Below are 62375 nucleotides of genomic sequence, written 5' to 3' on the forward strand. Positions count from 1 at the left end.
TTATGTATCTAAAATGCCTAAAAAATATGAAGTTTATGTAATTGTAAAAATAATAGGGATAGAAGGTAATTAAGGTTTTGCACTATGATATTTATGTAAGTTATACTTTATTTATTTATTTTTATTTCAATACTTTTTCTTGATCAGAAACTTTAATTTTTTATCATAAAATTATAAAAAAATTGTAAAACAATTTGAACAATCAAGGAAGAATGTCTACAGTCTTTTTAATTTTTTTTTAAATGAAAAAAAAATGTGGTTCATTCGTAATTGGGTGAATTTCTTTTTATATATATAAAAAGTTGTCTTTATTGAACTCTTTTGTCTACGCTTCAAATATGAATTTTAACATTCTCAATTATATTTCTAGTTTATAATATTTCTTAACTTTTAATTATTTATTTTTTCAAATATGATATTTTACAAAGATGTATATTATGGTTCAAAAGTTTATGATGTGTTAAATAACTTGAAGCAAATCATCGTTCTCGGGCTATTTGGGATATATGGACAAGTAGAGTGTTTGAAAAAATTGTCTTACTAATGCTAAACGTTAAAATCATATCAAGAAATATCCTTCACATCCTCGTATTCTTAATTACTTCCATTTGTGTGGGTTTAGAGGGATGTCAGAAGTTGGAAATATCACATGTGATCGAGGGCTTATTATTGATTTCCAAAAACAAATATTGTTACATGTGCATGGGAAAATGTAACATCACATAGCAGAATACAGAGATATCAGTTGGCTTGACAATTGACAGTTAGAAACATTTCAAAAATCAAAATATAAAGTAGAGAGGGTTGGGTTTAGCAAGTGTGTGAATGGGAAAAAGAGAAGAGAAGAATTGAAAAAAATGAGGGAACCAATTTGGAGGGAAAATGAAAAGTCATTTGCAAAGAGTAAATGAAAAGTCTTTTATCCCATATCGGCAAAAGAAAGGGAAATTGTTGTCCTTATATAAGAAACACTTCCTTTACTTCTTAAAGAGCTAAGAAGAAGGTGCCCCTCGCGCCGTCGTCGCTCGGCCTCGGTTTTGGATTTGGCAAATGATGTGATTCACTGATAATTTTTTTGGACAAAATTTATTTAATCAATTAAATACTGTTAATCATATCTCTTATAAAATAATTCGTTAACAAAATTAATTCACGTGTAACGGTGACGTTCTAAAATATTCTTTTTGAAAAGTCATTACCTTCCCAACAGACACATTTTTCAAAAACTTATTATTTTTTTAAAATACGCAACTTTCTGGATAAAACGAGTCTGAACAGATTTCTGTGAACAGACACGTTTCTTGCTAAAAATGGCTATAAAAGGAAATCATTTTTCATTTTTTCAAATACTGAAAATTTTCCTTCTCTGTATATATTTTCTCTCATAATTAAAGAGTCGATCGACTGAGTCTGTGTGACTTGTTGCTGTTCTTAAGTTCGCTGAAGTTAAACCGCTATTTCTTCAACAAGATTAATCCGTTTTATCTTGGGAGAAATTAATACACAACATCGAGTACAGTGAGGGAATTATATTTCTTAAGGAGACACAATAATTTTTGTTGACTCAGATTATTTTATTTTCTGTCTACTTCATCTTATTTCAGTTTCTATTTTGACGAACCTTATAAGTACATGTTAATAACAATCTCAAGAAATTTAGTAAGTTTCTTTAATTAAAGTTTCTGGAAATTTAAACCTTTATGGTTTTCTACTCTGTTTGAATTTTAAAATTCATTCAATTAACGATTAAAAAAACATTAAAACATTATCATTAAATTGGAAACAGACTGTGCAAAGATTTATTCTTTATTGTTAGTATTTTTACATACTAAAGTTATTTGGGTTTTTTGTGACAGAAAAAATAACTACTTCAAGTCAAGAAAATGCTGGAACGTTGAGTGCTGCAACAACATCGGTTGCACATAATCGTTCAACTGCTACCTTAGTGCCGGCTGAGAAACCTGCAAAATTTTCTGGAGTCGACTTCCAGAGATGGCAGCAGAAGATGTTCTTCTATCCCACTACGTTTAGTCTGCTGAGGTTCATTAATGAGAATTTTCCTGTTATGTCGGATGATACTCCACCTGAAGAACGATTCTTGGTAACAAAAGCATGGAGACACACATATTTTTTGTGTTAAAATTATATTCTGAGTGGCCTGCAAGATGATCTTTATAATGTGTACATCAATTCAAAACCTCAAAAGAACTTTGGGATGTTTTAGAAAATAAGTACAAAATAGAGGATGCCAGAATGAAGAAGTTCATTGTGGTAAAGTTTCTGGACTATAAGATGATAGACAGTAAGACCATCGTCACCCAAGTTAAAGAACTACAGGTCATAATCCATTATCTCCTTGATGAAGGTATAAATTTATTTAAAATGACTATGTTAGAAATATTAAGTTTTTCCTTAGTACTCACATAATCTTTAATTTAGGGTTGATTGTGAATGATGTCTTTCAACAGACTGTCATTATTGAGATGTTACCTCCGTTGTGGAAGGATTTCAAAAACTACTTGAAACATAAACACAAGGATATGACTGTTTAAGATCTCATAGTAAGGTTGAGAATCGAAGACGATACTAAGGCTACAAAAAAGAGGTGACGTAGTAACTCAACAATATCTGGAGTAAATATTGTTGAAGAAGATCCCAAAAAATTAATGAAAAGAAAGAAAGCATCTGGTCCAAATATCAATCCTCCTAAGAAGAAATTCAATGAAAGCTGCTTCAATTGAGGTAAACGTGATCATAGGTCTACTGAATGCCGGGGTCCTAAGAAGGACAAGAAAAAGAAGGATCAAACAAACTTTGCTGAATCCAAAGGAGAAATAGACGATGTCTTTGCAATGCTTTCAGAATGTAACTTGGTTGGAAATCCAAGATAATGGTGGATAGATTCTGGTGCCTCATGCCATGTCTGTGCCAACAAAGAATATTTTCATCATATAATCCAGCACCTACATATAAGAAGTTGTTTATGACAAACTCCGCTATTGCAAAGGTGGAAGGAACTGACAAGGTCCTATAAAAGATGACATCAGGCAAAGTGGTGACTTTTAACAAGGTCTCGTATATTTCAGAATTTTCTAGATCTGACTAAGAATGAATTCAAATGTGTATTTGTTTCTGAAAAAGTAGTAGTAAGTAAGAATCATATGTATGTAGCAAAAGACTACCTCAGAGATGTCCTTTTCAAACTCAATGTAATTGCAGTTGATATGAATAAATATTCTGCTTCTTCTTACTTGCTTGAGTCTAAATGTTTATGACATGAACGTTTAAGACACGTTAATAACAAAACCTTGAGAAAACTAATTAACTTAAATGTTTTGCAAAAACTTGAATGCAATAAATCAAAATGTCATATTTGCGTTGAATCTAAGTATGCTAAGCATCCTTATAAATCTATTGAAAGGAATTCAAATCCTTTATAACTAATTAACACTGATATTTGTGACATGAATTCAACACCATCACGTGGTGGAAAAAAGTATAACTTTTATTGACAATTGCCCTAGATATTGTTATGTATATTTGCAAAATGGTAAGGATGAAGCAATAGATGCAATTAGGCAATATAAAACTGAAGTTGAAAATCAATTGGATAAAAAGATCAAAATGATCAGAAGTGATGAAAGCGGAGAATATGAATCTCCATTTGCAGAAAGATGTTTTGAAAATGGAATAATCCACCAAACTACTGCTTCTTACACTCCTCAATCTAATGAGACTGCAGAAAGGAAAAATCAAACTTTAAAAGAAATGATGAACAGTACTTACAAGTTAAGGTTTACCACATAACTTGTGGGGAGAAACTATCCTTACAGTAAACCGAATACTCAATAGAGTGCCTCACTCAAAGATACATGTTATTCCATATTAGAAATGGAAAGGTAGAAAACCCAACTTAAAATATTTCAAAGTGTGTGTCAAGGGGAGGGGGGGGGGGTCTAGCCAAAGTCCAAGTTCCAATACCTAAGAGGGTAAAAATAGGGCCTAAGATTGTGGATTGTGTATTCATTGGATATGCCACAAACAGTAAGGCATGTTGATTTTTTGTTCATAAGTTCGAGCATCCGAATATTCATGACAATACGGTAATGGAATCAGTTAGTGCTGATTTTTTTTGAACATATCTATCAGTATAAAACTATACTTGAGTCATCTAGTGGGGGGGGGGGGGTCTAAACAACCCCGAGAAGAACCAAAAGAGAATGAAACCAATGTAGAGAGTCCAAGGTCCAGTAAACGTCAAATGACAACCACTTCATTCGGATTTGATTTTGTAACATTCCTTATTGAAAGTGAGCCTCAAACATTCAAGCAATGTTGTCTAGTGACTCAACTTATTGAAAAGAGGCTGTCAATAGTTAAACTGAATCATCCTAAGCAATTATACTTGGGAGTTGGTTGATATTCCTCCAGGAAACAAAACCTTGGGTTCAAAATGGATCTTTAAAAGGAAGATAAAACATGATAGAACTATTGACTAATATAAAACAATAATTGTTGTCAAAGGCTTTAGACAAAAAGGTCTTGATTATTTTGACAAATACTCGCTAGTGACTAGGATACATTAATTTGGATGTTAATTGCCTTAGTTGCAATATACGGTCTTGAAATTCATCAAATGGATGTGAAAACCGTCTTCTTAAATGGAGAGATGGAAGAAGAAATTTACATGGATTTATAGTTCCTAGTAAAGAAAAGAAAGTGTGCAAACTTATTAAGTCACTTTATGGACTAAAACCAGCACCGAAGCAATGACATGCAAAGTTTGATCAAACCATGTTGTCAACTAAATTGAAGATCAATGAATGCGATAAATGTGTTCACATTAAAGATACTTCAAATCAGGAAGTCATTGCATGCCTGTATGTGGATGACATGTTGATAATGAGCAAAGACATTGCCATTATAAAAGCTACTAAGCCTATGCTCGCTAGTATGTTTGATATAAAAGATCTAGGAGTTGCTGATGTGATAGGAATTAAAATTCTCAAAACTGCTAACTGTCTAGCATTGTCTCAAACTCATTATATTCAAAAGGTACTTGAAAAATTCAAATATTCAAATTTCAAAAGGGCAAAGATTCCAATTGATGTGAACCTTCATCTTGCGAAGAATAAAGGTGAAAGTCAGTCTCAATTGGACTATGCCAACATGTTGGGAAGTTTGATATATGTCATGAATTGTACACGATCAGAGATAGCTTCCGCTATTAGTAAACTGAGTCGATACACAATTAATCCCAATCAACATCATTGGTTGGCAATGAAGAGAGTTTTGAGATACTTAGATGTCACTCAAAACTATGCTTTGCATTACAACAAATATCCAACAGTTCTTGAAGGATATAGTGATGCAAATTGGGTTACTGGGTCGACTGAAACAAAATTCACAAATGGATAGGTTTTTACTATTGGTGGAGGAACAATATCTTGGAAATCATCCAAATAAACATGTATAGATCACTCTAAAATGGAGTCTGAAATCATCGCCTTAGACAAGACAAATGAAGAAGCTGAATGACTCCGGAATTTCTTAGAAGAAATTATGTTTTGGACCAAACCAATGGCCCCTATATGCATACACTGTGATAGTCAAGTTGCAATAGGAAAGGCTGGAAGCATTATTTATAACGGCAAGTCTCGTCATGTAAGACGAAGACATAACTTTGTGAGACAATTACTCTCTAGTGGAATTATCACAATTAACCATGTGAAGTCAAAGGATAATGTGTTTGATGCACTTACAAAAAGCCTAACTAGAGAGGGAGTTGAGAAATCATCGACGGGAATGGGACTATGGCCGAGAACAAGTCATTGTGGCGGTAACTCTACCTTGTAGATCGTAGATCCCAAGATCTAGGTTCAAGGAGATAAAACAAAGTCATTGATGATGGTTCAACATTGTCAAAAATTATTTTATGGTCCATTCTTATGATTAGACAATGTTCAGTAACCAAGATAAATGCATAAGAACTTTTTATTGGTTTCTCTTTATACAGGGTTATCAAATAGTGTATCTACCAGATAACACATTTAGAAACCACCATGTGAGTGTGAAGTCTAAGATGCTTCAAGGAGAATCCGGTAAGGTCAGTTATCTAAGTACTTACTAATCGAGATGTGTTCATGGGTGAAACGAACAAAACAATGAGAACTAAGAACAATCCAAGGGTTGATTGTGTAACTTATGTTGTCTAGGTATACACCAAAGCTCGACGGTTCAAGGATATCAAATCTAACGATTGATTGAGTATATCTGATATTTGTTCACTACGGAAAGTTTAAAGGGAATTATACTTATCCAGATGCGATTAACCTTTACTTACAAGACACACATGTTTTTCATGCATATGTTTTTAACAATAGCCATTCCCCATTCATGTGGGGAATTGTTAGGTTTAGCAAATTGTGTGAATTGGATAAAAAGAAGAGAATAATTGAAAAAAATGAGGGAACCAATTTGGAGGAAAAATGAAAAGTCATTTGCAAAGAGCAAATGAAAAGTAATTTCTCCCATATCAAAAGAAAAGGCAATTTGTTGTCCGTATATAAGGAAACACTTCCTTTACTTCTTAAAGAGATAAGAAGAAGGTGCCTCCTCGCGCCGTTGTTATCGCTCGCTCGGCCTCAGCTTTGGATTTGGCAAATGATGTGATTGATTGATTAATTTTTTGGACAAAATTTATTTAATCAATTTTTTTAATCAAATAAATCCTATTAATATTATCTTTTATGAAATAATTTATTAACATAATTAATTTGCGTGTAACGATAACGTTCCAAAAATTTTTTATTCTTTCCACAGACACATTTTCCAAAAAGTTGTTATTTTTTTCAAAAGACGCAACTTTCTGGATAAAATGGGTGTGAACATATTTCTCTGAACAGACACGTTTCTTGCTAAAAATAGCTATAAAAGGAAGTCATTTTTCGTTTTTTCAAATACTGAAAATTTTTCCTTCTCTACATATATTTTCTCTCTAAATCAATGTGTCGATCGATTGAGTCTGTGTGACTTTTTGCTGTTCTTAAGTTCGTTGAAGTTAATGAAGTTTGAGGTACCACTATTTCTTTAACAAGATTAATTCATTTATTTTGGGAGAAATTAATACATAACCTCGGGTACAACAAGGGGTTTAATTTCTTAAGGAGACATAGTAGTTTCTGCGGACTCAGATTATTTTATTTTCTGTCTACTTCATCTTATTTCTTTTTGTTTTGACTAACCTTATAGGTACAGGTTAATAACAGAGAGAATAAAAGACGAATGAGAAAATATAAAGTAAATATCCCTATTTATTGTTGAAGAAAGAGATACAGCTTCAAACAAGAAGTTAATAAAAATAATTGTAGTTCGTTCAATTTTGAAAAAAACTATCTCTTAAAATTATTTTAGGAGTAACTGATGAAGTTAAATTTATTTATTATAGTGTGTCCACAAATATGCAAAGTATCCATTTTGATCTGTAGAATATCAAAAATGTCTGCTTTGGGACCGCACTCCCAAAACTGGCACAACATTTAATTTTGAAATCTTAATATAATTTTATTTATTTTAAGGACCCTATGCAGGATTTTGCTATATCATTTAGACATTTTTTACTATCAACAAAATATAATGTTTGTGTGTTACACACTCACCTATATTATCAAATTAAATAAGGACATTTTGTGTCGAGATTTAAATCATCGTAATTGACATTCACACTAACCTTTCGGTGGAAGAATCATTGGTACAACCCTTACTAACAACTCAACCAAAATACTAAGGCATTCAATGTTATGGAAGCAGATTTAAATGCTAATGAAAAGAAATAGAGTTCTCATAAACTCCAAAAGTCTAACAAACAATGCCGAAAATAACACGTAGAACCTCAAAGTCAATGTACCAAAAACTCTAACGTGAACAATAAGTATAAACAAGTAGAGGTACAACCCATTAATAAACATAAGAAATCATAATGCGCTAGTCTTAGTCCGAAATGAGGATATAAACCTAGGATGTTGTTTATGACTCTCATCGGGTTCACTGTGCAATGACCAAGAATGAGCTAGTGTCATTACTTGAGTCTAGTTCACCTCTTGATTATCCTATCCAAACACCTTTTGTATCATTAGTTTAATTATCTTTCATACTTTGAGGAACTTCAACTTTAACCAACATAGATCATGTGAGCATCATGAAATCCGGTGTCTTCTCGACAACGAAAAGAGGTGGAGTCAATGGCCAAGGTGAAACCAAAACATCTCTAGAGCGCTTAGGTGGAAAACCACTGGCTAGTTCCCTATGTTGGCAGCATAGTTCAAAGACTAGGACATTTAGGGAGACCCATACCCACCTTGGTGGAAAGTTTCATCTCATGATAATTACATGAACATTTGCCCTTCCCGAAAGAAGGCATCACCACTCATAGCTAGCCTATAGGTGCTCCGTTTAAAGTTACTATTTACATTCAAGTCATACACCATCGAAGCTTGGTTCTAGCATAAGGTAGTCATAGCTCATTAGATGATTTATCAGCTCTACTTTACGTATCAAGTCTGAATTGTCCTTACACTTACATATAGAGTGTGATTGAGACTTGTTTATTAATATTCAACACTCTCTTAGGGTAGTAGTTTTGGTGACCTTATATTAGCGTAGGTACAACTTGTCTCACTTGCACTAGCCTCATATTATGGTGTCACCCTATTCTTTATTAACATCTTTTTATTTCATCTTTATTCACCTTTCATTATTTGTTCATCGTATAACATACATATGCTCTCTTGGAATTTACATTGAGGGATATTGATTCTAGGCGTAGATACAACTTGTGTCACTTGTACTAGCCTATCCTCATGTAGCTACTCTTTCTTCGCTTATTCATCGTTTAGCATAAATATACTCTCTTAGAAATTTTATTAAGTGACATTGATTTTTAGGCGTAAATGCGGCTTGTCTCACTTGCACTAGCCTATAGTCATGTTGTCACTATTTTCATTAGCATCATAGTAGAACATAATTACTCACATTATTATGTGAATGTTCATTTCGTCATATGCCAATGCACTTGCCTTTTAGTGTGTTTCACATTCTTACATAACCCTCAGAGGGTCACATCATTTCATCACATACATCTTAGGTTCACTTATTTTTAGACGTAGCTGAACTTATGAATCGATACGTACAAGACATCAGGCTTTGTGCATAATTCGTCTAAGTGATTAATACTTATCCAAGATTATATGGTACAAGACTTATGCATCTTGTAGGTATGCCAAGGTCTCAATTTCGATTCCTATAGGAAGCTTTCATAAGTATTTATTCACGTAAGACTTATGAATCAATACAGAATTGGGCAAGGGAACCCGATTTCAAATCCCTTGAGCAACACTTAGTCTTATATAAAATTTTGGATTAAAATTTCAGCTTGGGGACCTACGTTCGGATCCCAACGCCTACATTTCTTTTCTTACTTTTCTATCCTTGACTTTTCTGTTTTAGGCCGAGAGGATGTGGGATCGATCCCGCACAACCTCATTTTATTTTCCTTTAGTTTTTCTCCTAATTTTCTCACCTATCCGAGAGCTTTTGGGTTCGATCCCCACATACCTTATTTTATTTTTTTTCATTTTTATCCTCTCTCCCTCACCTATCCGAGAGGTTGTAGGTTCGATCCCCGCACAACTCATTTTATTTTTCTTTTATTTTTCTCCAAACTCTTCACTTGAGACTTACCCCATTTCGAATCCCCCTTACCTCATTTTTATTATTTAATTTTTTATAGCTTGCATTTAGTGAGGTTTTGGATTCAATCCTTAATGATCTCATACATTATAACTTTTTAAAAAAAAACTCAAAATTTTTCCAGTAACTTGGCCGAACAAAATTTCCAGCAAATCTGGAAATTTGATCACACTTTCTAGTCCATTTCCTCAACATTTTTTACGTTAGATTTTTGGACAATTCATTGGACATTTCGTACGTTTATTTTGTGCATTTTCATGGTTACATTTGATCAAGATTTTCACTCAATTCAGCAACATTACACCACTTATGAACATCACGATTTACTTCTAGTAATTGCATACAAAACATAAGAACTTAACATGCATATTACACACTTCAACCCATGACCAAAGCCGCGACATACACAATGCACACACACACGTTTAACGCATAGTTTCAGAAAGCATGCTTATTACTTACATAAATCCGAACATACCTAATTGAACATAATTATCAGGAAAACACATCACATCTCTAAATTCTACCAGAAAAAGATACCCAACCTACAAATTTGATGGGAGCTAGTGAGGAACATGCAAAGAGGAAACTTCCTAGTTTTCGGATTAGAATTTGACTGAAACTTAGGGGTCTCTTGGGAAAGGGACCAAGAGGAACAAAACCCAAACCTTTTATCGTCATTTAACACCTTCAAAATCTGATCTCAAGTGCTGCCAACTCCCACGAAAAACAAACGCTTCTCCAACAAAACATACGCGCAAACCGTTTGTAAGATGCTTTCGCTTTTCGTTTTTAGTTTAGTTTTTCTTTTTAGTTTTTGTGTGCAAGTTCTTCAAGTGATGAACTTTGTTTTTTTTGTTCTTTTTGCTGATAAATACTGTGAGAAGAGAGTGGAGAAAGTCCTGAGAATGAGAGTGGAGAGAGATGAGAGTAAGTTTAGGAGTAGGAGTTTTAGTTCAAGACTTAGTCAAACTAGGACTCTTTGTTATTTATTTATTTTATTATTCATTTTTAATTAAAAACTGATTTTTCCTTAATTAAACCAGAAATTTAAATACCAATTAATTTAACTTAATCATTAAATACCAATTAATTCAATTTAATCATTGCTTGCACAAAGAATCGAACCCGTGTGGAGCCTAACTCGCGAAAATGGGTCAATTCGGGTCAACCCTACCCGAATTGTCCAATATTTTCATTAATTAATTACTTAATTAAATATTTAGGATAATTACAATACCATCCTTAGCCTGAAAGAGACCATTTTACCGTTAGACCCTCCAAACATAAGATTACCCTTTTCAAGTTCGATTAAGACTCATCCGGGTGAATCTTAATATTCGGGTGCCCTACATGGCTGGACCCAACCTTGCCTAGCTCAACTAACTCACTAAGTTGGTTTGCTTGGCTGATGCATACGTTCAGAGGTCTGGTTCCACGCTCATAAATTCATGTGAAGCCGGTCTAATCTAGGCATTCAAGGTACGTTAAGCATTACTTAGCATAGTCAATTTTGGGTTGTTCCATTATCTCCCCCTTAGGAACATTCGTCCCCAAATGACACTACTCTTTACTAACAACAAGTCAGTCATCCATAGAACATATGCATACATAAGCAATTTAATACTTTTCATTGGTGAATATCTGATTCACATATTAGCATGATGGTGCACATCTTTGAAACCTACTAGCAACTTCACATTAATAGACTGAGGAAACTCTTTCCTAACCTAGTCTCATCAAAGCATACTACATAAGTAAACACATAAGTCACACAAATCAGCAAACAACATGATGACTCAATATTAACCTCATACTAGTGTATAAAACCATACATAGTGAAACACATGAAAGACTACTTAAGGCTACACACTCGAGACATCACCAAAAGTGCCTTCCCCTGCACCCCTAAACTTGAGTTAAAAGAATCGTTGCCTCCTCGGAGCCTCTTCACTTGGAATATTAGGCTGAACTTTCTCCTTCCCTTTTTATTGACCTCTCCTATTCGGAGAATCCTTCATCATGTGACCCGGTTTGCCACAACTGTAACAACATTAGAGCCCATCATACACTCTCCTCCATGAAGTTTGCCACACTTCCTACAAGGTGGCCTCTCCTGAGGTGTATCTACTTCATTGTTTCTTTAAACACTGGGCTCTCATCTTTCTGAAACACCAGAGTTGATGTTAGATACGCTCTTAACACAAAGAAATCAAAATTTCACAAGGCACGATAATATTAGAATATGGGATAATTTCCTAAGCATTATGCAGTCTCTACTTCATGATAGTGATGCAATTCACTGCCATAAGTTAGAAACTACTTAATATGGTTGATATGAGCTTGATGTGTTGGATATTTAACCTAATGCTCTGATTCCAAGTTTGTCACGACTGGGGTCTAGATCTTAGTCGAAACAGGGGTCGTTGACTTCTTAGAGGTCACATACAAGCCTACTTACATCGCCATTACATTCGTTAGGTTAATTTTAGCGGAAAAATTCGAAACTTTTTGTTTTGTTTGAAGTGTACATAGACTTCATAGTTATAACATGCATATGCATATAAAGAAGTTCATTACTCATGTGTATCAACCATCTAATAAACGATTATTCAATATTGAAATAAATATTCTTATAGCATAAGTAACAATTGCCAAAATGGCACCATTACATAAGTCTGAACAAAATAGGAAAGAAATACTACTGGAACATACTTCACTTGCCTAAACCTATTAATAAGATCAAAACATAACGGCAGGCATCCTCGAATGCATGAGGACCTACAAACTCTAGATAAAAAGCTCTGATGTCCGAGCAGCTGCAATGAATGTCTTCAACACCCTCCTGAACCTGCACGAAAAATAGTATAATGTATGGGATTAGTACACACTTGTACTAAGTATGGGTGTATGCAAGTACACACCAAGTACATGCATCATTAAAAAGAGCTCTCTCCTAACGATATAAATTATGGAAAGCCAAATCAGTTGGATTTGCTAAATTAGACTAGGAAAATCATGCTATGAGAGTAACATCGATCATCATTCTTTTCATATGGCACACAACACATAATATTTTTCATATAGCACATACATATATTACATATCATTCTTTCATATGCCATGAGACCTTGGAATCACGGCCTTAAACATTAGGACTTCCCCAAATGAGGGCTCAACATATGGGACCTCAACTAGGGAGCCTTCTTTAGCAAACACAGAGTCTGCTTCATTCATTCATACGTACCTTATATTCATTCGTTCGTAGGCCGGTGTGAACACCAGCTATACCTAGGATATTGTTTAAGACTCTCATCGGGTTCACTGTGCAATGACCAAGAATGACCTTGTGTCATTACTTGAGTCTAGTTCACCTCTTGATTATCAGATCCAAACACCTTTAATATCATTCATTTCATTATCTTTCATACTTTGAGGAACTTCAACTTTAACCGACATAGATCATGTGACCATCATAAAATCCGGTGTCTTCCCCACATCGAAAAGAGGTGGAGTCACTGGTCAAGGTGAAACCAAAACATCCCTAGCTCGCTTAGGTGGAAAACCACTGGCTAGTTCCCTATGTTGGCAGCATAGTTCAATGACTAGGACATTTAGGGAGACCCATACCCACCTTGATGGATAGTCTCATCTCATGAGAATTACATGAACCTCTGCCATTCCCGAAAGAAGGCACCACCACTCATAGCTAGCCTATAGGTGCTCCGTTTAAAGTTGTTGTTTACATTCAACTCATACATCATCGAAGCTTGCTACTAGCATGAGGTAGTCATATCTCATTAGATGATTTATCATCTCTTCTTTACGTATTAAGTGTGAATTGTGCTTACACTTACATATAGAGTGTGATTGAGACTTTTGTCTCTTAATATTTAACACTCTCTTAGGTGAGTACTTTTGGTGACCTTATATTGGCGTAGGTATAGCTTGTCTCACTTGCACTAGCCTCATATTGTGGTGTCACCGTGTTCTTTCTTAACATCTTTTAATTTCATCTTTACTCACCTTTCATTATTATTTCACCGTATAACATACATATGCTCTCTTGGAATTTACATTGAGGGACATTGATTCCAGGCGTAGATACAACTTGTCTCACTTTTACTAGCCTATCCTCATGTAGCCACTCTTTCTTTGCTTATTCATCGTTTAGCATAAATATACTCTCTTATAAATTTCATTTAGTGACATTGATTTTTAGGCATAAATGCAGCTTGTCTGACTTGCACTAGCCTATAGTCATGTTGTCACTATTTTTATTAGCATCATAGTATAACATAATTACTCACATTATTATGTGAATGTCATTTCGTCATATGCCAATGAACTTGTATTTTTAGTGTGTTTTACATTCTTACATAACCCTCCGAGGGTCACATCATTTCATCACATACATCTTAGGTTCACTTATTTTTAAATGTACGCTGAACTTATGAATCCATACGTACAAGCCATGAGGCTTCGTTCATAATTCATCTAAGTGATTCATACTTACCCAAGATTATATGGTACAAGACTTATGCATCTTGTAGGTATGCCAAGGTCTCAATTTCGATTCCTATAGGAAGCTTTCATAAGTATTTATTCACGTAAGACTTATGGATCAATACGGAATTGGGCAAGGGAACCCAATTTGAAATCCCTTGAGCAACACTTAGTCTTATATGAAATTTTGATTTTAAATTTCAGCTTGGGGACCCAAGTTCGGATCCAAACGCCTACGTTTCTTTTCTTACTTTTCTCTCCTTGACTTTTCTGTTTTAGGCCGAGAGGATGTGGGATCGATCCCGCACAACCTCAATTTATTTTCCTTTAGCTTTTCTCCTAGTTTCCTCACCTATCCGAGAGCTTTTGGGTTCGATCCCCACATACCTCATTTTATTTTATTTTTCATATAATCCTCTCTGCCTCACCTATCTGAGAGGTTGTGGGTTCGATCTCCGCACCACTCATTTTATTTTTCTCCTAACTCTTCACTTGAGCCTTACCCCATTTCTAATCCCCCTTACCTCATTTTTATTATTTAATTTTTTATAGCTTGCATATGGTGAGGTTTTGGGTTCATTCCCCAATGACCTAATACATTTTATCTTTTTTTTTAAAAAAAAACATAAATTTTTTCCAGTAATTTGGCCGAACAAAACTTCCAGCAAATCTGGAAATTTGATCACACTTTATAGTCCATTTCCTCAACATTTTATACGTTAGATTATTGGACAATTCATTGGACATTTCGTACGTTTATTTTGTGCATTTTCATGGTTACATTTGATCAAGATTTTCACTCAATTCAGCAACATTACACCACTTATGAACATCACGATTTACTTCCAGTAATTGCATACAAAACATAAGAATTTAACATGCATATTACACACTTCAACCCATGACCAAAGCCGCGACATACACAATGCACACACACACGTTTAACGCATAGTTTTAGAAAACATGCTTATTACTCACATAAATCCGAACATACCTAATTGAACATAATTATCAGGAAAACACATCACATCTCTAAATTCTACCAGAAAAAGATACCCAACCTACAAATTTGATGGGAGCTAGTGAGGGACATGCAAAGAGGAAACTTCCTAGTTTTCGGATTAGAATTTGACTGAAACTTAGGGGTCTCTTGGGAAAGGGACCAAGAGGAAAAAAACCCAAACCTTTTATCATCATTTAACACCTTCCAAATCTGATCTCAAGTGCTGCCAACTCCCACGAAAAACAAATGCTTCTCCAACAAAACATACACGCAAACCGTTTGAAAGATGCTTTCGCTTTTCGTTTTTAGTTTTAGTTTTTCTTTTGAGTTTTTGTGTGCAAGTTCTTCAATTGATCAACTTTGATTTTTTTGTTCTTTTTTGCTGATAAATAATGTGAGAAGAGAGTGGAGAAAGTCCTGAGAATGAGAGTGGAGAGAGATGAGAGTAAGTTTAGGAGTAGGAGTTTTAGTTCAAGACTTAGTCAAACTAGGACTCTTTGTTATTTATTTATTTTATCATTCATTTTTTATTAAAAACTGATTTTTCCTTAATTAAACCAGAAAATTTAAATACCAATTAATTTAACTTAATCATTAAATACCAATTAATTCAATTTAATCATTGCTTGCACCAAGAATCGAACCCGGGTGGGGCCTAACTCGCGAAAATGGGTCAATTCGGGTCAACCCTACCTGAATTGTCCACTATTTTTATTAATTAATTAATTAAATACTCAGCGTAATTACAATAATACCCTTAGCCTGGAAAAGACCATTTTACCCTTAGACCGTCCAAACATAAATTTACCCCTTTCAAGTCCGGTTAAGACTCATCCGGGTGAATCTTAATATTTGGGTGCCCTACATGGATGGACCCGACCTTGCCTATCTCAACTAACTCACTAAGTTGCTTGGCTTGGCTGATTCATACATTCAGAGGTCTGGTTCCATGCGCATCAATCTGTGTGAACCCGGTCTAATCTAGGAATTCTAGGTACGTTAAGCATTACTTAGCATAGTCAATTTCGAGTATTTACAAATGCCCTCGCGCAATTCTTTCATTTACTTATTTAACTCTTCTAACTCACCCTCACGATCTACCTCCTTCCTAGGAGGCAAGCGCCTCAGGGAATTCTTTGGCATCACGACATTGTTCCCTCTTGGAACATTCTTCGTGCACTGTGGCAAGTACTTCTTAGCACCATTGTCTTCTTTCAAACATGTAATGGTGGCTACAAATGTAGACTTCTTCTTCTTAGGATTTTTCTTGAGTTGCATGGCTGTTAATCGGACCTTCCTTTTCTGTCTTGGGTGCGTTAATTATGGGAACCATGCATGTTCCTCCTTGATCTATGAGCAGAACTTGTTGGAGGTAAGGATCGACCACATCGTGGCACTCCTAGAAGAAATCTTGCATAAGAATTATATTAAAGAGGTTTAAAGGTGAGATAGTGAAATTTGTCTTACCTTGACACTTGCCTAGCGTGATGCTTACTCCATGTGTAACTCCATTCACAGGAGTCGCTGGTGCATTGACCGTCCTGAGTTGGACGTTAGTTGGACAGTAACGCAGCGCCAACCTTTTCACTCCCGTCTTGGTCATGATATTATCCTTTACACCCGTGTCAACCATAGCACGAACAAGTCTTGCATTGATCGTGATGTCGACATACCGCGCACCATACTCTTTTGGCTTCCTTGTTGCTTCGTGATAGCTCCACATAGTCTTATCAAGCCCAACAGTGCGATATCTTGCTTTGGTGCATTCTTTTCTTTCCGCTCTAGCACGATAGCACCAAGGCTCTTCAGTTCAGGGCACCTCGCATAGCCATGCGACCCACCACATATGTAGCAACCAGCTCTTTTGGCAACCTCTTTCTTTCTCTCTGAGTGGCCATGACATCCGAACTTCTTGAAATTTGACTTGTAGGTATCATGCTTGTTCGGATGTGGCTGTTGCTCCTTGTCATTGCCACAATCTCCCCCACCATGGTCGTGACTACCTCTCATCTCCTCTCCTCTAGCTCTGTCAGGATTCTTGTGCCTGAAGCCTGTCAAAGCTTCGGCCTACGTGATGGCTTCATCAATAGTCTGGACCATTTAGCGTTCCAACTCCGTTCTGGCCCAATTTTGTAGCCCATCTATGAAGTGGAACAACATATCTTCATCTGTGAGGTTTGAAATCTGAAGCGTGAGGGTGGTGAACTCCTGCACATATGCTTCCCTTTTGGTTCAACTCCCCAAACTTGCGCTTCACATCATAGATGACGTTGTTAGGGAAGAATGCCTTCTTGATCTACTCTTGGAATCTCTCCCAAGTTTTGATTGTGCAATGCCCCTTCCCTATTTCTGACTCTTTACGCCTCCACCACAGCATGGCCATCTCTGAAAGATAAAACACATCAGTGTTGATCTTACTCTTGTCGCTCTTCAGCCTGTTGTACTTTAAGTAATTTTCCAAGTGCCATAGAAATTTCTCCACCTCTTGTGTGTGATGACCTTGGCCTCCCTATCTCGGTCGAATGACGATGATTTTCCAACTCCAACACCTTCCTTGAGTGCTTTAATCTTGACCTTCATGGTCCTAATCATGCTTAACGCTCCATGAGCCGACCATCCAAGGAATTGATAACCTCCCGCTGGTGTCCCTCCAACTCTTTATGGATGGGTTCGGTCTTCTCGAGTGTGAAGTCTTCAAATGTTTTGAACTTCCCATTAGCCACGTTCGAACGCCGACCTAATATCTCCACGGCCCGCCTCACCGTTTCAACACTTGCAATCCACTCCTCCCCACCATCCAGCCTGACGTTGGTGGTGCTAACGGTATTTACGTCTCCTCTGTTATCCATTCCCTTAGCAAACCTGGCTTTGATACCACGTTGTCACGGGCTTAGAGTCATACCAAAGCTCCGTGCGGATCTTTCACGATCTTGTAAGCTAGAGTAAGCCCTTTGAAACTAAGATCTCTAAAAGAATGACTTGAAAAGTTTGGAAGAAGGATTTTATATTACTTGGAATATTGCTCAACTTGGATGGATTTACAAATGAGATCCCCTTTATTTATACTACTTCCTAGGGGGCTAAAGTGTAAATAAGAGTTACTTTACAAGTCCTTACTTATTTACACTTTGGTCCTTTCTCTAGAAATACCATCACTTTCTCGGAAATTCTAAGACTTCCTAGGAATATATAATTCTTCTTCTAGAACTCTCCAATGCCTTCTTGAAAGATCTAGGGGCTTCTAGAGTTTTTCACAAACCTCTTCAAAACTCTAGACTTTTCCGCCCCTATATGAATGCAAAATCTTATTGAGAATTGGTGGGACGTGACTTAAAGGTCACTTGGTATTGGATGGTGACATCATAATTCTTAAGTATATGCATCTACCTTCTTCGTCTCAAATTCATATACTTTTGAGTGAACACATGCTGCAAACTACGATAATTAGTAAACATCTTATACTTAACACCATAAAGATAATGCTGCCAGATCTTAAGAGAAAATACTACGCTGCCAACTCGGAATCATTCGTTGGATAATTCCTCTCATGCACCTTCAATTGCCGCGATGCATAGGCTATGTCATTCTTATCCTGCCTCAATATTGTACCCTACCCAGAATGTGAAGCATCACAATAAACTATAAAATCTTTACCTTCCACTGGTAGTTCTAGAATAGATGTTGTGGTCAAGAGAGTCTTGAACTTTTGAAATATCTCCTCACATTTTCAATCCATTCAAATGGTATATCTTTTTTGGTCAAATTTTTCAAGTGAGTGGCAATAGAAGCTAAGTTCTTCACAAATCGATGATAGTAGCTAGCGAGCCCCTCAAAACTCCTAACTTCCGTCACAAAGCTAGGTCGAACCAATTCTTAACCACCATTATATTTTGGATTTCTACCATTACCCCTTATTTTGAAACTACATGCCCCAAAAATTCAGCTAAATCAATAAAAATTCACACTTGGAAAATTTTGCATTCAAGCTTTGTTACCCAAGAACACCCAGAACAATACGAAGATGGTCGGCATGCTCTCCGTCACTTTTCCAATAGAACAAAATATCATCAATAAAGACTATAAAAAATGAATCAAGCAATGGTTTGAACACACCATTCATCAAACTCATAAAAGTTGCAGGCGCATTAGTCAACACAAACAACATAACTAGAAGCTCGTAGTGTCCATAACTTGTTCTAAACGTCATTTTGGGCACATCCTCAGACCTAATCTTTAACTGATGGTAAACAGACCTTAGATCAATCTTAGAGAAAACTGATCAACCATTCGAGTCAACGGGTACTTTTTTCGAACGGCGACCCTATTCAATTGTTAGTAATCTATACAAATCCTCATACTACCATCCTTTTTCTTATCAAACAAGACAAGGGAATACCTGGGTGAAACAATTAGACAAATGAATCCTTTATCAAAAAGATCTTGGATTTAAACATTAAATTCTCTTAATTTTGCCAAAGCCATGCAATACGGATGGATGAAAATGGGACAAACTAGGTCTACACAAATGTAGAGATCTGTATCTCTATCCGGAGGCATACCATGCAAATCCAAAGGAAACACTTCTCTAAATTTTGACACTATAATATACTCAATACATGGAGACTCAACTTCAACATCTTAAATATGAGCTAAACAAGACAAACAACCCTTCCCTCCCAGTTTTTTTAACCTAAATGGAGGATATGATCTTAGCTTATTTCGGCTTGTACACCCTTCGAGCTCTAAGTTTTCTCTTCTCAGAAATTATAGAGTTACATACTTTGTATTACAATTAAGCACAACATAATAGGGGGACGATCATGTCATGTCTAAGTTTATATCAACTTTAGACCTGTCCATAATCATCAAATAAGCACAAGTCTGAAAACCCATAAATAAAATAGGACAAGCACGATAGACATGGATGACTATGATAGACTTAACAACTAGGGTAGAATCATGGATCGGGACATCAAGTATATCGCAAATCATAGAAAATTGTGAGGCAAACAACACGTACACATAAGAATAAGTAGAACCCAAATAAAATAACACATTCGCATCAAGTCATAAATAAGAATAGTACTGTGATCACTGCATCAGACACCTCTACCGCGGTTTTGCGCGGAAGGCATTACACTGAGCCATGAAGGGCGACTTCCCTGCTTGGCTTCACCGTACATCTGCCTCCATTACCATAACCCCAACCTCCACGAGCTCACTGATTTCCTCCTCGCCCACCTTGTACATGCCCTCGACAAGTATTACCATTTCCTGCGGGTACCACTGCTCTAGAGTACTGATGCGCGGAATCCATTACACGTGCGTGAGGAAAATTTCTCCTCATATGCCTAGGTTCTGCACAATTGTATCAAGTACGATCAAAGTATGTCCTTGAGTAGCAAGTACGATCAACGGATGGGCTTGATGCAATAAAAATTGCTTCAAGACTTTTTACTCATTCCCAAGCTTGGGAACTCGAATGTGTTGAAGGATTGTTATCAAGTATTAATATTTGTTGGCTTGTATTGGTTGCAAAGAAAGGTTCACATGCGTGTAACATCACTTGGGCAAGTGACTGAAAGAGACTGGCCAACATTGGCACTTTGGTGAGCAGGAGTTCTTTGGAGCATCAGCTAATGGCTTGGGTGATGATCTAGATAGCGCCTAATTCTATTGGACTAGGAAAGGTGCAAGATCCCTCTCCAAACCATTTCCCACATTGCCTAATGACTCCCAGACCACCTAAAATGTACAACGTGTTGTCAAGAGAAAGATCTATCGTCAAACCCTTCGGTGCGACTCCCAATGAGTTGGGAGATGAAACTAGCCCGCATAATGTCCCAGGACGTAGCTAGAGGTGGAGAATACACAAAAAGCATCAACGACCATCGACGCATCACCCAGGACACTTAGCTCGCCCTTTATCCTTTTCGGGTCACTTTTGGTCCCATCAATGTAATAAGCCTTAGCACTATAGATAGGTGTCTTAGGGTTCATTTTAGGGTAGACTATTTTGATATTGAAAATTGAAAACTCATGTTGAGTGTTGAGAGCTTGGTAAAGCTTTTGTTGCCTTTTGTTAGAAACTTTGATTGCTTGGGATATTGATATCCTTGAAGTCATCGTAAGAGTTAGGTGCGTTTGCAGAATTAATCGATTGAGATTTTTGGGTTTAATATACCCATAGGTTGCCTTTGATTTCCTCTTTGTGTGTTTAATTATTTATCCTTTACTTTCTGTATTTTCGATTTCTGCATACTATCATCGTTTCTCTTGTGAGAATTGTATCATTTGATATCAAAGCAAGGCTTAGTTTCGTTCCTAAGAATCTAGTCTTTGGTTTGTTACAAAAAAAGATCAAAAACATTTTTCAAGGAAACTCCAAAAATATTTTGTTTATTTAAGTCTTGTTTGATGTTTCTAAGGTTAGATCAATGTTCCCTAACCTTATTGGAGTTTGGATATGAGATTTGGTGAAGTTTAGACCTCTATTGAAGAATCCACCATTGTTCGGTGAAGAAGCTTGAAGAACTTCAAAAGGGTTTTCACATATAGGTTAAATTGGGTACTCTTGGGTATTGGAGTTTGATCTCTATATCCTTAGAAATTTTGGTGAAAACGAATTTTAAATCCATTGGGTTTGAAAATTGGATGTTCTTCCTATTCATGGTGTTCTTCATGACTTTAAGAAAGAAGGAAATGGGTTTTGAAATCTGATGATTTTGGCAAGGAATTGGAAGATAAAAAGTATTGGGGTTTGCTTCCTATATCAAGGGGATCTTGTATCTCAGACTTCGTACAATTCTGAGTTAAAATCGTTGATGGTTTTATTTTGGTTCTTAATCTTATTCATAATGTTCTTGAAGAACATTCAAATCTTCAAGAAGGGAATATTTGAAAAAGGAAGAGTTTGATCGAAAAAGTAAGAATATAAAAGTGCAGCTTGAGGAATTTGAGCGAATTCCCACTTTGATCTCCCATTCCACTCGGCGCCTCGCCCTTTGGGTAGTTAGGTCGTTGATTTGGACCTCATTTTGATCGTGCCACTAGAAAATTCGACAAGCTAAGACTTGGTCACCGAATCACTCGGCGCATCATCGAACTTCCTCCTATTTGCGGAGTTTGCTTGTCCTATTTTCAACTTCGGCGAGTCCATCTTCAAGTTGGCGAGGTGAAATTCAAGTTAGGCGAAGAAAACATGATATGGGCCAGTTGAGGGTGGTATTGCAAGTCCTTAAGGAACACCAACTCTTTGCTAAGTATAACAAGTGTAAATTTTGGTTGATATTGGTTGCATTTCTTGGTCATATCATCTCTAGTTAGGGTGTAGAGGTCTATCCGAGAATCACGAATGCGGGTAAGAATTGGCCTAGACCTTTGGCTCTAATGAATATAAGAAGTTTCTTGAGGCTAGCTGTCACATCTCGAGACGACACCCTAGAAGTTAGGGCACAATCTCGGATTGATATTGGAATACTTGACCTCTCTGAGGTCTTGTACAAGCCATTACATATCATTCATCGCATAAACATAGTGAAAAGTAGTGCTTGAATTAAAACTTTTCACAAACATAACATAGTCTTTAATATCTCTCTCATATAAAAGTAATAGGAAATACTAAGTCTCAATCTCATCATCTTAAGACACAAGAATACTTGGGACACGGCCCATACAAAATACTAATATAGAAATACTTAGTATATTACAAAACTTCAAATAGAAACATAAAGGACATATATGCCCTCGAGTCAACTGAGGACATACTTCAACTTCTCTTGAACAGTTGCTAGGATCCAAGTCTTCACTTCCCAAAAAGATACTCACCTACCAAGAACTATATAGATAGATAAAAGCATGGATTAGTACAACAACATGTACTAAGTATGACATTATTTATAAAAATCATGAAAACGGACATTTATTGAAAATGTGCATCTTTTCAGTTAAAAATATAATAATATGATCATAAGAAAAACCTTTATCAACTTAGAAACACATAAGGAAACATTTAAGCCAAATATCACATTTTAAAAAGTCACTTTCCAGTCTCGAATCACTGTTACAGTGAAGTCCCTTCACTGTACAACAAAGTGCTTAACTTCACTAGACATACATTCTAGCATGTAGTATCCTCACTAAAAGCTATCCTAAGATTCACTTAAGTCACACAAAGAGAGACCTCCCATACACCCTCTCTAAATGTGCCTAAACGATAATCAAGATAACTCATAATGAGACACATACACATCTACAAGACATCAAAGTACCAACACATAGATAATATGACATTTCCTTATCAAATGCTATAAAAATACTTACTTGAGTAGCTAAGAAGATAACGTCCATGATTGACCTCTTCAAGACTACCTAACTAATCATAAAGACTTCCTATGTTTGGATCATGTTCATATAATCATCAACTTCCCTAACTAGAGTCATTCTTAAAACTCATCTAGGTAAGATATGAAGTACCATTCCTATGCCCCCTACACACCTTAAATAGACAACCCTGAACTACTATAGATAAGTACTTATTCCATTAACGTACTTTCATACTTAACTCAAGTCATTACATTGATTAGTTCATTTAGGAGAAATTCAACACATAAAGGACATTTAATTAATAGTCTTGGACAAGACCTAGGACTCTAACTAATACCTTCAAAGCCTATTGTGAAATGTCTAGATAGCGTCCCATACCACCACCTAAACCTCATAGAACTTCTCTAGTACTAGTAAGTATCCCCTATGATGAGAAGAGGCAATAATCGACATAGACCATGATATCTAGACATGGAATGCGGAGTTCTAACCTACTCCGATGAGGGTGTTCTACTTTTCAAGGGTAGAACTAGGAAACATACCATGTAGGCACATGGTTATGGAATATGAAGGGCCTTTATGCACTCTAGTCTCATTTTCAAGTAGAGGTACATTGTACTCTAGTCCCATTCTCAAGTAGATACACATCCCTAAACATAATCACTCAGTTCTAGACTTGGTTCTCATAAAGTAATTGACATTAAAGGATCACATGAAGAGGTTCCTTATCTAGTTCATAACCCAATCACATTCACCCTACCAAAGAGGTCCACTAGGGATACCTTCAAATGGTGACTAAGATAGCTCATTATGACTTTCCTAAGGATTATAATGATACCGTCCATCCAATTAACCTTTATCATTCTTTTACTTGAAGGATACTATTACGACTCTCAACTTCAACATTCATAACATAACCTTTACCACATACATGACCTTCAAACATCCTCTAATGTCTCGCATATCTTTCATTCATACATGAAAAGGGTGATCAAAGGCTACCTAGTCAATGCATATCAAAATATAATAAAATTCATACATAATCAAGGGACACAAGTCTACCAAAAAAGACACTACATTCTTTTACCTTATCACATATAGCATATCATTCTTTAAAGCAATTAGGATGACCCTTACTATCTTTATGTCACCCTATACATTACTAACACATTATCAATATAACCATCATGGACTCATATATAATCAACTACACAAATAGACACATTACTTAAAGTAGTTCAGACAAGGCCATGATCATCATATTGCAGAAAGTAACGCCGACAAGGCCACATCAAATGCAAGTAAAACACATAACACCACCACCATAAGTAGACCATACCAATAACAATAGAATTAAAGTATAAATAATAAAAAAATAAATGAAATAGGTCAGCATACTCCAACTCCATCATCAATACCTCAATTCAATGCTAAATCATCCAATTCAATAACATAAGACCCTTACCAATGGACATGAATATCAATTCAACATAAAAGTTATAGAAATCAATGAAATAGGTCAATTAAATGTAAATTCATCAATCTAACACAAACTAGATATCAATTTACTACAATTATTACATCAATGAACATCCCACAAAAAACTACATAAGAATTCATCAACATTAGATCAATATCAAGTAACCAATAACTTAGTCAAAAACTAGGGTTCATCTAATTCATGGGTTCATAGGTAATTTAGGTTAAAATCATCAATACAATTTCAATCAAATCATTATTCAATGATTAGAAACCATTAATGCAAGAACCCATCATAGAATCATGAAATTGGACAATTCAACTTTGAAAACTTTAGAAACATCTTGAGAACTGGGGATCCTTGATGAAACGAGTTTCAAGGATAAAAAGTCATACCTCAATGATGATAATTCTTCACTTTTATGAATAATCTCCACTCAATTTGTCACACCAAGCTCTTCCTTGACTTTGGACTTCGATAGAGTCTTTAGGAATTCTTAAGGGATTTTGGGGTTTTGATTTAGAAGAATACAATCTTCAATGTGTTTAAGACTTATAAACAAATTTAAAATACCCAAAGACCCATAATTTACCGCCAATACTATTATTTGGAATTGGTAAGAAATTACAACATCACCCCTGACTTAACTATGACCTGTGCAGGAACGCAGACCACCATCGATGGTTGCCCATCGACGGGGCGTAGGTCCATGCACGGGATGTCCTGGCCTTCGCCGATGGATTCAGAGACCTGGAATATGTATATTAGCTCCCAAATATAAGTACCAATCGACTTCCACCACCTACGGGGCATCGACCAGGCCACTGGCCGGTGATTGCCATCTGTAGGTGGACTTCCTTGGGCAGTTTTGGTCATCAACATGGGTCCTTCCTCAAGGACCATTGGTCGGTCCTTGGGGATGTTTGTCTAAACTTTTCCAAACCAAACATGATATTCTATGAGTTTATCACCTCCCACATGAAGTTAATCCAAAAGGAACATGTAAAACTCGATGAAACATGCCTAGACACACAAGGTCGTTTCAAGGCAAACCTTTCGAATGTCATGGACGTTCTTGGACATTTGACCTCCAAACATCACAAAATTTGATACTGCCTATATATGATATAATAACACATTTAAGGACCTTAAAACCTCATGAATCACACATAAACACATAGAACCACATATGAGGCACATAGGTGACTTAGTCGTCGAACGTCTTGGTCATCCCTTGATGTTTGACTTCCAATGCACCTTATACTTTAGACACTGCATCAACACCATATTATAGACTTAGTCAGTACCTTATAACATCATAAATCTTAATCGTCTCTAGTGGTTGAGGTGAATTATAAGAAACACCTTGATCCATTACTGATGGAGTTGAAGGAATCGGTTCTTGGTAAGCTTAATGAGTCATTCTCCCTAGGGGGGATGGTGTTTTAGGTACCAAGGTAGGTTATGTATATCGGATGTTGATGATTTGAGGAACCATATCTTGGAAAAAGATCATGGTTCCCGATATTCTATTCCTCCGGGTTCCACCAAAATGTATCGTGAACTTCAAGAGGTCTATTGGTATGATGGTTTGAAGAGGGACATAGAGGAATTTGTTGCTAGTTGTCCAAATTTCCAACAAGTTAAGGCCGAGCATAAAAATTATGGTGGTTTACTTCAAGAAATGCAAGTTCCCTCTTGAATGTGAGAAAATATTAATATGGACGTCGTAGTGGGTTTGCCTCAGACACGAAGCAAAAGTTACTCAATATGGGTTGTTGTGGATCGATTGACAAAATCCGCTCACTTTATCCCTGTTAAGTTACTTATTCGGTGGAGGATTATGCTAGAATCCACATTAATGAGGTTGTGAGTCGTCATGGGATCCCATTGTCCATCATATCGGATAGAGGTGCTCAATTCACTTCTCGTTTTTGGAGGTCCTTTAAAAAGGGTAGGGTTCTGAACTGAAGTTTAGCACCACTTTTCATCCTCAAATGGATGGCCAAGCAGAACATACCATTCAAACTCTAGAAGATATGCGAAGAGCTTGTGTTATTGACTTCAAGGGAAGTTGGGACGATCACTTGCCGTTGATTGAGTTCTCTTATAATAATAGCTACCATTTGAGTATTTCTATGGCACCATCTGAAGCACTCTATAGTAGAAGATGTAGATCTCTGGTTGAGTGGTTTGAGGTTGGTAAGTATTTACTCCTTGGGCCTGAGGTAGTCTCTGAGACTATTGAGAAAGTTCAATTGGTAAGGGATATATTTAAAAAAACCTATATTCTGCATAAGTATTATGACAACAATAGAAGAAGAGCCCTTGCATTTGAAGTTGGTGATTAGGTGTAATTGAAGATTTCACCTATGAAGTGATAAGATTCAGTAAAAAGGGGAAACTATGTCCCCTGAATGTGGGTCCCTATGAGATACTGCATCAGGTCAGAAAAGTTGCATATGAGTTTAGGCTACCTAGTGAAATAGCTTCGGTTCATCCAGTTTTTCATGTTTCTATGCTAAAAAAGTGTTTAGGTGACCTGTTTTCTATTATCCCTATTAAAGGTTTGGATGTGAATGCGAACCTTTCTTATGAAGAGGTTCCTGTGGAAATTCTAGATTGCCAACTTAAGAAGTTTAGGAACAAGGAGGTGGTCTCCGTAAAAGTTCTATGGAGAAACCATCTAGTTGAGGGAGCAACCTGGGAGGCCTAGGCCGATATGAAGTCCTGTAATTCTCATCTATTTCCTAGTTAAGGTTAGCGGTTCCTACTAATTATGAAAATAATAAATAAATATGAATTTTACTTATTCACTAAGTATGTGCATATTTTGGTAAAGGTTTATGCTGAAATGAGTTTTCATGAAAAAAGGCTTTTTGTGTTAACTTGCACTAATGTGAAATTTACGTTCTTGTCTTCTTGATATTTAGGTCTTTTGATGTTGTCTTAAGAAGAATAGCATGGTAACTCTTTGGTGTCATTTTGAGCGCATGTTGATTTTCAGAATGAAGTTCCTGATTTTGTGTTATGAAAAGTTGAGCTCTAATGTATTGAGATATGTAATTTATGTTGTTATGTGTAATGTCATGTTTATGTGTTGAACGGAGTTGTGAATTGCTACTTTGATTTGTAACTCATGTTGATCATATGTTATTGGTTGGGCTGCTAGTATTGAGTCTATCCTTTCCCTACAAAAAGATTTTAGTGTCATTCGGGAACGCGTGTTCCTAAGGGGGGGGGGATAATGTAACACTCCAAAAGCCCATGAATTTTACTAGAGCCTCACATGATGAACCAAGACATAAAACATTGTTTCTAAGCCTAATTAAGTGTATTGAAACTAGTTAGGAAGTGTTACAGACATCACGAAACGTCCATGACGTCCAGAGAATCGTGAAATATGTGCTAGGGTGACTTGGCATGTTTTATCAGATTCTAAGACTTAGAATTTAATGAAAATTGGTAAAAATGTGATAAACATATAGAAGAGTGTGTTTAGGGTTGAAACGTCTAGGTAAAAATCTCCAAGCGATGATCCATCAAGTTGACAGTGTGCATCTACGAGCCAAGCGACGAGCCGTCGATGGCTTCGTAGGTTGAAACTTAGTAAATTTTCTAAGCTGTTCCTAAAGACTAGTGTCTAACACAATTGATGGTTTCTAGTACAGGCTAACGTTGTGTCTATGGGGCGTAGAGTCATGGAATTGTGGTTTGGGGGTTTGTTTCACGACCTAAATTTCTAAGTTGTGGATTAGTTATTTAGGTGCTTAAATAATTAATTAAGATTAAGGGGTGGTTAATTACGTCATTTGAGGTACTATATATGACTTAGACCTCATTTAACAAACCTAACACCACATATTTGCCAAACCCAATTCTCTCCAACTTCTCTTTTCTTTCTCTCTCTATTCAACACCCCATTAAAGACCAAGCTTCAAGGTGAACTAGGGATTCAATACTTCATATTTTCTCCATCAATCTGCAAGTAATCCTAAGGCTTGGAAGCTATTCACTCTTGGGATCTCTTTCCCCAAGAGGCTCTTCAAAAATTGGTTTCCAAAAGATGTCAAAACATGGGTTTCATTCCAATTTCATAATTTACCTTTTAAATTGATTTGATGTTGGTTTCCTTTGATTATTATTGATAGATTATGATTGTTTATGGGTTAATTTTTATGGTTCTTAGTCTTTGACCCGTTTCTATGAAAGAATCCATGATTGAACCCTTTTTCCCCAACCCTAGGTAATGAATTGAGGTTGATTTGATTATTTTGATATAGTTGACCTAGTTCTTGTATTGAATTACTATTATATGATGTTGTTAAGTGAATTGACGGATCAATGAGGTTTGATTCATGGTAATATCTTGAAGGAGGCTTATGAAGGCTATGTGGTAAAACTTTATGATCTTAAATCCTTTACATTAATGATGATGGCTTATACTTGATAATGGTATTTAATTGTAGTACTATATGTGATTAGATTAAGATGATGATGATATGATCAATGTGACTAAATGTCTTGACTATGTGAATAGTGAGATCATGTTAAGAGGATGATGATACAAGGTGGGATGTGAATCACTTGTGTGCCTTACTTTGATATGACTACGATATGTTGATCTCACACATGAAAGGTTGCTATGAAAGAAAATTCTCATGCAGTATCTAATGAGCTAATGAAATGATATACAAGGGGTTAGTCTCCAATGTCTTATACTAATATATGATGCTTAAGAGAGTCTTAAAGACATTTCAAAAAGAGACTTTAGCTTAGCACCAAGCGAACTAGATATGAGATGTGTCCCTTCCCAACGTGGGAAGGTAGGTTCACTATTGTACTCATGAGATGGAGATTACAATACAATCTGCATAAATAGGGTCTCTAGTATATCTCCTATTTCTTGATATGTTGCCCTCAAAGGAATACTAGCTAGTGATCTACCTAGAATACTATGTTCATGTTATAGTTCTACCTTGGCAAGTAGAGAACCTTTCGGTGTAGGGTTTTATGACACCGTATTCCATGTTTAGCTCACATGGTCTATTATCGGTTAAGGCGGTTATTCCCGAAAATTAAATGATGTAATAAATTTGAAAACCAACTAGGTTGACTTAATAGGTTCTTCTTAGTTTGGATAGTGGTATGAGACTCTACCTATACATTGAACAAGTTATCCTTGAGGGAAGTCCTAAAAGGTTGTTCTTATGTTCCTATGGACTTATGATATCATGAAATGTATACATGTTGGTTATATATGATGTTACTCTTGCATTATGTTCGTTACGTTGATGAACATGATACTGGTCCAAGTTTCTATATATGTGAATGGTTACTCATGATGTTGTATTATATCAAGAGGCATTACTCATGATCTCTTATCTTGTGTACTTTATTATTTGGGTTTATAGGGCTTCAAATGAGCATTGCACTAGTAAGCTTGGGATGCGATTGCTGGTAAGGGTCTTGTATGTTGATATAGTGAACTCTAGTACATGGATTGTAGTTGTGAATTCATGTTGAAGCTGTTCATTTTGAATTGATCTTATGATGATGCTATTCATGTTGATATGGCTTTATGATTATGTTGGTCTTGTGTTGGATATGAACTAGTCTTTAGTGAGATGATGCTTATTGGCTTGTATGTGCATAAAGGCTTTCCAAATGACTTAGCACATTTTCTAATGAAATGGTCCTTTTCATGCATGTTTTCAAATGTATTTTGTGCATTGTTTCCATACTTAGTACAAGTTGTGTACTAACCCATATTCCCTATGTTTTCTACAAATGTGTTAGTTCGGGTCGTAAAAGTTATAAGAGGCCACTTTGCAAGAAGACTTGGACATTCTCTCTCCAAGTATTGGTAGGTCCTCAATGTTCGGGGATGTTACCATTTCTCTATTCTAGTTGTGAAGTTGTATTGTCTAAAGAAAACTATTTCATTCCTTTTTCATCTAAGATAGTTGATGTAAGCCTAAAATGTCATATGGAATTTGTAATGACTATGTCCAAGTATTGTATTCTTTAGATTGTTTAATGTGAGACAATGTTATTAGACTATATCTTATGTATTGGTTATGTTATCTAAACAAGAAGACTATGGAAGCTTCACTAAGTAAGGAGTCTATGTGAACTTCATATATAAGGAGTCTATGTGAACTTCATATATGATATATGAGAGGTCTATGTATACCTCACTATGTAAAAGTTTTAATTTTCTGAATTTTTGGCCTATGGTATGTAATGATGAATGCTAAAGGATAGTCTAAGTCCTCTTCAAGGACGATGACGCCGATTACGTCTAAGGGGTGCTTCCCAGTCATGACAGGATCGTGGTAGCAAACTTCGTGGTCTATACTAGACTATGACATCTTCTTGTGTTGATATGGTGAATGCGGTTGAGAGCGATAACTCTTAAATGTTATGGCATAAGACGCTTATCCATATAAACAAGAAAGAATTTAATGTTCTACCCAAGAAGAAATTATTGTCGAATTTCCAAAAGGCTAAATTAGAAAAGTGTGAACATTTCTTGGCTATTAAAGAAAATAGAGTTTCCTTTAAGTCCCACCCCCTTCGAGAAGACAGAGTTGCTTGAGTTGGTGCACTCTAATTTATGTGGTACAATGAATATAAGGATAGTGGGTGGTGCACTCTACTTTGGAAGTTTTATCGATGAATGCTCAAGAAAACTTTGGGTTTATATCTTGAACACTAAAGATCAAGTGTTAGGTGTCTTCAAGCAGTTTCAGGCTTCAGTTGAAAGAGAAACTAGAAAGAAACATCAATGTATTCGACTGATAATGGTTGTGAATATTGTGGACCATTTGACAATACTGCAAACATCAAGGTATTAGACACCATAAGACTCCTCTCAAGAATCCTAAGCTTAATGGTTTTGCTGAGAGGATGAACAAGACCTTGATGGAAAGAGTTAGAAGTTTGCTTCTGAAGCAAAGTTGCCAAACTCATTTTGAGGTGAGGTTGTATTGACCGATGCACATGTTATAATTTTATCTTCTGTTGTTACTTTGCAAAGTGATGTACCAAATAGAGTTCGGTATGGAAAGGATGTTTACTATGAACATTTGAGAGTATTTGGTTGAAAAACTTTTGTACATGTGCCGAAAGTTGAGAGATCGAAGTTAGATGTCAAGACAAGGCAATGCATCTTTATTGGATAAGGCCTTGATGAATTTGGTTACAGTCTATATTATCCAATTGAAAATAAACTTATAAGAAACCGTGATATTATTTTCACGGAGAATCACACAACTAAAGATATTGAAAAAGCTGAGAAGGTAGAATCTTATGTTTAGGTTGTTAGTTCATCATGATGAAGTTCCTCACACAAGTATGCATGATGTTTTTGGTCTTGATGATCATGGTAATGCCCATAATCATGAATCGGATCAACATGTTCATCTTGATAATAACAATGATATTGTTATTAACGATCCTCCTGCTCATGAAGTTGTGGATGAATCAAACGTTTTTCTTAGGAGGTCCATAAGACAGTGGTTTCCTTTCTCTCGTTCTTCACCAAATGGGAGTATGTGTTTCTAACTGAGGGGGAAGAACCTCAATGTTATGAGGAGGCCATGAAAGATGAGGACAATGATCAATGGATTGAAGACATGCAAGATGAGATGAAGTCTCTGCATGAGAACCACACTTATGAGTTGGTAAAATTGTCTAAGGGCATGAGAGGTTTTGAAGAACAAGTGGGTGTTCAAAGTTAAAGTTGAAGAACACAACTTGAAGCCCAAGTACAAAGCTAGATTAGTTGTTAAAAGATTTGGTCAAAATAAGGGTATTGACTTTGACGAAATATTTTCTCCAGTTGTGAAAATGTCCTCGATTCGCATAATTTTAGGTTTGGCGGCTAGTCTTAATTTAGAGATTGAGCAGATGGATGTGAACATGACTTTCCTTCACGGTGACCTAGCAGAAGAGTATTATATGGAACAACCTGAGCGCTTCAAAGTAGAAGGTAAAGAAAATTTGTGTGCAGAACTCAAAACGAGTCTCTATGGCCTAAAACAAGCTCCTAGACAATGGTACAAGAAGTTTGAATCTGTTATGGGGGAGCATGACTATAAGAAGACATCACCATATTATTGTGTATTTGTACAAAAATTTTCTGACCATGATTGTATCATCTTTTAGCTATATCTGGATGATATGTTTATTGTGGGCAAGAATATTTCCAAGATTGACGAGCTGAAAAAAGAGTTGTGTAAGTCTTTTTCTATGAAGACATGGGTCATGACAAACAAACTTTGGGCATGAGAATTACTCGTCTTAGACATGAAATGAAGATTTATTAGTCACAAAAAAATGCATTGAACGTGTACTAGAGCACTTCAATATGAAGAATGCTAAGCCTGTCACCACAGTTTGTCATATAAAGTTGAGAAAGAAAATGTGTCGTACAACTAGGGAGGAAAAAGAGAGCATGGCCAAAGTTCCACATTCCTCTGTCATCGAAAGTCTGAAAGGTATGTACTAGACCTGATATTGCTCACGCAGTCAGTGTTGTCAACAAATTTTCAAAATTTTGGGAAAAAAGCATTGACAAACTGTGAAATGGATACTTAGGTATCTTTGAGGAAGCTCAAATGAATTCTTATGGTTTGGATCATCAAATCCAATCTTGAAAGGCTATACAGATGCTGATATGGCAGGTGACCTTGATAACAGAAAATCCACTTCTGGATATTTGTTTATATTTTCAAGGGGAGCTATATCATGGCAATCAAAGTTGCAGAAGTGTGTTGCACTGTCTACAATTGAAGGTGAGTAAAGTGCGACTACTGAAGTAAGGAAGGAGATGCTATGGCTCAAGCAATTTCTTCAAGAGCTTGGTTTGAATAAGATGGAGTATATTGTCTATTATGACAGCTAGAGTGCAATAGACTGGAGCAAGAACTCCATGTACCATGCAAGAACAAAACACATCAACGTCGTATATTATTGGATTCGTGAGAAAGTGGAGAGTCATTTCACATCAAAAAGATTTACACAAGTGAAAATCCTGCAGATATGTTGACCAAGACGATTCCGAAAGACAAGTTCCAGTGAATCAGACTGGAGGGGCATATTTTTGGGGTCCAATCCATTGTTCCACTATTGACTTCAACAATTGCATGCCAATGGTTGGCAAATTGCAGTGGCAGCAAATGTTGAGAAACACAACATTTAAAAACTTTTAGTGGCACAACTTTGACATATTATAATTGGTGGTAAAATTTTCAGTTGCAAATTTCTTCTATAAAAGGATCTCATTAGCTCATTTGTAAAATACACCATGTGCAAAATAAAAGAAAAACCATTTTAAGAGCAAAGTGAGGTATTCCAAAGACTATAGAAGAAAAATAATTTGTGAAGAAAAATAGAGTGTGAGCCATATTTTAGTAAGAAGGAAACCAAAAGAGTGTTTTTCCTTTTGAGTGTGTAGTAGTCACTTTGAATATTGTATTCGTGACTACACAGTGTAAAATTTCACACTATAGTGATATCAGTTGCTTCTTGATGTACCGTGGTTTCATGGTACTTTCAATGCCTTTTTCTTAAGTTTAATGTGTGTCTAGGACCTTTTTGTAGTTATTTTAATGTGTTTTTATTTGTGTTTTTCAGGAAATTTGTCCAAAATGGAAATGCAGAAGGTTGTGCAGAAATTACTGCAAAAGTGACCCACGAAACCATCGACGGACCGTAGGTGGTGACCGTCGATTAAAGGTTCAAGCATCTGGAAGCAACTTGGGGAAGTCTGACTAAGTGTGGGACTACGTAAGGATCAACGGTCTGTGGACTTATCGACGGACTGTCCTGGCAAAACGTCAATCGGATCAGAGAGGTGTTGAATAAAAGTTAAGTATGGAACGACGAGAAACATCGACGACCCATAAATGAATCGACGGACCGTGTTGTTGGTCCGTCGATTGGATCAGAGAAGATGCAAAAGTGAAGGTTGAAGAAAAAACTAAGTTTGGATCGACGGAGGCAGTCGACAGTCCGTCGTTCCATCGACGGACCGTCTGTGGGGTCGTCAATTGAAGTCGCATTTTTTGGACTAACTTTTCTTATTTGTTTTCCTTTTATTTTAGGATAATATCTTTATAAATAGGGTGTAAAACCTCCTTTTTGGGGTTGGATTCTTTATTATTTTTCATACTTTTGTTCTTGGATATTTGACTTTGCAACTTGGGCAATTAATTCAAGTTTCCGGAATCGATTTTCAAGTGAATTTTGTTGTTTCAAGTATAATTTCTGGATTTTCTTCAAACTTGTCAAAGTAAGTTCATGATTTATTATTCAACAAATATGAATTGTGTTCTTCTAAGCATGGGTAACTAAATCCACAACTAGGGTTGTGGGAACCATGGGTAATTAAAAAAATAAGCCTAGCTAATTAACAATTCTCAACTAGGTTATTGCATGCATCGATAATTCTTTCATCTAGAAATCTTTTGAACGAGTGCACGCGTTATAATTTGCCTTATTGGTATTTGCTTGACCAAATGGGGTAGTTAATAGGAAAAGAATTATCGACATAGATTTAGTGGATGCTATCTAATAGGCTAGTTACTATTGGTGCAAAGTAATAACTAAGCCAAACATCGAATATGATGCTTAATATGGAGTAAAGGTAAGGGTTAGTAACTTAGACACACATAGCCGGACAAATGTACTGGGTAAAATTATCTAAATGTCGAACCATGGATTTAGAGATACATAACTTATCACTTTGCATGCAAAACCTTAGAAAAGAATTGTTATAAGCGGGGATTATGGCGTTATGAACCTATGGGGAAAACTTACACCCTAGTTTCTCTCAAAACTTGATAAATACAAATAATTCACTCTTGCGACTTGTTAGATTTTACAACATTGCAACACTTTTGTTTCACAACTCCCCCCCCCCCTTTAATTACTAGTTTCTGTAAAGGACTTGACTAAATAGAGGTAATCGTACATTAAAGTTAAAATCATTTTCCTCGTGGGATCGACCCTAACCTAATAGTTGTCTTTTTTTACTTGATATGACCACTTATACTTCTATAGGGAAGTGTAATTTGAGCGTATCACTCCTCTTGGCCCGTGGTTTTTTCCCTTGCTTAGAAGTGTTCCAACATTAAATTATTGATGTCAATATTTACCCATTTTATTTCCATTACTTTTACCATATATATTTTTGTGCTTGTCTGCGTTTTCCCAACACATTTACGACAAATTTTCTCAACACATTTCACTATCTGAGGAGTGAGGGCAATATAGGTTATGAAGAATTAGACTGAGAAAACACTTATACATTTGACAAATTCACTTAAGTTATTTGGTTGAACAACTGGATATTGTTTTGAGCTCTATGAAGTAAAGAGTAAAATAAAAAAAGCCTTTTGTCATGTCCCACCACTGTAATTAGATTCCCGTGTAAGTTGTCGAGTGCCGCCCAGAGCATTAGTGAGATTCTAAGTCTGTGACGCAAGCAAACAATGAAAATATATTTCTCCTATCAAGCATCCAATAGAGTGATGCTTAATTAATTTACAAAATGTTCGCCAAGCTTGCTAGATGAATTATTAACTTCACCTAATCGGCTTCTGCTGGTAAAAAGAACCAGGCTCTTTAGGTGAGGACAATGGAACGTCCCTAGAAAACATCAGCACAATAGATGACATGCTAGGCCTATCTTCTGGACACTGGTGCACACACAATAGAACTACATGGACTGATCCTTGCACTTCACATAGGTCGCATAACCCAATTAGATGTGTATTTCTTACTTCCACAACCCTTCCTTCTTTGAACTGGACCTACACCTGAATATGTTTCATATCATTCAGTTAGATTCTAGCCAGAATTTTAACTTACATGATTTTTACACTATAAGATAGGATATATATATGATGCCTTCCTACATGTCCTAGATGATTATGGTGATGGTCTGGATGAATGAACCCTCTATTTTTTGTCCCGCTTAAAATCTCCAGAATTACAACTCCAAAGCTAAAGACATCTGATTTCACTGAGAATTTTTCTTCTTCTGCATACTCCGGAGACATGTAGCCGCTGTAGGATAATGTCAAACAAAGAAATTAAGTATAATCACAAACAAAGAAAATTATCATTTTACTACAGTGCAAGTAGCTCTTTGGTTTAAAGATCTTTAGTATGTTCAAACCACTCTTGTTGTTATGGCTCCAGTCTCTTTTCCTCCGAAACTTCTTGCCATGCCAAAGTCAGATATCTTCGGGTTCATATCAACTTCTAGCAGAACATTGCTAGGTTTAATATCTCTGTGGATTATCCGCAATCTTGAGTCTTGATGAAAATAGAGAAGTCCCTGAGCAATTCCATTAATATTATGGAAGCACTTGGGCCAATCAAGCAATGATCTCCTATCTGTATGTGCAAAAATCAAGAGTTCAGAGAAGTGATTACTGAATTCATCTGCAGCTGATTGAACTATTACTATAGAGAATCAAATGTATCAAGAGTTGAAAGAAGTAAGAACCACCCAAAAAGGAACCAATCAAAACTATTATTTGGCATCTACTCATAAACCAACATCTTTTCTTCTGCTTGGATACAACAACCAAGAAGCTTCAGAAGATTCCGATGCTTGGAGTTTAGCAATGAAGATAACCTCATTCTTGAACTCATCAGGTCCATGTGCTAAGTATCTTGAGAGTCTCTTTACTGCTATTTCTTGTCCATCTTTCAGCGCACCCTACATATCCTCAAGCAATTAGCTTCTCTAGTTTTTCGATTGAAAATTTCTGTGTGAACTTTTTGCGATATCTTGTTTGAAATGGAATTAACTTTTGATGACATTTCTGGAGAATGGGAGATATATCTTATAATCGAAAAATTGTTTCCTTTTAAACATTCCGAGAGTTTGTCAATGTTCTAGTATATATGATATTTTGAAGAAAAGTAGTTTGTTTAGAGAAAAAGAAAGAGAAATAGTTAATATCGTTACCTTTTGAACAGTTCCAAAACCACCCTCTCCAAGCTTGTTGCTCAAAGAAAAGTTGTTGGTAGCGTCCAAGATAGTGGTTAAATCAAATAATGGTAAATCTAGATCATCAGTTTTGCTCTTATTAATATACAACATTTAAGAGCTTCCTATCAAAATAATAATTTAATTGGATGTTAAGTGGAATGAATTTCATTTACTACGAATTCACGCCACTTATTTCAAATTTCAAAGTAGCAAAGCATTCGGGTTACCTTTACTAAAACGTTGTTGATTCTTATTCTCCGCCTCTTTCTTCTTCTTGTACAAGATCAAGCATAGCACTAAGAGAAGACTTAATGCTGCCAATGGCAAGCTGTTTCTCAATTTCTTTTTACTGGATTTTCCTAATGATTCATATAAATTCATCTTAGTCTTCTCAAAGTTTTAATAGACAGTTCAATTTGGTGTAGTAAACTCAAGACTAAGGTAAAGAAGCAGACAAAACTGTACTTATCTCCTTCTAAGAAGAGTCCCATTTTATATAGATATCTTGCCCACTAGAACAAAACTCTCTGATATCCATCAGCTCATCAATCCAAAGCAAACAGTCTTCATTTGTCCCTGTTATGTCTAGTTTTGCTTAGGCCACACATGAACACTTTCTCAAGCACAATTCCTCACATGAACTGAGTGTTACTCCTCGACCGTACCAGGAAAATCGAGTATCTGGCAACTTTATGCCTAAACATGTAAGAATTTAACTTTCTTTTGGAAATTCAATATCGGTGTCTTTCTAACCCAACCACCTGACCAATTTCCCTTTGCCCATTCTTTTGGATATTTGGTTTCAAATTTATCCAAACAACTGCAGATTGGAGAGTTTCCATTGTTGCACAAACCATATGCGTGACACAGGGAATAAATGTCATAGTTGTCTGCTGGTGAGCTACCAAAGTTATCCCAATTCTGAGTTTTATTATTCTATGTTGAAAGCTCTAGAAGCCCATTTACTTGCATCACTACCCTGGCAATGGCAGAAAAGTAAATGAGCTCATAAGTAAAGTATATTTGGTCTGGATCGGAACCAAATATGTATTTATAAGAAGGACTTGGTAGTTGAGATGGTGAATTAGCAAAGCTTCTACCATTCCATGCTCCACCCCTGAAGCGTTGGATGGAACCATTCATGAGAAATGTCTGTGGGAATCCATTAGGATCATATATAAAACTATATTCACCATACGAAGGGTCATTTATTCTCTCCATGAATAGAGAAAACGACGAAAAAAAGTCTTAAGATGGATCCCAATCTTAACTCCAGGCAAAGCTGTTTCACCAGGATAGTCAAAACTCTGCCATACATAATTCTCGCTTGCACTTTCTCTAGCAACAAGATTGCCTCAATCTAGAAGCTGCGCTATTGGATTTTGCACGCGTCTTGTGGTATTGGAGGACCAAACAACACTGCCAGAGCCATTTGTAAGAGTAAGATTTCCTTGGGTTGTAAAATTGAGCATACTATTTTTATCGTTGAGTGGAGTGTCTTTATTAGAAACCCATACCACTGTTTGTACAGATACTTTGTTTAACCATATTCCCACTGAAAGAGTTGGTTTTGGTTCTTGTGGAATCAAACTAAATGGAAGATGAATGAATATGAATATTTGGTAGGAAGATAATTAGTAGGAAATACAAGTCAAAGATTGTATCTTGGTAGGTGAAAGTTAGGCAAACCATATTATGGTTTGCTATCTTAACCTTGACAATTTTGACACATAGCGATGTCATGGATGACATCAATAGGATGAATTTATTCCTATAAATAGGTAGCTCTTAATTCATTTTCAAATTATCCTTTCACTTGCCTTCTCACCTTCTAAGGCATTGTGTTCTCTCTCTTGTAGTATTTCACTTATATTCTTTGTATAGTGAAATAAATATTGGTGCAGTTGTTCTTTGGTGGACGTAGGATCATTTTGATCCGAACCACGTTAAATATTGTTGTTCTTCCTTGTTCTTTAGTTTTACGTTACCGCTAACAATTGGTATCAGAGCAAGGTTCTGTCTGAGTATGCTCTGTGGTTGCAGCACAGTCTGAACTTCCACATCAGAAAAGGATTACTTTGGTTTTCTGTAGTTCCAAATACATTGTAGTAGAAAAGGAAGAAAAAATAAAAAAAATGAGTTCCATGAAGTTTGAAATTGATAGATTTAGTGGGCGCAACAACTTCAATATCTGGAAAATCCAGATGATAGCGTTAGTGCGGAGGGAAGGTTCAATCCATGCTATTGACGGAAAGTACCCCGATAAGATATCGGATTCCGACAAGGAAAAGATTGAAGGAGATGCATTGAGTGCAATCCAACTGTCCCTTGCACCTAACGTACTTTGTGAAGTGAGTACAAGTACCGAAGAGACGGCCAAAGAGTTATGGGAAAAGCTGGAAGGGCTTTACCAGGACCAGTCAGTGACAACAAGGATGTTGTTACAACGGCGTCTTCATACATTTAAGATGGATTCAGGTACTTTGTTGCAAGACCATCTAGATGCGTTCAATAAACTTGTGATGGACTTACAAACTGCTGGAATTAAAAAGGACGAGGAGACACTTGCATGTTCTTTACTATTTTCATTGACTTCAAAATATCGTGATATTGAGAATTCAATGATGTATAGCAAACAACCTATTAAACTTGAGCAAGTGCGGCAAGCACTAAACTCTTGTGATGTGCGGATGCATTTTGAAGGAGACAAAAGTGACGAAGCTAGTGGACTCTTTGTAAGAGGTCGTACTAGCCAAAAGGGAAGGAGCAAATCGAAGTACAGATCAAAGTCTCGTGTGAACAAAAAGAATGCGGAGTGTTGGGGCTGTCACAAGAAGGGGCACTTTGAACGAGATTGCCCTATGTCGAAGTCCAAAGAAAAGGCGAGTGCATCCATTGTTGAGAAAGTACATGATAATGATGATGATTATGTACTAACAACATCATGCAATAATGGAGTCTATGACAACAAATGGATCTTAGACTCTGGTTGTACTCTGCATATGACATTCCGAAAAGATTGGTTCAGCAGCTATGAAACAAGCAGAGGAACTGTATTAATGGGCAATAATGCAACTTGTAAAATAGTTGGCATTGGTTCAGTTCATGTTCGCTGCCATGATGGAATCATGAGGACTATTACAGAAGTCCGTCATGTTCCTGATCTAAAGAAGAATTTGATCTCCCTGGGTACTTTAGATAAACAAGGCTATAAGTACATGAGTGAAGGAGGAACTATGAAAGTGACTAAAGGGTCTTTAGTCATGTTGAAGGCCAAGCTGGAGGATGGCCTCTACACACTTGCGGGAAGCACCATTATTGGCTCTGTAAATGCATCTACAGTGCAGTTATCTAATGATGACAAGGCAAAATTATGGCACATGAGACTAGGCCATATGAGCGCACGAGGATTGGAGATGTTGAGCAACCGCAACCTTTTGAATGGTGAGAAGATCAGCACACTTGAATTTTGTGAGCACTGCGTCTTAGGGAAGCAGAAAAAGGTCAGCTTCAGCACTGGCAAGCACAAGACGGGAGGGGTGCTAGACTACATCCATTCAGATTTATGGGGTCCCTCTAAGCTTCCATCAAAGGGAGGAAAGAGGTATCTTCTCACATTCATTGATGATTTTTCACGAAAGGTTTGGGTGCGTTTCCTGAAGACAAAAGGTGATGCTTTTGAAGCATTTAAAGAGTGGAAGATTTTGGTTGAAAATCAAATTGAGAGGAAAATCAAGTATCTTCGCACGGACAATGGCTTGGAGTTTTGCAGTGAAGAGTTCAATGATTTCTGCAAGGTTCATGGGATCGCAAGGCATAAGACGGTCAGGCACACACCACAGCAGAATGGAGTTGCCGAGAGAATGAACAGAACTCTTCTTGAGAAGGCTCGTTGTATGCTCTTACAAGCTAAGATGTCCAAAGTATTTTGGGCTGAAGCAGTTCATACTGCTTCTCATATTGTCAATCGGTCTCCAGCATCAGCGATTGACTTTAAGACTCCGAATGAGGTCTGGTCAGGTGAACCCTCTAACTATTCATACTTGCGAATATTTGGGTGTCCAACTTATTATCATGTTAATGAAGGTAAGCTTGAACCAAGGGCTAAAAAGGCCATATTCGTAGGGTATGTTGATGGAGTAAAAGGGTACAAACTATGGTGTTTGTCTTTACTCAAATTTGTAGTTAGTAGAGATGTTACCTTTGATGAATCCTCTATACTTGATCCTCGTAAAGTTTCTATGGAGTTATCTAGAAACGAGAACAACGAGCAGGTGGAGCTACCGGTGGAGCTTACCAAGAAACGGGATCAAGAGACTCAAAGTGATGAGTCAAAAGATGCAGAAGAACTTGCTTCCAATGAACCATACACAATTGCGAAGGGAAGGGACAAAAGGCGGATACGGAAACCGGAACGTCTTATAGAGCAAGAAAATCTGATTGCACAAGCGTTCGTAGCTGCAGAAGAAGAGATTAAGGATCTCGAGCCCTCTTCGTATATTGAAGCAACTTCTTGCAAAGATGCTGCACAATGGCAGTTGGCCATGATGGAAGAGATGGAGTCTCTTCACAGAAATGAGACATGGGTCTTAGTTAAAAGGCCAAAGGGGATGAGGACAGTTGGATGCAAATGGGTCTACAAAAAGAAAGAAGGTATTCCAGAAGTGGAAGCTGCTAGGTTCAAGGCGAGATTGGTTGCAAAGGGTTTCAGTCAGAAGGAGGGAATTGACTACAATGAGATCTTTTCTCCAGTCGTGAAACATAGCTCAATTCGCGTGCTGCTAGCATTGGTTGCACAATTTGATTTAGAGCTTCAACAGCTTGATGTCAAAACTGCTTTTTTACATGGTGATCTAGAAGAGACAATCTATATGGATCAGCCTGAAGGTTTCCTAGCTGAAGGAAAAGAAGACCATGTATGCCAACTGAAGAAGTCTTTGTATGGTTTGAAGCAATCCCCTAGACAGTGGTACAAGAGGTTTGATGCATTCATGACTACACATGGATTTTCGAGGAGTGCATTTGATAGTTGTGTGTATCACAAGAAGATGTCTGGTAACTCTATGATTTATCTTTTGTTGTATGTTGATGATATGCTTATTGCTGCTAACAACATCACAGAGATAAATATTTTGAAGAAACTGTTGAGCAAGGAATTTGACATGAAGGATCTAGGAGTTGCAAAGAAAATCCTTGGAATGGAAATTTCAAGAGAAAATGGTGTTGTACATCTTTCTCAGAAGAGGTACATCCGAAAAGTTCTTGAAAGATTCAATATGGATATGAGCAAGCCTGTAAGTACACCTTTAGCTTCTCATTTCAAGCTTTCAGAGTTACAAATGCCTCAATCTATGGATGAGGTGGAGCATATGTCAAAGGTTCCTTATGCGAGTGCAGTTGGTAGCATTATGTATGCTATGGTATGCACACGTCCAGATATTGCCCAATCTGTAAGTGTAGTAAGCAAGTACATGGCAAATCCAGGAAAAAGGCATTGGGAAGCTGTCAAGTGGATATTGAGATATCTCAAAGGAGCTCCTGATGTTGGCCTAACCTTTCGGAAAAGTGAAGGTATTTCAATTCTCGGTTATGTTGATTCTGACTATGCAGGGGATCTTGATCGAAGGAGGTCCACAACTGGATACATCTTTACTCTCGTTGGCAGTGCCGTTAGTTGGAAATCGACTTTACAGTCGATTGTCGCTTTGTCTACAACAGAGGCAGAATATATGGCAGCAACGGAGGCAGTGAAAGAAGCTATCTGGTTGAAAGGTTTGGTGGCAGAATTGAGTTCAGCTCAGCTTAAATCAATTCTAAAATGTGATAGTCAAAGTGCTATTCATTTGATTAAAAATCAAAGATTTCATGAGCGCACCAAACACATTGATGTCAGATTTCATTTTATTCGAGATGTCGTAGAAAAGGGAGCTATCAAGGTTGAGAAGGTTATCACAGACGATAACGCTGCAGACATGTTGACCAAAATAGTCCCGCTTGCCAAGTTTGCACACTGCAAGGACTTGGCGGGAGTATGATGCAACTCTAAGAGAACAACTGCTAGGTGGAGCTGGTATGTTCAACAAAGGTTTGATTCTTCTTGTTTCTTACAATGGGATTGCCCAGTAAGCTTAGAAGTTTTGGCCGGAGTTGTTTATACGCATGCTTGGAACACAAACCAAGGTGGAGATTGAAAGAGTTGGTTTTGGTTCTTGTGGAATCAAACTAAATGGAAGATGAATTAATATGAATATTTGGTAGGAAGATAATTAGTACAAAATACAAGTCAAAGATTGTATCTTGGTAGGTGAAAGTTAGGCAAACCATAAAATGGTTTGCTATCTTAACCTTGACAATTTTGACACATAGCGATGTCATGGATGACATCAATAGGATGAATTTATTCCTATAAATAGGTAGCTCTTAATTCATTTTCAAATTATCCTTTCACTTGCCTTCTCACCTTCTAAGGCATTGTGTTCTCTCTCTTGTAGTATTTCACTTATATTCTTTGTATAGTGAAATAAATATTGGTGCAGTTGTTCTTTGGTGGACGTAGGATCATTTTGATCCGAACCACGTTAAATATTGTTGTTCTTCCTTGTTCTTTAGTTTCACGTTTCCGCTAACACCCACGTATCGTTTACTCGATGTTGGAGTTGGGTAAAAAAATCCCAACTCAAAATTTCCACCTGACAAAACAATTGTTTTTCCATCTCTTAGAGGTTCATCGTTAGATATGTTATCTACAGCTCTAATAAGAATTAAAACAAAAAATATGTACGACAATGACAAATGAAGATATATTGGTTTCCATCATCGTTGCTTTACTAAAAGAAATTGCAAAAATTCTCAATTTCATCCTTCAATAATAAGCAGGGATTATTGATGAAATAGCATGATTTCAAAATATTTAACTTCTCATCAAATTTTATATTTTTAAAGGTTATCTGTTTAAACACTAGAAATAATTAATAATTCAATTTACTTAGAAAATATGGATTGGGAGAGATAATAATGGTACAGATCAATGGTTGGTCAACTTCATGAATACAATTATTGTCAAACTGTTGAGACGACGTCTCTGACTGACACAATTGTCTAGAAACATGGTCACCACAGCAGCCATCAATAATTTTTTTTAGTAAAAAGCTTTTCAATAAAAAATAATTTAAGATTCAAAAATAATTAAAAGGGTAAAACTTTTTGTCATTAGATTGACCAGCCTGTTGATAACCATCAAGTTGTTCATTAAAATTCTATCAACTGTACTTCTTTTGAAAAAGAGTTGTCCACGCTCTTTGTACAATTATGACAAATTTACTCAACACATAGTGAGGGTAATATAGATAATTAGATTGAGAAAGCACTCTTTGACATATTCACAATCGGAAGCTGTGTTGAGCTCTATCAAGTAAAGAATTAAGTAAATAAATCATAGTGTCATATCCCATCACTGTAATTAGATTTGTGAATAATTTGTTGAGTGTCACACAAAACGTTAGTGACACTCTAAGTTTGTGAAACTAGCCTCTGTTGAATCCATCCCATTTTTTTAGTCAACTTTAGCTATTCAATTGGTACAAGCAATTGTCAAAAAGGAATAGTAATTGGAGTTGAAAAGAAAAGATTTGGTAGTTGGCAAATTGGTAAGATTTGAAACAATTTTTGACTTTGCTATATTTACCTATGTCATTAGTGACATAAGCAATGTATAATCCTTCTATAAATAGAGCATTCTTGCTCATTTGTAGTATACACCAAATTAGAGAGAAAAACCATTTTGAGAGCAAAGTGAGGTATTCCATAGACTATATAAGAAAATAGTATGTGAAGAATAATAGAGTGTGAGCGATATTTTAGTAAGACGGAAACCAAAAGAGTGTTGTTCCTTTTGACTGTGTAGTAGTCACTTTGAGTATTGTATTCGTGACTACACAGTGTAAAATTCCTAACTATAGTAATATCAGTTGCTCCTATTGGCTCGTGGTTTTTTCCCTCATTCAAAAGGGTTTCCACGTAAAATTTTTGGTGTCGTTATTTTCCCATTTTATTTCCATTACTTTTATCATATAAATTTTTATGCTCGTCCGCGTTTTCCCAACAAACTGGTATCAGAGCCAAGATTTTATCTGAGTATGCTCTGTGGTTGCAGCACAGTCTAAACTTCCACATCAGAAAAGATTTACTTTGATTTGCTATAACTATATTTTTTGGAAAAAACAATGGAAGCCAACACAAGTAGAATGGTTACTTTGAATGGTGTTAATTATGCCATTTGGAAGGGAAAAATGGAAGATCTGCTTTATGTTAAGAATTTTTAAAAACCAGTATTTACCACTGTAAAGCCTGATAATAGAACAGATGAAGAGTGGAATCTGTTGCATAGACAAGTTTGTGGATTGATTAGGCAATGGGTCGACGATAATGTGTTGAACCATATTTCTAGGGAAACACATGCTCGAACCCTATGGGAGCATCTAGAAAGTTTGTATGCTCGGAAGACTGGCAACAACAAAATGTTCTTAATAAAGCAGATGTTGAGTTTGAAGTATCATGATGGTTCTCCGATGACAGACCATCTGAATAAGTTTCAGGGGATTATGAACCAATTATCTGCTATGGGCATCAAATTTGATGAAGAAATTCAAGGCTTGCTTCTACTTGGTTCCCTACCAGATTCTTGGGAAACATTTAGAACGTCTTTGTCAAATTCTGCTCCAGATGGTGTGATCTCTATGGATTCCGCCAAGAGTAGTGTCTTGAACGAAGAGATGAGAAGAAAAATCGTCGGATGTCCTGATAACTGGCCCCAGGGGGAGAAATAAAATTCGTGGTTCCAAGCATAGAGAACAAAATATGAGCAAATCCAAAGGCATACTTAAGGATATTGAGTGCTATCATTGTGGCATGAAAGGGCACACAAAGAAGTTCTGCAGGAACTTGAAGAGGGAGAACAAAAACAAAGAGGAAACTAAAAAAGATGGCAATGAAAATTGCTTAGCCACCGTCACCACCGAAGATCTTGTTACCGTTCTTGATGCAAACATGATAAATATTGCTTGTGATGAGTCAAGCTGGGTTGTGGAAACTGGTGCCGCATCTCATGTGACATCAAGGAAGAATTTTTTCTCTTCCTACACTCCTGGTGATTTTGGAACCTTGAGTATGGGTAGGGTGGTTGGTGTTGGTACAATTTTTTTGGAAACTAGTGTTGGAACTAAACTAGTTTTGAACAATGTGAAACATGCTCCTGATGTTCGTCTGCACCTAATTTCTATTGGTGTTTTAGATGATGAAGGATATGTTAGTACCAACGGTGATGGAAAATGGAAGCTCATTAAGGGTTCCTTGGTTGTGGCTCGTGGTAACAAACGTCGTGGTCTATACTGGACTACGGCCTCTGCTTGTGTTGATATGGTGAATGCGGTTGAGAGCGATAGTTCTTCAACATTATGGCACAAGAGGCTTAGCCACATTAGCGAGAAAGGGCTTAATGTTCTAGCCAAGAAGAAATTATTGTCATATTTCCAAAGTGCTAAATTAGAAAAATGTGAGCACTGCTTGGCTGGTAAACAAAATAGAGTTTCCTTTAAGTCCTACCCTCCTTTGAGAAAGACAGAGTTGCTTGAGTTAGTGCACTCTGATTTATGTGGTCCAATGAAGACAAAGACATTGGGTGGTGCACTTTACTTTGTCACTTTAATTGATGATTGCTCGAGAAAACTTTGGGTCTATGTCTTGAAGACTAAAGACCAAGTGTTAGGTGTCTTTAAAAAGTTTCAGGCTTCAGTTGAAAGAGAAACTGGAAAGAAATTGAAATGTATTCGTACTGATAATGGTGGTGAATATTGTGGACCATTTGACGAATACTGCAAGCATCAAGGTATTAGACACCAGAAGACTCCTCCCAAGACTCCTCAGCTTAATGGTTTGGCTGAGAGGATGAACAGGACCTTGATGGAAAGAGTTAGATGTTTGCTTTCTGAAACAAAGTTGCCGAACTTATTTTGGGGTGAGGCTTTATTGACCGCTGCACATGTTATTAATCTATCTCATGTTGTTGCTTTGCAAAGTAATGTACCAAATAGTGTTTGGTATGGAAAGGATGTTTTCTATGACCATTTGAGAGTATTTGGTTGCAAAGCTTTTGTACATGTGCCGAAAGATGAGAGGTCAAAATTAGATGCCAAGACAAGGCAATGCATCTTCATTGGATATGTCCTAGATGAATTTGGTTATAGGCTATATGATCCAATTGAAAAGAAACTTGTGAGAAGCCGTGATATTATTTTCATGGAGAATCAAACAATTGATGATATTGACAAAGCGGAGAAGGTAGAATCTTCAAGTTTTGATGGTATAGTTCATCATGATGAAGTTCCTCACAGAAGTGTGCATGATGTTGTTGGGTTTGATAATCATGGTGATGCATAGAATCATGTATCGAATCAACATGTTGATGTTGATAATAACAATGATATTGTTATTGATGATCCTGTTGCTCATGAAGTTGTGGACGAATCAAATATTCTGCTTCGGAGGTCCATAAGACAACGTTTTCCTTCCTCCCGTTATTCACCCAATGGGTATGTGTTACTCACCGACGGGGGAGAACCTGAATGTTATGAGGAGGCCATGGAAGATGAGCACAAAAATCAATGGATTGAAGACATGCAAGACGAGATGAAGTCTTTGCATGAGAACCACACTTATGAGTTGGTAAAATTGCCCAAGGGCATGAGTGCTTTGAAGAACAAGTGGGTGTTCAAAGTTAAAGTTGAAGAACATAACTTGAAGCCCAGGTACAAAGCTAGATTGGTTGTTAAGGGATTCAGTCAAAGGAAAGGTATTGACTTTGACGAAATATTTTCTCCTGTTGTGAAAATGTCCTCGATTTGCATAGTTCTAGGTTTGGCTGCTAGTCTTAATTTAGAGATTGAACAGATGGATGTGAAGACGGCTTTCCTTCATGGTGACCTAGAAGAAGAGATTTGTATGGAACAACCTAAGGGCTTCAAAATAGATGGTAAAGAAAATTTTGTATGCAAACTCAAAAAAAAGTCTCTATGGCCTAAAACAAGCTCCCAGACAGTGGTACAAAAAGTTTGAATCTGTTATGGGGGAGCAAGGCTATAAGAAGGCTTCTTCAGATCATTGCGTATTTGTACAAAAATTTTCTGACAATGATTTTATCATCCTTTTGTTGTATGTGGATGATATGTTGATTGTGGGCAAGAATACTTCCAAGATTGACGAGCTGAAGAAAGAGTTGTGTAAATCTTTTTCTATGAAAGACTTGGGTCATGCCAAGAAAATTTTGGGCATGAAAATTACTCATCTTAGAGATAAAAGGAAGATTTATTTGTCCCAGAAGAAGATTGAACGTGTACTGGAGCGCTTCAATATGAAGAATGCTAAGCCTGTTAGTATACCTCTTGCTGGTCATATGAAGTTGAGCAAGAAGATGTGTCCTACAGCTAGGGAGGAAAAAGAGAACATGGCCAAAGTTCCATATTCCTCCGTTGTCGAAAGTATAATGTATGCAATGGTGTGCACTAGACCTGATAATGCTCAAGCAGTTGGATTTGTTTCTCGAAAATCCGGGAAAAGAGCATTGGGAAGCTGTGAAGTGGATAGTCAGGTATCTTAGAGGAAGCTCAGATGAATGCTTGTGTTTTGGAGCATCAAATCCAATCTTGAAAGGCTATACAGATTCTGATATGGCAGGTGACCTTGATAACAGAAAATCCACTACTGGATATTTGTTTACTTTTTCAGGGGGAGCTATATCATGGCAGTCAAAGTTGCAGAAGTGTGTTGCACTATCTACAACTGAGGCTGAGTATATTGCGGCTACTGAAGCCGGCAAGGAGATTATATGGCTAAAGCGATTTCTTCAAGAGCTTGGTTTGTATAAGATAGAGTATATTGTCTATTGTGACAGCCAGAGTGCAATAGACTTGAGCAAGAACTCCATGTACCATGCAAGAACAAAACACATTGACGTTAGATATCATTCGATTCGTGAGAAAGTGAAGAATGAATCATTTCACGTCAAAAAGATTCACACAAGTGAAAATCCTGCAGATATGCTGACCAAGATGATACCGAAAGACAAGTTCGAGTTATGCAAAGAACTTGTGGGTTTGAGCTCTCTCTAAAGAAGTTGAAGATACTTTTTTCCAGTAAATGGGACTAGTGGGGGAGATTTGTTGAATCCATCCCATTTTTTTAGTCAACTTTAGTTATTCAATTGGTACAAGCAATTGTTAAAAAGGAATAGTAATTGGAGTTGAAAAGAAAAGATTTGGTAGTTGGCAAATTGGTAAGATTTGCAACCATTTTTGACTTTGCTATATTTACCTATGTCATTAGTGACATAAGCATGGTTTTATCCTTCTATAAATAGAGCATTCTTTCTCATTTGTAGTATACACCAAATTAGAGAGAAAAACCATTTTGAGAGCAAAGTGAGGTATTCCATAGACTATATAAGAAAATAGTTTGTGAAGAAAAATAGAGTGTGAGCGATATTTTAGTAAGACGGAGTGTTGTTCCTTTTGAGTGTGTAGTAGTCACTTTGAGTATTGTATTCGTGACTACACAGTGTAAAATTCCTTACTATAGTAATATCAGTTGCTCCTCTTGGCTCGTGGTTTTTTTCCCTTATTCAAAAGGGTTTCCACGTAAAATTTTTGGTGTCGTTATTTTCCCATTTTATTTCCATTACTTTTATCATATATATTTTTGTGCTCGTCCGCGTTTTCCCAACAGCCTCCACAAGCAAATAATATACATATATATATATATCCTATCTAGCATCAAATAGTGTGATGCTTACTTGATTTCTAGAATGTTCGCCAAGCTTTCTAGATGAACTATTAACTTCACCGAATCGGCTTCTACTAGTAAAAAACAAGGCTCATTAGGTGACGGTAATGGAACATCACTAGACAACATCAACACAACTGATGACATGCTAGGCCTATCTTCTAGACACTGCTGCACACACAATAGACCTATATGGACAGATCTTTGCACTTCACATTGGTTGTTGCATAACTCCTTTAGATGTGTATTTATTACATCCATAACCCTGCCTTCTTTGAAGTGGATCCACACCTGTCATCGAACATAAATTTAATATCATGCAGTTGTTAGATGCTATATTTTAACTTGCATAATTTTTAGCGTATATGTGTAAGATGAGTTCCTACATGTCCTAGAAGATTATGGTGACGCTATGGATGAACGAACCCTCTATTTCTCGTCTCGCTTAAAATCTCCAAAATTACAACTCCAAAGCTAAAAACATCTGATTTTACTGAGAATTTCCCTTCTTCTGAATACTCTGGAGACATGTACCCGCTGTAGAATAATGCTAAACAATGAAAGTAAGTATAATCACAAACAAAGAAAATTATCTTTTCCGTAACTCTTTGGTGTAAAGATCATTACTATGTTCCAACCACTCTTGTTGTCATGGCTCCAATCTCATTTCTTCCGAAACTTCTTGCCATGCCAAAGTCAGATATCTTCGGGTTCATATTAATGTCTAGCAAATCATTTCTAGGTTTAAGATCTCTGTGGATTATCCGCAATCTTGAGTCTTGATGAAGATAGAGAAGTCCACGAGCAATTCCATTAAAAATATGGAAGCACTTAGGCCAATCAAGCAGTGACCTCCTATCTGTATCTGGAAAAATCAAGAGTTCATAGAAGTTATAACTGAATTCATCTGCAGCTGATTGAACTATTACTACGGATAATCAAATCTATTAAGAGTTGAGAGAAGTGAGAACCAACCAAAAAGGAACCAATATGAGCTATTATTAGGCATGTACTCATAAACCAACATTTTTTCTTCTGCTTGGATACAACAACCTAAAAGCTTCACTAGATTCCGATGCTGGAGTTTAGCAATAAAGATAACCTCATTCTTGAACTCATCAGTTCCCTGTGCTGAGTATCTTGATAGTCTCTTTACTGCTTTTTCTTGCCCATCTTTCAGCGCAACCTACATTTTCTCAGACAATTAGCTTTTCTAGTTTTTCGATTGAAAAATTCTTGGTCAACTTTTTTAGATAGATTGTTTGTAGTGGAATTAACTTTTAATGACATTTCTGGAGAATGGGAGATATATTTTCTAATCGAAAACTTGTTTGCTTTTAAATATTCCAAAATTTTGTCAATGTTCCAGCATATATACTACTTTGAAGATGAGCAATTTGATTAGAGAAAAAGAAAAGAGTAGTAGTTAACATCGTTACCTTGTAAACATGTCCAAAATCACCCTCTCCAAGCTTGTTGCTCAAAGAAAAATTATTGGTAGCGGCCAAGATAGTGGCAAAATCAAATAATAGTAAATCTAGATCATCATTTTTGCTTTTATTAACATACAACAATTTAGAGCTTCCTGTCAAAATAATGATATAATTGAATTTCATTTACCATCAATTCCAGCCACTTAATTCGAATTTAAATGTAGCAAAATATCCGGTTTACCTTCACTAAAATGTTGTTGGTTCTTATTCTCCTCCTCTTGCTTCTTCTTGTTCTTGGTACGCCTAATGTACAAGATCAAGCATAGCACTAAGAGAAGACTTAATGCCGCCAATGGCAAGCTGATTCTCAATTTCTTTAAAATATCTTTAATGGAGTTTCTGTATGAATATTGATATAAATTCATCTTAGTGTGATAAGTAGGAATCTTTGTGTTTTCAATTTTTTAATAGGCAGTTCAATTTGGTGTAGAAAATTCAAGACTTGTGTAAAAAAGCAGACCAACCTGTACTTATCTCTCTCTCAGAAGAGTCCAACTTTATATAATATCTTGTCTACTAGAACCAAACTATCTGATATCCATCAGCTCATCAAACCAAAGCAAGCAGTCTTCACTTGTCCCTGTTACGTCTAGTTTTGCATAGGCCACACATGAACAGTTTCTCAAGCACAATTCCTCAAAATGACTTGAGAGTTACTCCTCGAGCGTACAAGGAAAATCGAGTGTCTGGCAACTTGATGCCTGAATACTTTAAGAATTCAACTTCCTTTTGGCAATTAAATATTGTTGTCTTTCTAACACAGCCATCTGACCAATTTCCCTTTGCCCATTCTATTAGATATTTGGGTTCAAATTTATCCAAACAACTGCAGATTGGAGAGTTTCCATTGTTGCACAATCCATATGCATTATACTAAGCATAAATGTCACAGTTGTCTGCTAGTGCACTACCAAAGTTATCCCAATTCTGAGTTTGAATATTAATCTATGTCGAAAGCTCTAGAAATCCATTTAGTTGCATCACTACCCTTGCAATAACATAAGTGTCAGTGAGTTCATAAGTAAAGTATACTTGATCTGGATCGGATGCAAATATGTATTTATAAGGACTTGTTATTAGAGATTGCGAATTAGCAAAGCTTTCACCATTCCATGCTCCAACCCTGAAACGACGGATGGAACCGTTCATGAAAAATGGTTGTGGGAATCCATAAGGATCAAATATGAAACTATAGTCACCATTAGAAGGGTCATTTCTGCTCTTCCGTGAGTAGAGGAAACGACGAAAACAAGTCTTAAGATCTATCCCAATCTTAACTCCAGGCAAAGCAGTGTCACCAGGGTAGTCAAAACTTTGCCATACATAATTCTCGCTTGCGTTTTCTCTAACAACAAGGTTGCTTGAATCTAGAAGCTGTGCTATTGGATTTTGCACGCGTCTTGTGGTATTGGAAGACCAAACAACAGTGCCAGAACCATTTACAAGAGTAACATTTCCTTGTGCCGTAAAATTGAGCATACCATTTTTATCATTGAGTGGTGTGTCTCTATTAGCAAACCATACCACTGTCTATATAGATACTTTGTTGAACCATATTCCCACGTATCGTTTACTCGATGTTGGAGTCGGGGAGAAAAATTCCAATTCAAAATTTCCAGCTGACGAAACAATCGTTTTTCCATCTTTTAAAGGTTAAATCTCTAGGTATGTTATCTGCAGCTCCAACAAGAATCATAACACAAAATATGTAAGACAATAACAAATGAACACGTCTTGTTTTCATCATTCTTGTTTTACTAATGGAAATAGCAGGATTCTCTATTGATGAAATAACATGATTTCTTCCTTTGTTTGTGTCAAAATATTTAACTTCACAACAAATTTTATGTTTTTTTAAAAAAAAAATTATGGATAGAAATGGATAATAATGGTAAGGATCAATAGTTGATCATCTTCACTGAATACAATTATAGTCAAACTGTTGAGGCGACGTCTCTGACTAACACAATTGTCTAGAATAAATTTATTTTAGTAAACAACTTTTAATAAAATAATTTAAAATTCAAAATTATTAAAAGGGTCAAATATTTTTTTGAACTACTCAAAAGGTCTATCTTCCAATTTTAGAAAAACAATATCAAACCTTTTCTTATTTGGCCCTTTACTTGCTTCTAAAAATATAAATATGTATCTTCCTTGCCAAGAATAAAAATCTATTTTATCCTTAAAATAAATGATATGATCTGCATAAAAAAATTGAAATGATTTGAATTTTCTGTAAATAAATATTGTATACCTATGCTTGTTTTTGCATTTCGTGTTTATATTTTTTTATTTTTACTATTTATATGTAAATAAAAATGCAAGTGATTGCGATCACGTTTGATAGTTTTTTTTAAAAAATATATAATTTAATAATATGGAGGACATATTATTAATAGTGATGCGGTAAATTAATTATTTTTTAAAAAACTCTGACCATCTTTCTTACAAAAGGGAAATGTAAGACTCATTCTAGCATGAGTCTTACACATAAAATTTAACACCGTCAACAGTTTGATTCAAATGTTGTCATTTTGGTTTCATAATCAATTTTGTACCCTTTTGAAAAGTTTACTCAATTTTTTGGCCTTATCGCTCTGAACTCGGGTATAGACCTTGACTTTAGATGTTTGGAGTGATAAAAAGAAGAAATGTTGTTATATGACAGCTTTTTATTCTTGAAATCAAACTCTCTCTCTCTCTATCCCTCAATGTAAACTCCAAGATAGCATATGTATGTTATACGATGAACAAATAATGAAAGGTGTGTAAGATGAAACGGAAAAATGTTAAGAGAGAAAAGGGTGGCACCATATATAAGGCTAGTGCAAGTGAGACAAGTTGTACCTACGCCTATAAGGTCACCAAAATTACTCAGCTAAGAGAGTGTTGATTATTAAGAGACAAGTCTTAATCACACTCTATATGTAAGTGTAAGGAAAATTGACACTTCATACGTAATGATGAGATGAGAAATAATCTAATGATCTATGATGACTCATGCTAGAAGCTAGCTTCTATGATGTATGAGATGGATATAATACAACTTTATACTGAGCACTGATAGTCTAGCTATGAGTCGTTTTTTCTTCTTTAGGGAAGGCAGAGATTCGTATAATTCTCATGAGATGAGACTGTCTAGACGGGTATGGGTCTCCTTATATCTCCTAGTCTTTGAACCTATACTGCCAATATATGGTTCTAGCAGGGTTCGATTCCCTATATACGCTAGCATGTTTTGGTTCACTTTGCTCGATGATTTCACCTCTTTACGGTGTGGGGTTAAACACTGGATTTCATGATTCTCACACGATCTATGTCGGTTAAGGTTAAAGTTCCCAAATAAAGAATAAGGCCAGACTCAAGTAATACATATAATGAAATGAACGATACCAAAGGTGTTAGGATAGGATTATAAAGGGGTGAGCTAGACTTAAGTAATGACACTAGGTATGACTGGAGTTTACACTAGCTTACGAACGAAATGAAAATGAAGTACGTATGAATGAATGAAGCAGACTCTGTGCTTGCTAAAGAAGGCTCCCTAGTTGAGGTCCTATATGTTGAGCCCTCATTTTGGAAAGTCTTAATGTCAAGTTCATGATTCCAAGGTCTCATGGTATATGGACAAATGATATGAAATATGTTATGTCCTAATTTGGCAAGTCCATAATTCATATCATTAGGAGAGAGATCTTCTTAATCATGAATGTCCTTGACGTGTGCTTGCATATATCCATACTTAGTATAAGTGTGTAGTAATCCCATACAACTCTTTACTTTTAGGTGCAGGTGCAGCTGGACGCTACAACTTACGAGTCGACGCTGGAGTTATCCGGACGTGGAGCTTTCATCCAGATTTGGTAGGACCTCATGCTTTCGAGGATGCCTACTATTATATTCTAGCATTAGACGTAGGCATTAGCTAGTGGAGTATGTTCCACTAGCGTTTCTTTCTCACTTGTTTCAGACATTGTATTGGTGCCATTTTGGCAAGTATACATTTAATGCAATTATGAACTATTTCAATCATTTGAGTATTGGTATTAGATGGTTGTTTTGAACGATAATGAAATTAAGTCTAAGTATACTTCAACTAAACAAAAAGTTCAAATTTTCCGCTAAAATTTATCTAGATGATGTAATGATGACGTATGTAGGCTTATCTGCGACTTCTGAAAGGTTAATGACGCCGATTTCAGCTAGGGTCTAGACTCCAGTTGTGACAACCGACATAAACCATACTAGCTACGCATGGAATCTGGAGTCAACCCTACATCGATGGAGGGTATTCTACTTGCCAAGGGTATAACTAGGACACATCTCATTTAGGCACATAGTTAAGGAATATCAAGGGTTTCTTTGTACTCTAGTCTCAACTAAAGTAAAGTCACTCCCCAAGCATACTCATCGGTGCTAGCCTTTGTGCTCATAGAGTAATTCAATCACAAGGGCATATGAAAGGGTACCATATAGAAGTCACAACCAAATCATAATACACCTTATCAAAGGGGGTCCACTAGGGCTGTCACACAATGGTTAAATAGGATAGCTTCATGACTTTCCTAAGGATGATTCATGTCGTTCCAACCAATCAACCCCTAAGTCCATCATTCACACAAGAAGGATACCGTTACGACTTTCAACTTCAAGAATATCATAACCTTCTATCTAGGTTGAAGGTTCCACATTAATGACCTTCTTAACTATGCTTAAGATCATATTTCAGTTACACATGCACATTCATGACAAATGTGCTTTATCCTTCTAAAGTCATTTTCATATTCTACATGTATCAAGTAGAGGGACATAGGTCTACCAAACAAGACACACACATCATCATCTTATCACATGTACAATATCCTTCAAGTAGCATATGAGGACAACCAAGTATACTACAGGCCACCCTACACACTCCTATATAAACTTCAATATAACTCATCATAAGACTCATATAGTCAACTAGGAAGATTCATACTTCAACATCAAGTAACATACATTAAGACATCACCATAGTCTACTGTAGAGACCTATCATCTATTTAATAGAACACATGCTTTGACTTTATATATACACATAAGTCATATAGACCTTCACAATGATCACATATACAAGTTATTACACGATAACATCATAATTCATAAAGTAATGTCGACGAGGCCACATTCTTCATAAATATATGACATAAACACCACCACCATAAGTGGAACATACCAAACATCACATGTGAAATAACTATACTACACAATATAGAAGAATTTAGTTCAACATACCACCATTCCATCATCAACACCTCCTATCCTTAGCCAATTCAACCAATTCAATTCACAAAGGCTCTTACCAATAGCCATATACACCAATTCAAACCAATAATCAAACTACCTAATGACCCAACATAATTTTGCATGAAATTCATCATATTAGGACAACCTATATATAATATTAAACTAATTCATACATATATCAACAGCCCTATACAATCTACATAAGAATTCAATACAATAGAGACATGATCACATCACCCATTGTATAGTCAAAATTAGGATTTAATGATTTGAGTGGGACCATAAGAAATTTGATATAAAATCATTCAGTTAAAATTAATTATATCATCAATCATTGATTGAAATCATCTTATAGAAGAACCCTGTCACACTCGGACAATACACCCCAGATGAGACCGGCGTCGTTAACCTCTCAGAGGTCGCAGACAAGCCTCTTCTTAGCATTCATCACAATCATAAGTTAAATTTAGCAGAAAAATTATAATTTTTAACATTCTATTAAAGTATACTTACACTTCATACTTAACATTCATAAGCCATATGATATTCTAAGGATCTGTCTCATATATATAAAACCATCTAAGAGTTCAAATCTAGACTTAGCCAATAAATAGTCAATATTCCATATAGGCCTTCATACAGAAGAATCCAAAGAAAACATGATGGAAATAGATAATCCTAATATCTACTAAAGTATTCATAAACTTGAAAATAAATGATAGCGTCCCGAACATGAGGACCTACCAAGACTTGGAGAAAGAGTTCCAAGCTTCTTCAAATCGGCCTCCTTAAACTTCAATGGACGGAACCTACAGTTGTAGTAATATTATGTAATGGGGTTAGTACGCCGCATGTACTAAGTATGAGTATATTGACATAACACTTAAGGACATGCATGAAAAAGGATCATTTATCATCTCTTAAGAAAACATGCTAAGTCATATGAAAATCTTCAATGCACATACCATATAACACATACACGCTAAAGCATGATCATAATCAAAGACATATTCTCATAGAGTCATGTTAGTATTTCATATTCAATAGATAATATAGACACAACATACAAAATATTTACCAATGAGCCCATCCCCAACCTACAAGTGCAATGGTCATGTGAAGCCCCATAACTCCACATAACTGAGTAGATAAGATAGGAGACCATAAGTAAAGCCTTGCTTTATGTAACTTGTAACATAAGTAGTCATCACTTCGTATCGCAATGCAACCAAATAAAGTATTATCATAATAACCAAAATTCATAGAAGAGTAACATCATATATCATAAACATGTATTTTTCTTATCATCATATTACTTAAGAAAAATCTCCTAGGACTTCCCTTAGAGTAAACTAGTGCAATGTGTAGGTAGCGTCCCATACCACTACCTATACTAAACAAACTCCTTAAGTCACCCTAGTCAAGGTTCATTTATTTTTATTTAATTTTACATGAGGGAAGTCTAAATCTACATAGATCATGCGAGCTAACATGGAATCAGTGTCTTCCCCACACCGAAAAGAGGTGGTCTACTAGCCAAAGTAGAACCTACATGACATAGCTTTCTAGGTGGATCCACTAGCTAGTATCCTGTGGTGGCAACATAGTTCAAGAACTAGGAGATGTATTAGAGACCCATAGTTCCACATTACATAGCAGCCTCAATCTTATGAGAATCATTGTGAACCTACCTTCCCGCTAGGGAAGGGACACTTCCCATATCGAGTTTATCGGTTCTTAGATTAATCTCACTTTCCTGAAATAACCTTTAAGTTTTCTTTTATCATTAATTTATAATAGGTCATAGGATATTATCTCATTGTATAACATGATCACAAGATCTTTTAGATTAGATGAGAGTTGTCCTTTCATCATAACCTTTCTTTTGTGAGATTTAAATGGCATAATCATCTTGTGTAAAGAATACAAGAGAGTATCATAACTTGTATATTCGTATTCTTATCATAATCTCAAAAATAACACGTTCATAGCCAAGCATATTCACATAGAAACATCATACATACTTTTCATAGCATAGCATCATAGTTTATAGGCTAATATAAACATTTAGACTAATCACACTTAGAAGGCTTACCTCTTCCTTCCAAGAATCTTATTCTTCATGCAATATTCATAATCATACATAGTGAAATATTCAATGACATAATCAAGAACAACTCATAAAATCATGTACAAGATCAATACATAGCATAACAGAAGGTAAACGGGTCATTAAAGGGTTCATTAAAACCTTAAATTCTAACCTTAACGTTTTCACGTTATCAAACACTACAAACAACCCATTTGAAACCATCACATAGATAAAGATCATGTATCACATGACATTCAAACATTATCAATCAATCACTCAACAATTCATGTGAAATTGAATATAGAAAACGTTTACTTTTCATTGGAAATGATAAATCTATGGTTAGGAAGAAAATCCATTTTGTAGAGTAAAAACCCTAGTATTTTAAGTTCTTGAAAACTTATGTTGAAAGGAACTCTTGGGGAAAGGAATCCCAAGAGTTAAAAACCCATACATTATAGTTGAAGAATCCACGAAACTCTGATTGGAAACTTTGAAACCTTCGTCTTCTTCCTTAAGCTTTTCTTGTTCTTCAATAGAGTTTGGAAAAGAGAGCATTCTTGAGAGAATTTTCGTTTGATCTGATTTGGGACGTGTAAAAGTTGTATAAAACTATACATATATAGTCCTCCTATGAATAATTCAAAAGACCCTCCACTTAAATTACTAAAATGCCCCGCCTAAATTAACTAAAAATAGGAGAGCATTTGACTTAGCCAAATCTGAAATTTTTCTAAGGGTACCGGCCTTGACTTTGATTTTTAGTTAATTAATTTAGTTTTTAATTTAATTGATTAAGTGACCTAGGGTAATTACTAAAGTACCCCCATGTAACTAGGACCATAACCAACCCCTTTGGACCATCCTAGGTTAGGTACAAGTATGTTTCTTTAGTTAGTTACTAGGCTAGAGTCACCGGGTGAGGTTTTAGGATTTCGGGTACACTAGTTAGTTTATTTCGGTTAGTCCTAGCTTATTTAGATAATTAGGTAAGTTAGTTAGACTGTAGAATTGGTTAGGAATCTAGGGGCGCGTGCCCCCTAACTTCCCTTACCAAATTCGGTTGGGCTGGTTCGCTTGGTCTCTTGGCTGGCAGCACATGTGTTGCTGAGCACTTCTTGTTGTACCAAGGATCCTCACTATGTCCTTGGGCAATGCTTAATCTACATGATCATTTTAAATGATCCTGTGCTATGGTACCTAGGCTTGACACTTGGATGCCTCGTACCTAATGTGTACGCGAAGAAACTAATGCGATTAGCTTAGGGTCTTCATTGCAGGTACAATTCCTAAACAATCTTGGATTGGAGGATTTGAACATCAAAGTCTATCTTAATTTACTTGTTCATACTTAGAAATTGGCTAAACATCAAAGTGTATTTTAAGTTACTTGTAAATATATAAAAATTGGCTAACACCCTTAAGTCAATATTCTCAAACATGCCAAATATTACTCAATATTGGGAATTGGAATGTCTATGTACCCCAATACATATTCTTGAAACCTAATAGGCTCTTTACTGAACATGTACATTTTCCGGAATGTTGCAAATCCATGGCTAGAATTCAAAAGAGAAGATTTCATGTTTTTGATCATCTTTGAAAACCATTATAATTGAATCCTTGAATGGAAGAGAATTCAAGGATGAAACACCATACCTTGGTTGTGAAGAAAATCCCACAAAATTGATGGAGAAAAACGTGGAAAATTTGTCTTCTTCCTCGGACCTTCAAAGCTTCATCAATGGAGGTTTCGGAGAGAAGGAATGGAGAGGTTTTGTTTTGGACTTGAGGGTTTTGATTTGAATAGTGAATTGGGGTTAAAACAGATCAATAACTGTCAATAACTTGTCCCCGAACAACTCAAAAGATCCCTGCACTTATAGGACCTTTTAACCAAGTCAAACTTAACTTAAATTTTTGGAACTTTTGTCAGGGAACAAGTCCACGGCGCGAAGTTTTTCCCACATTATTTTTGAAAATAAATTTCGAGAAGTAAAGTCGGCGTTGTTTCCGCGAGCGGAGGCAGAATTTGGTCTTGGGAAGAACAAGTCCGCGATGCGACATGTTCCTTTAATGTACAAATTCTGCTGCCTTTGGCAACTTTGACCGACAAATTGTGTCCTCCTCAAGGACCATTAAGGTGGTCATTGGAGAGTCGTGCCCGAATGTTTCCAACCTAAATACGCTAGTCTAGATGTTAGGAACCCCTCACATCAATTTCAACCAAAACAAACACGTAAAACATGCAGAGGCACACTAAAACACACAAGCACGTCGCAAGGCGAAACTTCCAAACTCTTCAACGTTTGACCTCCAAACACTACCAAACTTTAGACACTCCCTCACAACACTATTATAGACCATGTTAAGACTTTATAGACTCATGATACACATGATAGACTCTAGTTTAACCTAGTTTATTTTAGAGGTGTTACATTTAAGGAGGTAACTAAACGCCCGTGTAGTTTAAATATTAAAGTAAGTTATCGTGCCATGTTTAGGGGAGTTTTTTTTTTTTTTTATAAATCAAAAGTACTAAAGTTACAATTCTTTTTATGTTAGTATATTTTAATATATATATATATATATATA

General features: G+C 36.2%; 2 pseudogenes; both read right to left on the reverse strand.

Annotated features, from left to right (window-relative positions):
- Positions 1 to 17850: 17850 nt before the first annotated feature.
- On the reverse strand, positions 17851 to 38457 carry LOC107009776 (annotated as a pseudogene).
- Positions 38458 to 50887: 12430 nt separating this feature from the next.
- LOC107010804 lies at positions 50888 to 54047 on the reverse strand (annotated as a pseudogene).
- Between the last annotated feature and the right edge of the window lie 8328 nt (positions 54048 to 62375).

Source organism: Solanum pennellii, chromosome 2 (genome assembly GCF_001406875.1).
Source record: "Solanum pennellii chromosome 2, SPENNV200".
Taxonomy (NCBI): domain Eukaryota; kingdom Viridiplantae; phylum Streptophyta; class Magnoliopsida; order Solanales; family Solanaceae; genus Solanum; species Solanum pennellii.